Genomic DNA, 72,089 nt, shown 5'->3' with positions numbered 1-72,089 from the left:
ATTGGCCAGGAGGCAAAGGGGTCCAATGAGATTTTAGTTTAATTATTTAATTACCTAAAGATCTCACAAAAGGGGAAAGGGGGACACATGTCAGAAGGCTATCACTTATGTTGCTTAATTGTAATTGGCTTGACTTGGGGAGGGCCAATGAGGCTTCAACAAGAGCAATTAGCAAGAGGGCTAGCCCAAGAGAGAGAGGGGGCTCATTTTTCCAAGGCATTATCACACACACACAAACTCACACAAGCTCATGTGTGAAGAAAGAGAAGACTATCTCTTCCCAAGATTTAATGGAGAACTCATCACCTACTCCAAGCTTGTGAGATAGAAGCCTACATCAACACTCTCTTGGCATGTGGATGCAAATCCAACCAAGATCCAAGCTTCAATGCATGCTCATCTGCTCTACCAAGCTAATTACTAAGCTAAGCTATGCTACATATGAGTGATTATGTGAGGAGATGTACATCTTTCTCGTAAGATACTCCTTCTTCCTCTCAATCTACTCTCATACCCTGCTAGCTCTCACCATCTTCGAAGGTGTGTGAGGTCTTGGGTCTGAGAACGGGGATAATTCAAGTTGTGTTTGTTAAGTGTTTTGCTTAGTGTATGAAGTTTCCATCTTCATTGCACTAGCTAGTCTTGAAAGAACACAAAGAATTGTATTGTACAATGTCTCTCTTGATGGGAGAAACCATAATACAAAGCCTTTTGGAGGGGGGACCGGCTCCATGAAAATCCGATCCTCAACTGTTGTCAATAGCTTAATTTCTCTCTCTTTTGAAAGTATTGTCGATGCTATCTAACTAGGTGTTATGCTTTTTGTTGCTCTCTCCACCCAAGCACTCTTGTAATTCTCATTAGGAATCTATTCTAATGAAATGCCCACTATGTTCATGCTAATTTCTGCTACACATAAGTTATTAGGCCATTAAATGTTACATTGTAGCTCAAGACTTTTTGGGCATGCCTGCTGGAACTATGAAAGGCAATATAAACCTAGGACGTGCGTGGATGATAGCCACTAAATGCACTATTAATTGGGGGACTAAGAGTGTTACAACACAGAAACCAACTCTTAGCCTTGCCACTCAAGCGATAGTCCCTAAGATATCACCTACCGAGTCAATAAAACCCAAAATAGTGCATGTCCAAGAGGTTGAACCATTTGTAACTATAGCCCAACCCTCTAGAGCTTCAACTTTTGACAGTGCGTGTCCAAGAGGTTGAACCATCTATAATTATAGCCCAACCCTCTAGAGCTTCAACTTTTGTAGCTGAAACAAAGCTTGAGACACACAAAACTCATCATAATATAACAGAGATAACATACAAATGGGTCCCTAAAGCTTTTTTAGCAACCATTTCAAATGAAAAAAAACAGGAGCCTTGTAAGAGATGCCCTACTCGCTCCAAGAGGACTATTTGAAACCCAAGGCTACTTTGAAGGGAATGATCAAATCTGGGTACCTAAACGTAGATTGTGTTCTTACCTGTCACCTATTGTCCATGTGAGTCAAATCCTATAAATGATAAAGCCGATTCAAGATCGTGATTCAAGATCGTGGGATGGGAAAGATCACAAAACACTATACACCTGACCCGGAGCTAGTTTGGGTACCCAAGTGAGACACTTTGCTTCAAGTCTTGACACTTTGTAAAAGAGATAGATCCATAGTTTATTAATCCTACAACTCTAGGGGGGTGCAAATAATTAGGTTAGTATTCCTTATGTTGTTTGACTGTGTTCAATAAAGGCTCGTGGCTCTTCTCACTGATGTGCCTTCTAGAGGTCTTCCTTGTTTTTTCTAGTGTGTATAGGAATGCATTGCAGAATTGCGATTTTGACCTCCATGGAATCTTTGTCTTGTTCACTCTTCGAATCGAGCATGATCATCAACACAAACATGTGTTTCTTGTCCATTAGCATTGCCTTTTGTCTTTTTTTTAGAATCCATGTTTGTTTGCTTTAAATGTGACTAGTAGCACAATGTTCAACACATTTGCTTAGATTAAACATTAGATTCAATATAATTTTTTAATCATAGTCCCTTGTCTAGGTTTATGAATCAATCTATCTGACTAAGCTAGTTTGACCAAGATAGGCGTTAGAGATGTTCTCTTAATACCATGGGAAATTTCTTCCTAATTATCAATGGTTACTTTAGGTTCTTAATTCGATCTAGGAAGCATTGTGTGCAATGTACTAGTGCTTTCTAGTGGGCTTAATCCCTCTTGACCTTTAGCTTAACTATTATAAAGGGAGTTTACTATTGTGATGAGCCTGGGGAGGGTAACAGTGTGAATATGACCCCCCAAAGTTACAAAATTGAAAGTCAATGAAAAACAAACAAACAAAAGTGCCAAGAATGTAAAATCTTAATTTGGTATTTCACTCACATGTATTACCTATGGTACTAGAGCCCTAGAGATTCCCAGCGTGGGCGCTTTTCCTTGAAAAGCAAAAAGCCCAAGGCATACAAAATAAGCGTACACATCAAAAATTGAATTAATATAAAAAAACTCTGGGGGGGCCATAGGAAAGGGAATAATCCAGGCAATGATTTCATGAGCAATTCCTTTTACTGTAGCTTAACTACAAGGTCTTATAGGTATAGCCACTAGTCAGCCCTCGAACATGAAACACTTTGCTCTCGCGATTAAACAACTTAATTGATCAGAGAGAATCCACAAGCTTGTTCATGGTATTAATAGTTGACCTCTAGTGCCTCTCGATCGTTAAATTAACGACCCCATACTTGTTTATTTTTTGACCTTTACAAGTGCTTATGCATTTGATTATATTATAGTTTAATGTCTATTGCTAAAAATTGTTTAGTATTTGTGGGTCTATTCATTGCATATGCTTTTTAATAATAAATGAGAATGTAATACTGTGGAATTTTTGGTTGATTTCATAGTGTTTGAAGAAAGCTCAAGACTACAAACTTAGATGCTCTTCCACCTCGACGAACGAGCTTCATCTCAATAGCTTCCGAGGATGGAATCTACATCAGGACGGGGGGCATGTTAACCCTTATGGACACCCTATCACCTTCGACGAATGCCTTATCATTATTTGATTGAGTCATAGACCGGGCTTGTCGGTCCAATAGATGTGTGGGTGATAGTCGATGAGAAGCGCACCACTTATTCCATTTTTACATGATTTTTACTATGATCGGCCACTTTGGGCGCCCTTGTGTGAATGTGCCAGACTCTTATAAAAGGTTTTTTTGACCTAAAATCCATATCCTTTGATGTGTAAGCTAAGAGTGCTCTTGCTCTACCTCTGTCTCCTCCTCCTTCGTGTGCTCACGTGTGTATGTGTGTGTGTGTATGCTTGAGAGAGAGAGAGAGAGAGAGAGAGAGAGAGAGAGAGAGAGAGAGAGAGAGAAAGGTCCATTTGACCTAAAATATTCATTCTTTGAGGTGCAAGCTAAGAAGTACCCTTGCTCTACCTTTGCCTTCTCCTCCTTCGTGTGCTCACGTGTGTATGTGTGTGTGTGTGTGTGTGCTTGAGAGAGAGAGAGAGAGAGAGAGAGAGAGAGAGAGAGAGAGAGAGAGAGAGAGAGAGAGAGAGCATTGCGGTAGCATCACTGGCAGTGAGGCGGTTGAGCATGGCAATGGTGGTGGCTCCTTCTTCTTTGCGGCATAGGATCCTTCACAACAATGGAAGCATTGAGCGGTGGGTGACACACCATTGCCCCTTTGAGTTTGCTAGGACTGTCTACTTGTGTGCTTGCAGCCATTCGTGGCTTGAATACGATGTTTTGGCAAGTTCCCAGCCTTTGACACATATGGCAAAGTGCACAATAGCCAAGGTGTGTGAATATAAATTCCCTAGGAATCCTCTTTCTTTGCCAAATAAAATTATGAATTTTTTTGGCATATTGTCAGATACATCTATCAACTAAGACTTTCCCAAATTAAAATCTAAACCAGCTGCAAGTGAGTACAGATTTAAATATGACATGCATTTACCAATGTTGACATTATCCACATGCAAAAAAGTAATAGTGTCATCTACAAACTCCAATGCAAGTACATGTTCAGTGCATATTTGCTGCAAACCTTTGAAATCACCATTAGCGACTTGTACATGCAGAAAAGCAGAATAGAGGATGAGTAGCCACAACAAACAACAATGGGCTTAGGGGACATACCTACAGGATTGACCTTCCCACATTAATAACTGGAGATAATCTACCATTGACTAGCAACCAAACCCAATAATTGAATGCAGTTGAAAATTCTCTATCCAAACCCTAATTTATACATCACTTTCACCACAAAATCCCATATAGCTGAGTCAAATGTTTTGGCAAAATCTAGTTGCACCAAGATAATTTTCTAGTTACACTTTTGAGTTGCCTCCATCCCAAGCATAACAAATAATATATTGCCCAGAATATAGCTTCCCCAATGAACCCTGATTATGAATAATGTATGTGTTTTCTATGGAAGGAGGATATTCTAATTGCTATTGCTATTGCTTTTTCTAGCAATTTATACAGTATGCCAATCATGTTGATGGGTCTCCATTCAAAAAGGGAGGTGGCAAGAGTCTTCCATATATATGTTGAGTTAGCAAGATCTTATCCATAGCTAAAGTAATTAATGTTTTTTGTGTATCACAAAATTCCACGAAGAACTCCTTGGTTAATCCACAAACACCAAGAGTCTTATCATTTGCCAATTTTTTAAGAGCCCATTGTAGCTTTGCTTGATCAAATTGTTGCTCAAGTCTTCTGGCATTGCTCTCCTCAACACATGGACTAACTACAGAAAGGGAGAGATCTAAAACTTGTTGTCGTTCAGGAGACCTATCCACCTCCCTGCTCAAAATACCCTCAAAGTGCCCTTTACATTCTTCCATAAGTAGCTTTGATTGTGTCACCATTGTACCATCCTCTTTCACAATTTAGGATATACATTCTCTCATGTGCTTTTCCCTAAGCCCGTTGAATTTTTTTTTGAATGAACATTGTACATTTGAGTTCTAACTGGTTACAAAAGAACCTAGCCCTATTCAACATGTCTGAATCAAAGCTCTCGTTTGAGAGGATTATAATACAAGTCCTTTTGGAGTGGGGATTGGCTCCAAGAAAATACATTCCTCATTGAGTTGTCAATCTTAACTGTGTATTCTCTTGGAATTATGTGCAATCGATTATATTGTTTTTTTGTGTAACTATTTAGATAAATCAACTCGGCACATCATATAATCTCCTTGCTATCTTTCTCTTAAGAAAAACTCTCTCCTTTCATAGTCAGCTTCGATTGAATCTAAAAGTAAGATTTAGATTCAAAGACATCGAAGGTCACCCTGCCCAATGATTACTAAGCAAAGCTGACAGTGCTCTCAACATCCAAATGCCTCTCAAAAACAGGCTAGAATATATTGAACACCATGGATTACTTTCCCACTCTGCTAAAGGGTGGAATGCTCTGTGTCTAGGGTGTTGGTGCCACCCACAAGGAAGTTGGGTCCAGGAAGAGCTCTCCTTTTTGCATCGGCCTTAGTTCCAGTGTAGTCCCACTCGCAAATTTTGAGATTTACCTCTAAAATTTCTCGTCCAGTGTAAGTTAACTAAGTTTTTCAAAAAGAGATTCTCTCAAGCCACACCCACACGTCAGCTATATCTATGGGCTTTGTGAGCCGGAAATCCCGAACAAGGCCTTAGTCCCACCGGAAAATTTTGAGATGTACCTCTAAAACTTTTTGCAAGAAAAACTTCAAATGCTCTAAAATTATAACGTTATATATTTTTGGGCGACTCATTATGTTTGCACCACAATAGAAAATAGGAAACTCGACTAGTCGTGCTTCGTGGGCCTTGCTATATGACATCTATAGAATACAATATGATATATGAAAATTGACATTTAACATCGTGCACTGAAGGAAACAGTAGCATAACTATTTTGGCAACGACGGCACTGTGTGAAAAGCATATATACATTTGAGAAATGCTATCTTTTTTTTGTCAAGAGACAAAATTTAAATCAATAGTGATTTTAGGGATGATGGTAAAACTTGTACTTTTATTATTATTATGAGAGGATACAAAGTTGTTTTAAAAATGAAATAACGGATATTGATATAAGTATTTTAATAATGAAAAAACCAATGTACTTGATGTGAATTTTGCAAATGTGTTATGGGAACAATAATTGAGGAAAGAGAGAAAAATTGGTATTATGTTTATTTTTTAATAATAGAGAGGATACAAACTTGTTTTAAATGTGAAATAATAGAGATTGATATGAGTATTTTAATAATGAATGAGCCACTCTACTTGATAGGAATTTTGCAAATGGTTTTTCTACACAATAATTGAGGAAAAAGAGAGAAACAGGTTGTTGTGTTAGCAGAGAGAACACTAGATTTCAATGAGACCTGTACGACGGTGGCGAGGAGAACTTAGATCTTTCTTTTTTGTTTCAAGGACATGTATTTCTTGCAATGAGGGGGATGAGCTCGCAGAACATTATTTGCAATGGAGCTTGTACTACTATGTCTATTGATGAATGTTTTTTCTAGTATATGTGCTACATGTAAATTCTTAAGTATGTCAAAAGTAAAGTTTTCATCAAATGGCTGGTACCGAAGAACGTCGGATTGCATTTTTGAAGGTGGTTGTCGAGTGTGCTCTGCCTTTTGTCTTTTGAAATTTTTTGTGACACCTATGTACTTTCGTTCGTTTTGGCGGCATGTGATGGAGTAGAGGGGGTATTCAATATCCATTGTTTTTTGCTCGGTTGATTGTCATGCTCGAGCAACAGAACTTGAGTCTTGTTGTCCTGTTCTCCACAACAAAAGTAGGAAAAAAGGAAACAAGATTAGTGCAAGATTGCATGCTAGAACTTGAGAATATTAGACTATATATTTGAGTGAGATATTTGTTGAATTTATTTCAAGGTGGTGTGACCTATGGGTGGGTTGTCGATGTTGATGAAAGTGTAGGAATCAGAACTTCCACATCGTGATTTTTAAACATCCTTGTTGTGTTGCCCTGTCAACTTTTGCTCTGTAATTGATGGTGGCTCTTCATTGCACTATCTCTTGAAGCTTGCCAAGATCTTGCTTGCGTCATTGTTCATTGTATCTAACAGGTCCTCGAGTGCAACATCTCAAGAATGTAGGGCTTTATTGGTGTCTTCAATTGAAGCAAAAAATTACCATCCTCAACTGTCATGAGATCCTTGGGCACGTCAATTTCTATAGCTAGTTTGTAAATGATCTCTTTCATTAGACCTAGAAAGAAAGAGTATTAGAAAGGATAAACAAATGTTTTTTTCTTTTAAAAAAAGCATGTTTACTGTTTATTGTAGATAGCAAAGCAACGACAAGAAGAAAAAAAGATAAAATTACACTCATGTTGATGTGTGTATAGAACTAACCTGTTGCTCTTTTGATACCCATGCTCTTGTTTCGCTTGAGCTGTTTCAAGGATTTGTCTATTAACAATCGCAACTTTGCATAGTTTGCAAAACCCTTGATGTAAGCGTCCGGGCGGCAACCTGCTAGGTTAAGCACGCACATTTTCTTCTCTGTCGGATACTGACGTGGTTCGATTTGGGGGTTTTTCTTCAAGGCAATGTTTTGCTTGAAAAGGGTAACAAGTCTTTGCAAGGTTATACAAATGTGATTAGTATGTGCATTTGTATGCATTGAAGAAACATAATGTGATATGTCTTATAGAGCAGTAATGGTGACATGATTAGAGTTCATACTAAAAAAACCAATAGTAGAATTGTGCAGAACCACTGAGAAAGTGGTCATAAGAATTGAGACAAAATTAGAGCGCAAGACAATGTTATAAAGAGTGGCGTGTAAGTTAACGACAATTTCAAAAGATCAACATAGAGAAAGAACTCTTGAGACATTAGTTATATATTTATAGAGTATTTGTTGCACAGGTGCTACAAAACAAAACAAAGTCATACAAAAATTTTGTGAACTATTGGAATACATGATCAACTAGCTACCAGAACTTTCCTAATGACTTCCGTGTATAATATGAAGTGGAACAAGTCAAAATATATCAGGAGTTGGTAGATTGAGAATTTCGAGATTTCCACGATCTGTGATTTGCGATAACATGAGATATGCAAGCCCCATCGGAAATGCATCTTTGAAGATAAGAAGAACTTTGGTAGAAATTGTTGCACCATGTGCCTTGTGTCCAGTCATGGCGTATGCAAGTGTCAAGGGAATGTGGATTTGTGAAACCATGTGCCATTGACTGAAGTTCGTTTATGCTTTGCTCGACGAAGTGCCATCTTTTTCCCGGTGCATTGAATGAGAACAACGATACATATAAGTTGACCTTCGGTGTTATGTGTTATGGAGTCAATTGTGCATGTTTCACAGTTTGCTGTTAAGTCGATGTTTTCAGTATTCATGCAACGAGCCCCAATTGCGATCGAATTGAGCTTGTTGAACTTAGGGTCTAGGAGCCATTGCTGAAGTACATTTATGTTCCCCACATTCGTCTTCGTGTCTACTTTTGTAATGTCAGTTTGATTGTACAACTTATTCAAGGCAAGGTTGTTGTAGTGTTGGACGTCTGATTTTTGAGTGCAAATTATTGTAGTGGAGTTGTTGATGTAGTCATGCACATGTGTTTCATCTATAATGCATGCACCCAAGGTACAGTTAATCTCATCTATGGTTGATCTTCTTTCACGAATAATGGTCAAGAATTGAAGAAGTTCAGGGTCCGTTGCATGTCGTATGGATCATGACATCTTGTAGAAAGTTGCATGCAGCCAGTGCACTGAGCTTGTGATATGGCATGCGTCACAAAGCTCCCGTGCGTGATTACAAACTGGGGGCAATTGTGCAAGGTCACCAAGCAAGAGAAAACATTTGTTGTTGAAGGGATCTGTCAATGTGCTGCTTGTTACGTTGACAATTTGTCTTACGATAAGGTCAAAAGTTGTTCGTGTTAGAGAGCTCATCTATGATTATAACATCTACCTCTTTTATGTCCAAATATCACTCATCGGTCTCCTGCATAGAGAGAGGATACTATTGATTCCTTGTTGGTATCTTGAACTGATAATGGACTATAGATTCAATGTTGCTAAGTCTTGTTGCTACAGCTCCCATTGATGCAGTAAGTATGACACTCATGTTTTGTCTGACGTACTCATACGTCAAATATCTGATAAGATGTGTTTTCCCACCCCCCGGTGTGCCCGTGAAAACATGCAAGCCATTCTTGGCATTCAACAATTTATTGTCTATATTCAAATGTTCCGTTGTGAGTTCTGAGTCATTGACAACAGTGAACTCCTTTAATATGGCCATTGAATTTACTTGATGATGGTCCATGTTTGGGTCATTATCTGTTGAAGATGTCATTGTTTCATTTCCTCTTCGCAATGCAGTTTTTTGAAGTATCATATGATCAAGCTGATCGATTTGTTCATTGACTAGCATGTTTCTTTGTCTGTACTCTATAATTTATATCTCCAAGTCGTCGTTGCTTTGGATCAAATCCCTTGCCTGAAACTCTACGAAGTAAGAGCCCTTTGTATTATCAGGATATAGAAGCTCTGTCTCTCTTTGGAAGCATACATGACGTATCAAGATGCTATAGAAGAAGGCCTCTGTGTGGTGTCCTGGATGGTATTTGATGAACCTGACCAATCTTTTATGATGTTTGATGGCATTGCTATAGTTGTCTACCAAAGGTGTAGATTGTGTACTTTGCCGACGTTTTTTGACAATGTGGTTTTTGTGGTACTCAAAGAATGTCAAGTTTTCAAGGGTGGTTGGTCTATCACAATATAAAGCGATAGGGTGCATCACAACACTGTGTGATTTGGACATGATATGTTGTCTGAGTTCTGAAGGAGATGAATCTATGTAGAACATAGCGTTGCTTTTTGTGATGATTGGAATCTGTAAGTAGTTTAACGCAGCTTCTATGGTAGAAATTGGCTTAGTTAAAAGAGCAGTAGCTATCAGTTGTAGTTTGATCTTGTTGAGTCCTTCCAAACCCAATTTTGTGGCTTCTTCTGTAGATATGTTCAATAGTCCAATATCTTCAGTCTTCATTGTGTACTTGAGCAGATAATACGATAAAGATGAATTTGTGACACGTTGGATATTCATATGAGCACCCCAAAGTAGAAGAATGGTTGCATGGTAATGAACCACATTTCAATCGTCGTGAGTTGGTCGATAGGGATATGAGCAGAAATCTCTGATGTTGTTTTCTCGATGTCGTTCTCATCCACCCATAGGATGACATGGCCATGAAGAGATCCTCTGTTTTGAATCTCATACCGTACAAGGTGGTGATGAGATTGGCCTAGGATCTGGCTTCCTTGCAAGATATAGCGATTTATGAACTATTTAGTCGATTGTGAAAGAGCAATGTGCATTCAACTGGGCAATCTTTCCAAGAGAACTCTGTGTTGAACGTTTGAGCTATCCTCTTGATTGTACGGATCTCATTCCATTTTGTGACAGTCACTTCATCAGATGTGAATGTTATGAATATGTTTGGCAAACCCCATGCACAACCATGGTGATCAAGTCCTTTAATGAACATCTATGCCATGATGGACTCCCAGCAATTGTCGGTGGGAGGTTGAAGCGAAATACGTTCCTTATGGCTTCCTCGTCATTTTTTAATTCTTGTGTGCTCTTTTGTACTTGTCGATATCTCTCTGCAGAACGTTAGTTGTTGTAATGTTCATGATCAAAATTTCCTACTTCAGCTGGTACATTAGTAGAAGATATGGCTTGCACAATGTATACAAAGAGAATAGGGTGTGGATTTTCATTCGAATGTAGTCACTGAATTGAATCTCATTGTATTGGCCATGTCCATAAGGAAAAAAGAACGGAAAAAGAGTTGACTCTATTGTGATGTCTTTGAAATCTGATATCCGGCTTGGCAAGCCATTGTATATGAAGGAAGCAACATGACTGATGAGCATATCTCCGTTGAGGAGCTGTATGGAACCAAACTCATGCATGTCGTATGTGGTATATGTGTGTCGTCTTGATGGCTCAGCCAATGTTTCCAAAATCGAGAAGCTCTTTTCATTCTGGGCTTGCTCCATCAAGTTAAGGGGTTGTACCTCTGAATGATGATGGATCATTTTGCCTAGACCCTCTTCGGACAATATGCACAATCCTATTCTTTTGTGTGGTCGTTCGGCCATGCACTTATATCTCTGCAATATGGGATTTTTCTTGTTAATGAAATCTAGGACATTTGAAATGGTTGAGGTGGATAGTTCATGACTTGTAGAGTGTAGACTAGCAGCACTTGACCAAGATATTAGTGGATTATCTAGCAATGACCTCCGCTCTAGTGATCCTCGTGCTATTGCATGTGTAGTTTTGTCACATTGATTGATACATCTATAATGCTAAGCATCGGTGTGTGTATTTTTCGAGCAGAGAGAATACGCTCTATGTAGTCAGGTGCATGGATGGCAATATATCTTTGATGGGAATTAGTTGCTTTACAAGAAGTACAAGTCGTCCATGAGTATTTGACTTTTGCATGTTCCAAAGCGCTCAACAATAATACTGAAGTGAGTGCAGTAGGACTGTCTGTTTCATTTGTCTCACGGCCTCGTTTGTCGTTGTACGTGAGATTTGCCACCGTGCAAGAGGGACACGGTTCTATATTGTGAGCAAGGATGTCACATTGCATGATCCAATCTTTATATAATGGAATAATTTCAAACCATGACCTAGCATATGGATAGTGAGTTGCTTTCAACTTGGTTGCAGTTTGCTTTTTGGCTTCTTGACGCTTGGACTGTAACCTTGTAGGCCTTGAGAACTTCATATTGACACCTACTATGGGAGAAACGAGGATAAATATAGTATGGTATCAACTGTTTAGGTCTAAATTAAAGATGCGCAAAGTGCATTTATGAGTGCAATATACTACATGTGTTTACTACTCAAAGAGTTGTATGTATAATTAACATATATAGATGTTGGTAGACATCAATTGTATAGTTCTGAAAGCATCGCAAGTAAAGCAAACTGAAGGAAGCAAGGTACAATATTCTAAAACAAGCAAATTGATAAAGCATCAATTAATTGCAATTTGAAATGAAGTGCTTTACTGACCTGAGGTGTTGTATAGATGTTTTCGGATTGTCCATGCTACATGTCGATCTTTGACTCAAGCTATAGAAAAGGAATGTGAATAGTTAAACATTTCATCCTGCAATGAAGCGCCATAAATTGAAGATGCTAAGTATACAGTGCACGGCATGGAGAAGTGTTATGCAAAAGTATGGTGGAGAGTTGGCATTGTGGTCTCTCCAAAAATTCTAAGAAACGGAAGCCGTGCCTTGTCTCGTAGCATTTATATGTTGCGCCAAGCAAACGTATAGTCATGGGGAGTTGGATGGAGATAGCAAACCTTGCAGTGTAGTCCAACTGGAGTTACGCATGTGCAATCGAAATGCTCAGTGTTGTGAGTATATGTTCTCTCTGCGAGACACAAAATATGCATTAGGATAAATACATGGCATGTAGCATATTGATTAATCTTATTGTATTTGACTGACAAGAAATGGTTCCATCTTTCACAAGCCATAGATAACCCAAAACCCCTGAAAATCACTCACAAGGAAAAACAAGACAGTGTCATTGTTTGCCCCATCGGCATATTGGAATCGGCTTCTTTTGCACGGGCCAGATTCTTCTACGTCTACTTCAAATTTTGAAACTGCACGTGCTGCTAGAGATGTTCTCACTTCACTCTCCGCCCCTTTGTCTAACCCCCCCCCATGATGGAGAGTTTCTTTTTCTTTTTGGTTTTCTCCTTGGCTCCATATAACTATCCATCTACTTGCGTTGTTTGCTTCTCGGCTTGTAGGAGTTGAAGAAGTACATTCTTCCCTTTACTTCTTTTTCCCCCTTTGCACATTTCTTGTCCTTGTCTGGTATCTTTGAATCCTCTTGTAGAGGTGAGTGCAGTATGATATGAGTATGACAAGGAAGTAGGCCTTTCAAGATTTGAAACACAATATGTGAAGTATGTGAAAGTTGTAAACATTACAAGAGCCATTGATAATGAAGTACTCGATAAGCATTTCCTCACACAACTCTGGATCCCGCTTTTCAATGTTGCTATAAATGATTTTCAAAACGCTTTTTATCGAGTCAACAAACCTGTTGCTTTTGGGAACCTACAAACTGGCCTAGTGCCCACATTATTCTGGTCCAGCAAGTGTACAACAACCTTATCCATGAGTGCCCACATTATTTTGGCCCAGCAAGTATCAGATTCGAGCATGTGTTTCAACAAGGTGGCCCTCCTAGACAGCATGTGCAGTTTCAAATTTAAGATACCTAGTCCTCCCAAGTGAATACGCATTGCCAAATGATCCCAGGCTAGCCAAGAAACATTAGAGAAACCCCAAAAAATATTAACAATTTAGAATTGAGTCTCACCAAGCTATGGTCAAACCACTCATGCAAAGGCAGAAACTATAGTTGATAGGAAATTAGGATAGCCTCGACAACATTCCTCAGCCTACAAGGAGCCAGTTTTTCTTCAAATTTTTTTCCCACCCAGTCAATTAACTGTTTTGTTGGGACATCTCCTAGTGGATAGCCAAGGTGTCTGAATATAAATTCCCTAGGAACCCTCTTTCAGATACATCTATCAACTAAGACTTCCCAAATTAAAATCTAAACCAGTTGCAAGTGAGTATAGATTTAAACATGTCATCTACAAACCCATTGCAAGTACATGTTCAGTGCATATTTGTTGCAAATGCATGCAGAAAAGCAGAAGAGCGGATGAGTAATCACATCAAACAACAATGGGCTGAGGGGGCATCTGTGCCTAATTGAATTTCCCGAATTAATAGCTGGAGATAATCTGCTATTGACTAGCACCCAAACCCAATAACTGAACGCCGTTGGAAATTCTCTATCCAAACCCTAATTTATGCATCACTTTCACCACAAAATCCCATGTAGCTGAGTCAAATGCTTTGGCAAAATCTAGTTGCACCAATATAATTTTCTAGTTACACTTCTGAGTTGCCTCCATCCCAAGCATAACAATTAAATTATTGCCCAGAATATAACTTCCCCAATGAACTATGATTGTGAATCATGTATGTGTTTTCTATGAAAGGGGGATGTTCTAATTGCTATTGCTAGCAATTTATACAGTATGTCGATCATGGTGATGGGTCTCCATTTAAAAAGGGAGGTGGAAAAAGTCTTCCATATATATGTTGAGTTATTGAGATCTTATCTATAACTAAAGTAATTAATGATTTTAGCTTATCCCAAAATTCCTTGGTTAATCCAAAAACACCAAGAGTCTAATCATTTGCCAATTTTTAAAGAGCCCATTGCATCTTTGCTTGATCAAATTGTTGCTCAAGTCTTCTGGCATTGCTCTCCTCGACACATGGACTAGAAAGGGAGAGATATAAAACTTGCTGTCTTTCAGGAGACCTATCCACCTTCCTGTTCAAAATACCCTCAAAGTACCCTTTAAATTCTTCCATAAGTAGCCCTGATTGTGTCACCATTGTACCATCCTCTTTCACAATTCTAGATATACATTCTCTTGTGTGATTTTCCCTAAGCCCGTTGAAATGTTTTTTGAATGAACACTGTACATATTTGAGTTCTAACTGCTTACACAAGAACCTAGCCCTATTGGCCATGTCTGAATCAAAGCTCTCGTTTGAGAGGATTATAATACAAGTCCTTTTAGATTGGGGACCGGCTCCAAGAAAATCCGGTCCTCATTGAGTTGTCAATATTAACTGTGTATTCTCTTTGAATTGTGTGCATGATAATACTGTTTTTTTGTGTAACTGTGTAAATAAATCAACCCGGCACATCATATAATCTCCTTGCTATCTTTCTCTTAAGGAAAACTCCCTCCTTTCATAGTCAGCTTCAGTTGAATCTAAAAGTAAGAATTAGATTCAAAGACATTGAAGGTCACCCCGTGCAATGCTTCCTAAGCAAAGCTAACAGTGCTCTCAGCATCGAAATGCCTCTCAACAGCAGGCTAGAATATATCGAACACCACGGATAAATTTCCCACTCTGCTAAAGGGTGGAATGCTCTGTGTATAGGGGGTTGGTGCCACCCAGAAGAAAGTTGGGTCCGGGAAGAGCTCTCCTTTTTGCATCGGCCTTAGTTTCAATGTAGTCCCACTTGCAAATTTTGAGATTTACCTCTAAATTTTAAATTTGAAGGCGAGAAAACCTTCAAATTTAGTGGACTTACCTCTAAAATTTCTCGTCCAGTGCAAGCTAGCTAAGTTTTTCGAAAAGAGATTCTCTCGAGCCACACACACACACACACGTTAGCTATATCTATGGGCTTTGTGAGCCGGAAATCCTGAAGAGACCTGAGGTTTACTGAGATTCATTGTACCTTGGGTGCATGTATTACAGATGCCTGAGGCCTGAGGCCCGAGGTTTACTGAGATTAATTGTACCTTGGGTGCATGTACTATAGATGAAGCACATGTACATGACTACATATATAACAACTCTACTATGATAATTTATACTCACAGATCAGACGCCCAACAATATAATAACCTTGCCGTGAATAAGTTGTACAATCAAACTGACATTACAAAAGTTGAAATGAAGGCAAATTTGGGTAACATAAATTTACACCACTACATGTGGAATAATTCCACTCTTCTCTCATTTACTCATACTCTAGTGACTCTAGGACACAGCTCATACCTTACAAGATTCCCTTCAGGCCAGGGAAAATAAAAAGAGAACAAGTGAAATTGACTAAGTGTTGATGAACCAAATTATCAAGCTTGGGACCACATGGAGAAAGTACATAAAAGAGCAAGGATAATTGCAAACTAGTTATCTCAATCATAGGTACATGTCAAGGAAAGGTAAATGTATCCTAGGCAGCCTTGATCAAAGGTATAGGACAAAGGAGAAGCCTAAGAGTAATTATAGGAGTCTAAACTTTATGAAAAGTGATTGTGATAAGCTCAACTCATTCAAATAACTCTTTAAACTCCAAATAAGATGTCTAGGAAGCATTAGGAGTAAATTCTAACTTGCTACAAATTATCGAAATTTAACAGATCTAAACTTAGTAGATTCTAGGAGCAACTTAGCGACACCTCCAAAGCACTCTGCTAAGGTTTCTCATAGGAGAAGAAAGTTTCTAAGCCCAAAGGGTGAGTTTTATTTTTACCAAAAATTTATCCAGGCCTTGGATTTACCGTAGGTAGTCCCACCTACACTGAAATTTTAATGCTTAATGTTTCCATTGATTTCTAAATGTCGCACGCTGAAGGGTGAAAAGCACCCGAGTCCCGACGCATGGGCTATTTGCTTATTACAAAACAAACTACGCAGCTGATCGGATCCTAGAGCAGCAGCTTCTGCGGATTCTTGACCTTGGGATACGTCTTCGTCGACAGCTTATAAGCAGCAGGTGACCCGCCTACCTTCAGAATATTTCTTTTAGGGTATTACGAGATCATCGAATGAACAGCAGCATCAACGACTTCACCATCTTGCGGCAGGTTGGAGAGGGCGGCTTCGGCAAGGTTTACCAGGTGCAGCACAAGCTCACCCATCGCATTTTCGCCCTCAAGAGCGTCAACATTGCAAAGTTCCGCTCCATCAGGGATGAGCGCCATATCCTGTCTCGCTTGCAATTGGACCCCCATCCTCACATCCTTCGTCTCTGGGATTCTTTCCTCTCCAGCAAACAGGCCCACCTCCTCCTCGACTTCCTGGATGGTGGAGACCTCCTCTCCCAACTTGAGGAAGATGGCCCCTTTGTGGAAGCCCATGCTCGCAGTTGCTTGGCGGAGATCGTGTCCGCCGTCGCTCACCTGCACTCGCACGGCATCCTCCATCGCGACATCAAGCCGGAGAACATCCTCCTCGACTATGACGGCCATGTCAAGCTCACTGACTTCGGCTTAGCTGTGGACATAATTGGTTGCCAGTCTTTAGAAGAATCTGGAAAGATGCGCTCGTCTCCTTGTGGAACATACTTTTTCATGGCGCCCGAGATGTTGCAAGGCAAGGAGTATGGCTTTGCTTTGGATTGGTGGAGTGTTGGGGTGCTCTTCTTTGAGATGGTGGCTGGTTGCCTGCCCTTTGGCAAGCGTGGTTGCGATATTGATGAGGACAAAGTATGCCAAGAGGTGCTGACGCGACGACCGAGGTTGCCCACATACTTGTCCAGGGATGCCCATTCTCTGCTTAAAGGCTTGCTGCACAAGGACCCCAACAAGCGCCTCAGGACAGCCCATGACATCAAGGAACATCCATGGTTCAAGAACATTGACTGGACAAAGTTGGAGTATGTCAACAGAAAATGTGACAGAATCTGTGTGGATAAGCAGGGGGAATATTTGCATCGCATGAATCATCGAATAACTAGTGCAGAGAAAGATATAGTTCATGGGCAGCCACCATCACCGTCTTCAACTGCTACTGGCAGACAAGGATTCATGTATAAGTGTGGAGATGCCAGGGCAAGCCGTCATGCAGTCCATCTTCATAAGTTGACGCCACCGCCAGGTTTCGGAGCCATCCCAAAATACGGCCTCAATAATATTGGCAGCAAACTTATGACTGGATATGTCAACATGCAGAATGTTAATCTGGAGTGCAGAGTACCTAGTTGTACTGATCAGCAACCCACGCTTCATAATTCAGCCATATTACTTCCACATGCTCTGAATTATATTATAGCTCCACCGCCAGGTTTTGCACCGAGAAACTACTTATGTGATCAATATTTAGTTACTGCTGCCGGCCCAGCTCCGGCTCAGCATGCATTTGTGCATGATCAGGCCCTGATTCGACGGCCACCACCACCGGGTCTGGGACCATATGTTATTCCAACAGAATATGCTGCTAGACAAGCTGTACACATGAACACGGCCAATATTGCCGTCCAAGTTGGAGTATTCCCACAATAGTCGACCTCCTGCAGCTAATTCTTTATGGTAAGGTGAGGTGCCTACTCCCGAGTCCCCTATATTATATTTTGGAGATGCCAGGACACTATATATGTCAGGGTTCCCCAAAAACCCTCACATTTGCATGAAGTGGGGGTTAACTAATTAGGGATAATATAATCGACACGAATGCCATGGCGGCGCTGTAGCTGCTAATCATAATGTTTGCCTACCAGCCAGCCTGCAGAAGCGTTATATATTATTGAGACATGCTGCTCTTTATTTAGCCCACTACTGGCATGATCTACAGCACCAGCTGCCGTTCATGAATGTAAATTGATAACTGTTCAAGCTGTAATTTGAAACAAATTCGACAATATTAAAGCAGCCTGTATTGGTTTTAACTCTAATTAATGCAAGAGCTACTCTCTCTCTCTCTCTCTCTCTCTCTCTCTCTCTCTCTCTCTCGTGTGTCTGTGTGTGCACGTGTGTGTGTCTGTGTAGGAGAACAGGTCTTGAGAATCACTAGCATGCTTTGCTAATTTAACTATTGCACTTGCAAGCCCGTGCAGGCACCCATCATGCCTTGCTTGCTTGCACTTGAACCTGGGAATATCCTTCCAAAGATGATCTAATTGCACTTACGGGTTTGCATCATGTGTAGATCTAAGTTTTCACATTGCGGTTGATACATCAATTTATGAGGATAGAGAGCAACGTAAGCTGGTGATGAGCTCTAGATTGCACTTTGTAGTTATGCTTATTTGGTGAATATAAAATGGAAAGCAGCCAATTCTGAAAGTGTTTTTTCTCATGCCGATAGATCTTAAAGGACATAGAAAGCAAGAGAGAAAAAAAGCGGTTCATTTATGAAGAATGGAGGCATCGCGATCGTGAGCTACAAGTAGAGCCAAGATTCATCTAAGAAAAATGGAGGGATTGTAGGCTACTAACAGAGGCATTAAAGCTTCATTATAACAGCTCAAACCCCAGATTATAAAATCTCACATTCACTTGCTATGGGATCAGGATGCCGTGCTCTTGGGCAGCAGCTGGTGAGGACTTTATAAAGGAACCATGGCAAAGTCTGTTGTTTCTCTGATCAAGACAGCAAGTTACAGAGAAGCATGATTAGCCATTGGGTGAGCACTGGCCAATGTATATGTTTGCTTGAAGTGAAGGTAGTGAATTAAGATTCATGGGGTGCTAGTTTCCTTAATCTCTGCATCTCCTTAATTAGGGCATATGATGTATTCCTGTTGGAGGACATTACTACTTCTGAAGAACTATTGATCTTGCAATTATCAAGATAACAGTGAACCATTCTGGAGGTTTGATTGACCTGAGATCGTTGAGATCATCATCATCCCATAACGATGTTTCAAGCCTTGGACATCGTTATGTTGATATAATGGTCATGTATGCCTCTGTAGGAAGCCTTTGAAAGGCAAGAGGCTGTAACTTTTTTGTTCAATCTCTTCACGGTTTTGCAGCATTTGTCGGCAACACTCCCTCATGGCACTAAGCTATGCCACGAGAGAGAGAGAGAGAGAGAGAGAGAGAGAGAGAGAGAGAGATGAGGCTCAAGTGGTGCAGGTGCTATCCATCAATTTCCACGTAGCTTGTAATTTAAAAGTAAAATAAGTAGTGGTAATATTATACTTTTGCAAGAGAGTGAATTAGAGAACATGACACCCTTGTACCTCTGGAAGATGGCAACCACCTAGTAGAAGTATGCACGATTCTATAATATGCATTTTCTTCTTCCATTGATTTCTTTGGTTTACGTGAGGCCAACGGCTTGAAATGGCCTAATGGGAAATGGTGCAAGTCAAGTGCCCCATTATTTATATGGCTAGGTGACGTAGATACAAGCTCAAGCCAAGGCTCAGGAACGACAAGAACATATTAGGCACCAAGGAGAGGTCAAACTTGGAGTGACACATGAATTTCAACTTGAATCGGAGGACGATTTGGTAGATTCTGACCCACCTCTATGATAGCCCATCGAGTTAAATACAACGTATGGGAAAGTGCTATATAACGCTTTATTGGACACATGAGCTAAACATAATTAGTTATTCTATAGAGTGTGGTGTCAGTTAGGAAAGTCGTCTTTATCCGAGAGTACCAACCAAGTAAAGGCTATTAACAAGAAGAAAACTACTATTTTTGGAATCTTGCACACTTATGTCAGTTATGAAAACGGGGTCGTGGCTCAAGGCTTTTCGGTCATGCCTGCAGGTGCCATGGAGGGCAACGTAAACCTAGAACGTAAGTAGATGTTTGCAACCAAGTGTACTATCGATTGGAAACTTGGAGTATCACAACACAGAAACCAACTCTCAGCCTTGCCACTCAAACGACACTCCTTGAGTTATGGCCTCTTGAGGGAACACAGAACAAAACATTTCATATCCAAGAGGTTGAAACATATGTACCTATAGAGCAACCCTCTAAAGCTTCAACTTTCGTGGCTGAAACAAAGAATGAGGCAGCCAAGACTTAGGATGAGTTTTCAAGGGAAACAGTCAAATTGGTTCCTAAAGCTTTGTTAACAACCACTTTCGATGCTCAATTTGGTTCAAAACAGAAACCTCGTAAGAGATGTCCCACTCGCCCCAAGAAATGTAAGAAAACGTTACATTGGATTCTTACACGACTATTAGAAGCCCAAGGCAACTACGACGGGAATAAATTTGGGTGCCTAAATGTAAATATATTCTTCCTTGTCACCTATAGAACCATGTGAGTCGAATCTTGTAACTATGAAGCCAATTGAAGATCGCGGGAAGGGAAAGATCACAGAATACTACATACCTATTCTAAACTCTTGTTTGGGTACCAAAGCGAGAACAATTTGCAGGAATAGGGCAGTCAAATGAAGCTTCATGTAGTTCATCTAAAGAAATACAAGCTTCTACACAATCTCCACCTGCCACTGTAAATATCAAGACATAAATAGCACTATCCATTGTAAGTTCACCACCTAAACCAATGTTTCAAGTAAGATCAAGCTGTTATGTAAGGTGACGAGGAGAAGGCGGAGGGGCAGGCTAACGAAAAGTCTCGTAAAGGTAAGAAATCCATGGAACGGTCGATTCGCGGGTGTCAAATTGTGGACAGAGAATGGTACACAGGAGAAGGCGAGACTGCAAGGGTGGTGATTCCAATTACTTAAAGAGACGTACATACCCGCTAAAAGAGTCTCTTAAGGTTTTCAATGCAAGGGTCAGCCTTGAGTACTTGGGACAGAGTTACGACACTTAAGGGATATTAAAGTTGAGATAAAATCAAGACCAAGCACACGGAAGGTAATATCTAAGCTAACCGGGAAGTTGTAGAGAGGGAGTACAAAAGGAAGCTAACTACTAGGATTATCAGAGCGAAAGTTTTTCAAGGGTGAAGGGCAAGGGTAATCAATTAAAAGGCCGCACAAAAGGAAGCTAACTACTAGGATTATCAGAGCAAAAGTTTCTCAAGGGTGAAGGGCAAGGGTAATCCATTAAAAGACTAAGAGGAAAAAATGGGAACGGTTTCGAGAAGAGGCATAAGTGCGAAGCGCTTTTATTTTATTTTAAAAAAAAACTTAATTCATAACGATATTTAAGCGTGCGAAGCACTATGTTCTTGAGCAAAAAGGAGGGGAGGTGCGGCATTAGGGGAATTTTGAGGTCACTTTTGTGCCCTGTAAGAATATGTAGAGAGAGAATATATACTTTATTTAAAAAATAGTGAAATGTTTGTAATAAGGTGAGTTTGCGTCCTTTTTACCTCCGCGGAAACATGTCATTGTCAAATCTTTCTAGGATCTTTAGTATTCTAAAAAATACTCCCTCCAAAACTAACGAAAACGTCAGTTCTGGCCCAAAATTCAAAATTTCACTTGCTGAAACAAACCTTTTCTGTGTCGTCTTCTTCCTCGTATCTGCAGAGCTTTTCTCTATAGTACTATCTCTAACAAATACTGTTAATAGACTTCCATGGAGAAGAGAAGCTTATACCATCTACACATTGAGCTAAATGAAGAATATTGTCCAGTGCGCAAGAGAAACAAATGTGCAGAGGTGTCCTCGTCCATATTTGAAGCAATGCGACAAGATTAAAAAAAACACATTGACTGATGGAAGATTGTATCCAGTGGACCCAATGACAAAGAGCACTCCCCCATTATCAAATTGTTCATCTTTGATAAAATTTGTGGGTGATGGTCAAAGAGGGTTGCTGGGTTATACACAGAGTCTTGCGGTAGAGAGAGATATTCTTAAGCTAGAAGATCATTTGGCCAAACAAATGATAAATACTCTTAAACAACAGCTTGAGGAATGTAAAGAGAGCAACGAAAAGCTACAAACTCAGCTCAAACAAGCTAGAAGAAAGAATACAATGTTAGGAAACAGACAAAGAGAAAAGAAGTCAAAGAACATTGAAGCCTTGAGACGTGGTGGAGGAGGTTGCAGCAGGAGAATCAGAGCAGCAAGGTATATATGCTTATTTTATATTGTTAAGTTGCTACTATTCTTTGTTAATATGCTTAGGTTACTTTTCTTTGTTAATATGCGTAGGTTACTTTTCTTTGTTAGGTTGTTAATCTTTTTGTTAGGTTGTTATTAAGACCCTATTGCAGCTGTTCTTTATTAAATGATTTAATTTAGTTGATCATTGTTTGTTTATTTTGTTGGTGTCATTTGGACAAGATCAATAATCAGTTAATTTTGTACCTTTTGATTTAGGACTTTGCTACAACGAAACTCTGCATCAAACATGGAAATGGCAGCTAAACATTATTGTGATGTTTTACCTCCCAAGGTTGCCAAAAAGATTTTCAGAGAGAAGAAGTTTAACAAGGCAAAGGAGTAGTGCATTGAGGGATTTTTGTAGAGCTCTTGCTTGGACAAGGAGGATGTGCAATATACTATGGATAAGGTAGGCATTAGCAGAGATGGTTATAGCAAGCTGTTTAGAAATGTGAACTCAATAAGGTTAAGATTGAAACAGACTTGAAGAGATCTTCAAATGGAAACAATGTGCCTAGAAAGGTCTTTGTTGGTGGTGTGAAGGCCAGAGCTTTCCTAGGGTTTCATGGCAAACTAGGAAAGGTAAATGCCAAGAAGGGTTCATCCAATGTGAAGTATAACCAGTGGAAAGCTCTCCACAATGCCATCAAAGATCATGGTCTTGAAGGTACATCAAGAAATGAGGTCCCATAGGATGTGGGCAAGCACATAGGATGCCATTGTGGCAAAATAACCAGCTCTAGAACCAATAAGTCCAGGGAAGAATCCAAAAATTCTGATGGCTTCCTCCTTTTCCACCAATATTAACTTCTCTAACCCTGGAGGAAGCTGATATGAACCAACAACCTTTGCAAGTGCTTTAATTGCAAGCATTGGCAGCAATGGTTCTCTTGTAAACTTATTATGGAATATAATGACAGTCTCTTTGTTGAGCTTCCCAATAAAGTGTCCCAAGCTCTGGTTCCTTCCTAGATTTAATGGTCTGGAACCCTTCCCCCTGCCAAGGAATTTGTCTGTGTCCAGTATTTCAATCTGCAAAAATATGTCTTGGTTAATTGTTTGGCACATTAATTAGACAAAGCAAAATGGTCATAAACATACCTTAGGAGACTCATCCTCCTCAAAAAAGGCAGGTTCCCATATATCAATGGATCTAGTTGCCCTTACTTCATAATCTCTGGTCTTTTCCTCTCCCATATGCTCTATTTTAAGCCTTTTTTGGATCTCATTGAACTCCTCTTCAAAACGTACACCCTGTTGCTCATATCTCAGAACAATGTCCTGCACAAGCTTTCCAACACTTGAGCTGTCAATAAAATTTTCTGCCTCTGTGTCCAAGACTGCTAAGGGGCAAGAAGAGTAATCAATGAATCCTATGTCATTACATCCCCACTCAGCCAAAACTTCCCTTAGATCAAAAAGATGCTGAATGTCATTCAGTAAAACATATTCCTTTTTGTTAACTTTGTATGTGGAAAATGTTGTTGTGCAATGCAAAGGATCAACATCTTCATCCTCAATGTCAACATTCTCCACTTTAGTGATGTTTTCTGCTTTAAATTTTGCAATGTCCAACATCTCAATGCTTTGTAGTTTCTCTTCCTCTTCATGGAACTCCATCTCCCTCTCCTCTTCCTCCTCTTCCTCCTGGTCCTCCTCAGCCTGAGAAATCTGCTTTGGAATCTGTTTGCCCTCTAGTGTTGGGAGTACACTGAAGAAAATGATAAGTCCAAGGTCATACTCTACCAACTGGCAATGCAAATCATGAAATTTGCAAGGCTTTATGATCTTTTTCCAGTCTGGATGAAGGCTTGAACACTTCTTTGCAATACCTGTCCTTGCCAAGCTACCTGCTTTGCATATATCAAGAAAATGAACAAGATTATCAAGCTTGTGATCTTTGGTCAATGCTGTATATATCTCTATCAATTCACTAATTTGTGTGGAGAAGCCATCCACAAGTAGTTGAAGCTCAAAGGCATCATTAAAAATCTCTTTGACACTTTGAAATCTTGCAAGTTCATTAACTTTGTAAAGAAAAGACATCAGCCTCTCATCAGCGGTCTCTTGCATATCCTCTGTATCCATTAGGACAATCCACAAATGTCTGAGAAAGAGAAAAGAGAAGTCCATCAAGACATTAAGAAGTAGACATGACATTAAGAAATATATTTCTTCTATGACTAAAATATATCAATAAACTACCCTTCCTTAATAATGCAAAAAACTAATAATGGTTTACAAACAAGTATGCAAGTTGTAAATCTAAGCAAGCAAGAAATAATTACAACAAATTGTGTCACTTGCTATGCGAGCTGTGAGGGTGAGGAGAGAGTTGGCACTCAATAAATTCGCTTACGGCGTGTCACTAGGTAAGCGGTCGACACCTTCAAAATTCGCGCACGGGGTGTCGCAGGGTGTCGCTTGGAGGCTTTATTTCTAGCCTTGTGAAGGACAATGAGCGGAAAAGTGGGTTGGGTAGGTTGTTTATATGGCCAAAAATGCCGCCTCGGGGGGTGTGCCAAGCGGTTTCCGCCTCTAAGTTTGTGCCCAACGGCTAGTATGCGCCTAGGGAGTTGTGCACCTAGGGAGTTGCGCATAGCGCCCTATACAAGCCCGAGAAGCACTCAAATCGAGCACATTCTTGCCCAATTTTTCCCGATTCTTGCTGCGCTATTATCCGATTCTTGCGGCGCTTTCACAACCCAATTTTACCCGCACTTGGAACAATTGTCACCCCGTCACCCCGTGCGCGATCTTTGTATGTGTGAACTTTTTCCTCGCTTTGCTATTTCGCCTACGGGGTGTCACTCGGTCGCGAGCCGCTTGGAAGGTGAAAACTTCCAATGCTATGGTTATCCCGCACGGGGTGTCATAATAGGAAAAAAATGTTTGTTGTTTGTTACTAATGTTTGTTGTTTGTTGTGCAGCAATCATTCCTATTCCTTTTGAAGATGGCAAGGACCAAGAAGAACAATCGTCACCCCGTCACCCCGTGCGCGATCTTTGTATGTGTGAACTTTTTCCTCGCTTTGCTATTTCGCCTACGGGGTGTCACTCGGTCGCGAGCCGCTTGGAAGGTGGAAACTTCCAATGCTATGGTTATCCCGCACGGGGTGTAATAATAGGAAAAAAATGTTTGTTGTTTGTTACTAATGTTTGTTGTTTGTTGTGCAACAATCATTCCTATCCCTTTTGAAGATGGCAAGGACCAAGAAGACTGCAAGGAAAGTTGATGAGCCTCTATCCAAATGAAGAAGAGATTCCTAAGCCTAGCAAAGCTTCAGCTAGTACTTAACCAACCAACCATCCACTTCTAAAGATCCTGGCAAACCAACCTCTGCTGGCACAAAGAAGACCAAATCTCAGAGGAAGGATTCTTCTCTACCCGACCCTAAAACAAGCAAAAGGAAAGATACACATCAGAGGAAAGCTTCCAAGCCTGTGCAACTTAAGCCTCTCCTTACAAAGAGAAAGTTCAAGCAGGGGGTCAAATGTCTAAGAGAGATAAGGAAGGCCATAAAGGCCATCAATCTTGCAATTCCCAAACTTCCCTTCCAGAGACTGTGCAGACAAGTTGTAGAGGAGTATAAGATTTCCATGAGGTGGACTAGTACTGCATTGGCATGTATCCAGGAGGCTTCTGAGGACTTTATGATTGAGATTTTCCAAGATGCCTATATTTGTGCAGCTCATGCCCATAGGGTTACTTTGATGGACAAAGACATGATCACTCTTAGGAGGCTGACATACAGGTTTTCAAAAATTTTGGAGCCTGTCCCTATGCATGATATAAAGACATTCAATATTCTCAACATTCCTCCATGGAGGAAGCCCAAGGAGCCTGAAGTAGGAGTTTTTGATATTACTGAAGAAGAGGAAAAGGAAAGGAAAAAGAGAGCCAAGTAAGACAAGGAAATTGCAGAGAGAAAGGAGCTTGACCTATTGGAACCTCAGCCAGTGCCCCTCTTGAGGAGTGTCAATCCTACTGGTTTTGTTGTCACTCTATTCAGTGGGGAGGATCCTAGGGAGGATTACAATTCACTTGACTCTGAGACCTTGGAAATTCTCAAGGACTGGACCAAGGAGATGAATTCTCCACTCCTTATCACATGCCTTAGGTTGTTTTTGTTTTCCTCTGTATTTTTGTTTATAGCAAGAACTCTTTATATATTAAGAACTCTTTACCAGGTTAATGATGCATTCATATGAGCCAGACCTTCAACAAAAGGTGGAGGTTTTAGACCCTGCTATCTCCCAATTTCTCAGGACAGAGACAAACATTAGAGAGCTCACAAAGTGGTTGACTCATGTGGACTTGGAAATCTGTGAATTTTTCTTGATTCCTTATCATGAGAGGTAAGTTTTCTACCTACACCTTGTGAAGAGAATTTGCTAATTCACGTTAGAAGGCTAACTGAGGCTTGTTTTTATAGCTCACATTGGAGTTTAATTGCAATTGATATTGTGAAAAGAAAATGCTACTTTGTCAATTCTCTTGCTGGAGTACATGGTCAAGCAAAATTGTAAGTATAGCAGCAGACACATTTTGTAAACCATAAGCACATACTTTTAGTAAAGCAGAACCTCATTTATAAAGAATTTTGGATAGTGCTACTATAAGATTTATAGATGCTGAATGACATCCATTTTGTAGTGGTGAAGGTTGGAATTCTTTATGCTTTGTTCACTTCAATGGATTATCCTCAAAGATTTTTTCCCAAAAATACATGTAATGAATTGCAGGTTCCAATCCAGCCTGAAAGCCATTCATGTGGATGGAGGGTATTGACAAATGCCAAGCTCCTCTTGGACTTCATATACTGCAATGACAATCAGGATATAGAAGTATAGCATATTTCATATTTGCCAGCTGTATTTTTTCTCATTTTATTGTTCGTAAAACTTGCTTTCTATTGCCTTGTATAGATCAACAAGAGTGCTATGGTTGACAAGAGCAAGGATTATCAAGTATATGATTGAAGCAAATGGAGAACTGCAAGAGGTATTTGAAGATGATGATGTTGAAGAGAAGGGGAAAGCAAAGCTGGAAGATGAAGAAGAGAGTGGTGAGCAGGAAAAGGCAAGTGAAGAGATGGATGATAAGAGAAAGAGGAAGCAGCCTTCAAGACCTCCAGTCAAGCCCACTTCAAAAAGAAAATCTCCCAGGACAAAAGAGCCCACTTCAAAAAGAAAATCTCCCAGGACAAAAGAGCCCACTTCAAAAAGAAAATCTCCTGCAAAAGCACCAACCCCATTAAGGAAGTCCCCTAGGGACAGGAAAACTCCTGCCAAAAAACTATTCTAGCTTATTGTAGCCCACTTGTATCAAGCTTCTCAGTTCTCTATTGTATCCAATTGTCTATTCTATAGCCCACTTGTAACCAATTGGCCCTTGTATGGACCCTTGTATTTGAAATTGAATACCAAATATTTGAAATTGAATACTTGTTTTAAGACTCTGTTACAAAATCAAATCATTGGATGTTTGAAAAAGTTGCATTTCAATAACAAAATAAAGATCCTTTTAAATCATGTGATACAAAATAAGATCCTTGTAGGTCATGTGATACAAAATAAGATCCTCGCAGGGCATGTGTTACAAAATTGCCTTGAAGGATGTTTAAGGCACCAAATGTACAATGCCATCCAAGATGTCCTTGCACTGTAGCCTGTTTTCATTCCTTTTTGATACCTACAAAAACAGTCAAAGTTAAATAAAGAACCAATAAGAGAACAAGAGACTTTTAGGCATAATAGTTACCTTTCTACCATTTACTTGAAAGCAGAATGTTGTGGGCAGTTCAATTTCATCATTTTGCAGGTCCAATCTCAATTGTTGTAAGCTACACATGCCTCTTATCTTTACAATTGACAGATGCTCATTGTTTACCCATATATCAATGTCTTCTATTGGGCAGTCAATGAAGTCCTCCATGTCTTGATCAAGTGGAGTTAGCTGACCACCAACATAGTGCCATCTTCAGTAATAAAATGACATAATGAAGTTTTGTGTCCCTATCATGTATTTGCAAGCAATTGAGCCAGCTTGCACATAACAAGTGATTCCATTCACTGTTTTGGTGTTCCAACCCTCATCCACAAATTCAAGTACATTTGCTGAGTCTAAAGTCTTCACTGAAAACATTGTTCTAGATTTTCTGAGTCTAAAGTCTATAGAAACTACAATGGGCATGAATATAGAAATTCTACTTTGTCCATTTTGATCAGTCGTGTTGTAAGTGATAAGGGCTTCAATGGAAGTTCTTGGTCGTTTTGATCGTGATGAAGATTCCATGGTGAAAAAAGAAATGAGCAGAGAAGTCTAGTCTGAGTTCAAGAGAAGAATAAGCAGAATGTGCAAAAAACGGTTCAAAACTGGAAAAGATCATGAGATATAATCCAAACGTTGTTTTATGATGGCAACGTGCAAAATGAAAACAATATAATATGAGAAGTACTTTTGCACTTTTACTTGTTTACATTGCTATTTACCAGCTCAAAGTTGCGGTAAAGATAGACTATTTGCTTTTTTGTGAGTTTTCAAAAATAGAGGTTCCGTAACGGAAGCTCTTCAACCATTGGTTGAGACCACTCTCTCTCTACACGCTAAAAGGCACAAAAATGACCTCAAAATTCCCCTAATGTGCGGATGAGCTATGGGGAGGTGGGGGTGGGCTATGGGGTACCAAGCGCGTTTCGCTCCTTTGAGGAGCTCATCAGTGGTAGTAGTAGGGAGGATTATGAATAGGAAAAAGGGGAAGAGGATGCTCTTTACCTTGATTATCTAATATCGGTTTTTACAATCCTGCAAGGAGAACTAGGCCACTTGGCAACACCTCATTGGAGGAGATGACGTTGGTGAAGATGACGCTGGTCGTAAAACAAGGTAAAAATGGTGGTAAAAAAGGGCATGCTAAAAAAATATGTAGTAAAGCACGCGCAACCACCACCTTAGAAAAGCAGCCACCACCTTATATAGCAGCATCGTTCTTACCGTGCAGGAAAGTAAGCAGCGCACGCACACATAGAAAAAGAGAGAGAGAGAGAGAGAGAGAGAGAGAGAGAGAGAGCAATTGACGACGCAGAGCAGAAGACAGGTACTCACGCATAGCAGAAGACAACAGAAGACAGGCACTTGTTTTTTTTCTCCATGCTACTGCCGGGGGGAGAGAGAGAGACTGCTCCATGGGCTGCGATTCCTCAGCCAAGCGAGGCGGAGATGCGCTTTAGACGCATCAGCTAAAAGTATGTAACCTCTATTTGATTTATCTTCGAATTCTTACCACAGGAGATGGCCTCTTTTACCTTTTCCAGAAGGTCTTCTGCCTGTTGAGGCTGCCCCTTTGAGGGCTTCTTTCCTTATAGCATGGAGAGAGAGAGAGAGAGAGAGAGAGAGAGAGAGAGAGAGAGAGAGAGAGAGAGGTATCCTGGGGTGCCTCTCATCATCGTCACCACATGTGTTTCACTCTTATTTATAAGCCTAGACAGACCAAAATCTGCTACCTTTGCTTCGAAACTTTCGTCGAGAAGGATATTCTGCGGCTTGATGTCTAAATGGATGACCTTCTCTCTGCTTTCATGGTGCAAATACGCTAAACCCTGGGGAATGCCCAAGGCTATCTTGCACCTTACATCCCAAGTTAATTTTGACCTTCTCTGAGCATCAGCAAATAACCATTGGTCAAGTGATCCATTCTCCATGTAGTCATAAACTAGTAATCGATGCTCTTTCCGTGCGCAAAATCCACGCAACCGAAGAAGATCGTTGTGAGAAATTCCCCCCATGATGGCTACCTCAGCTTTGAATTCCTTATTTCCCTGGATGAGGCTTTCAAGCTTTTTCACAGCCACTTTGGTGCCATCAAGAAGCTGCCCAAGATACACTGCCCCAAAGCCTCCCTTGCCTAACTGCTTCTCAAAACCATTGGTCATCTGATGTAGATCCTTGTAGGCGAATCTGGTGGGAAGCCCTTCAATAGCATCAAGCAAACCCTCATCCTCCTCTCCCAAGAGCTTTCTATACCAGCAATACAAAATCAGGAGCAAAAAGATAACCAAAAGAAATACCGCTGGGACAATACTTGCCACAAGAATGGTTGATTTGGATGACTTCCCTTCACCCTGGGGTAGTACATTCACCTTGATATATGTAAAATAAGCGCTTTGGTCGAGAGAACCACAAAGACTCCGAGCTTCATCCACATGATGACACACATTCACATCTTTGTGCCAAAATGCAACCAGGCAAGAACAATTCTGCGCACATGTTTGCACCCATGCTTCCTCAGTGGAGATGTTTAAGGGAGGTCTGTAGTTGTTGGCCACATAGTCTACTCCCTTCGGTTGTAGCATGCTTTGTTCTATTAGAGCCAAAGCATTGCAACCGAGCTCACTTCCAGGGCTACACCCAAACGAGATATCAGATGTGTTCGAGGGAAGAAACAGTGAGCTATTTGTAGGGCATGCGCATTGCGAACCTGCAGTGCAAACCCCATAAGGCCCGCAATAGTTTGGGAGTAGGTATGAGGCTGATTGGAAGATGTTTAGTTGAATGGACCACACAGATCCTAATGAGTAAACCCGCAGATTTCCGTCATGTCGCAGGCGTAAGAAGGTCGAATTACTAAGCAAGACACTCTCACTAGTTCCATATTGCTTGAAAGGAAGGAGTCCAGATGATGTCTGAGCAGAGCAATATGAGTCATTATCAGTAATTGGAGACCCTGGAAAATTGGTGGTCAATGTAAGTGCACCTTCAGGGCTCATAAATGCAGCAAGTAGGCTCGGCTCACGCTTGACAGAGAGAGAGCCGTTGAATCCATAATAGCTCCATATCCAGTAGGGTTTAGGATTCTGACGGCCGGTGTAAAGAGCAAGACCACTTGGCTCCATCACAAGTGTGTAGGCACCAGGAGAGGGGTCAGTTGGGGAGCTCCAACTAGCACAAGAAACTTTTAACACATTCCCACTTCAAATCCGCATAAGGGATCTTACATTCCCGTGTTTTTTCCCACCCTAGTGTAAAATTCCCTACAGTGGATTTTTAAGGGAATTAAAAATTCCCTCGTGGGAAGTTTAATTTTCCTTGAGGGATAATGCTTTTCCATGTAGGATAAAAATTTAAGGTGGGAAAAGTAAAGGGAATGTCAAATTCCCTCCTGAGACATTTAATTCCCCTCTAGGGATAATGTTTTCCCATGTGGGATTAAGTTTTGAGGTGGGAAAAGTAAAGGAAGTAACTTTCCCTGATCCTCAAAAGAGGAATAAATAGTGAAAAAGCTCTTCAAACGTTTTTCCCATAGTCATCAAACAATGAAAACAAATATATTCATAATTAGAAAAAATTCCCAATCTTATAACCCAATCCTTCTCACCAAGGTGCTTCATAATTACAATCTAAGACGAGATAAAAAGTTGCCTTCATGACAACATATTATGAGTAGAAATCAAAAGTTGCCTCATGTATTAACATATTATGATTTGCTCACATTTCGAGCACACTTTGCTAGGATATCATGAAACGAGAGTTTCTACATAACAATAGTATTGATTGCAAACTAAATGTGTGATACACATTTTGGTTCATGTTCAAGGTGAGGTTAAAGAAGACAAGTTTTGAATCCTACCAAAAAAACTCATCAAGAATATTTTCTTCTTCACCTTTCCTAGAAATTGAAATAATTATCCCTACATTCAAAATGTCTCAAAAAGTCTACCGCAAGAGTCTTTGCATTCATCACCTTCAAATTGACAAGTTGAATTCTCATTTTGCCTACTTAAGAACAAGCATTCTCTATACAAGAAGGTTAAAGCTCAAATTATGTAATGTCCTGTATAAAAATTTTCATCCTAAATGGGTTCTGTACCAAAAAAATCATCCTAAATGGATTTTCCCACTATCCCCAAAATTGGTATAATCGAATGTAGACAACTCAAATTAACATTTTTATTATATAGGCTTCCCGTGCATACACGGATGCACGAGTGCATTTCTTGCTTACTACAAACATCAAAAAATGCATGTTGACGTGGAACTCTCTCTACGAGCAAAGCAATAGAATTGAACTATCAAGACAAAACCATTTTGGCTGATGAGTATGAATAAAATCTCACCCATAATTAAGCATACAACGAAACAATCTAGTCACAAAGAAACCACTTGAAATTAGAGAGCGTCCTCTAATCTTGAAACGAAAGCCTAACACCTATCTCTTAGATGAAGTCTTGAAGACCACCATGGAAATAACATTACATGGAAATAACATTACTGTTTAGATTAAATTAAAACATTGCCAAAAGCAAATAGCATGAGCTCCCCTTGAACCTCAATTTGACAAAAGCCCAATCCTGTCTTACATATACATCAAACAAATTGCCAATGAAAAAACAGTCTTTTGAGTCTCCAAAGACAAAAAACCCCAGCATAGTTCAGGTTTATAATGGCATTTATAATCTTCACGAGATAAATGCCTCTCCAATTTGACTGACTCTAGATATGTCGTATGGAAATCATAACTTTTATCAGAACACTTGCATTAGAAAGTCTATAAAAGAGCCTGCAAACCAAGAGCTGAAAAGTCACAAGTTAACTTCATATTTGAGTTCACATGCGTAAGTACATCAATAAAAACCAAAGCCATTATTATGCATGTGTAAATTCCTCAAGTGAAAATGAATCATATACCTCCTCTGACCACATGCAAACCCTTGGAACTAACTATCACGTTTGCTAATTAGGTTAGTTCGCATTAATTGGTATCCCTGTAAAAACAAAGAAATTTCTTTTTAGTAACTCGGAACAATCATGCCAATGTACAAGCAGCACTCAACAATCTGCCAATGCACTAACCACAAAACATGCAATGGCTTCGACACACAAGGTATGTTCCTATCAAATCACTATATACTAATGAGACACTTAACTTCAGTTTCAGGTAAAGTATCCCCCAAATACCCATATGTAAAAGTGAACAAGGGGATACAAACTCAATTCAGTAATCAATATGCTTACAAAACATACCTACACACAAGCAGTAGTTGATATGAGATGGGTAAGATGAGGGGAAAATTGGGGCGGAACGGGAGCCAAGTTGACCTACAAAAAAAATTCTTCAAGTTACAAATCCACCTGCACCAAATCAAGAATTAGATGAAAACAAAATGTGTGAGGATTCTACATGCTAGTGGAACATCATGTGATTGCAAGTAGCTTTGATGATAAAAATTGTGTATGGTTGTAAGTAGTGGTTCACCTTGCTGGCCAACATCATGGACGACATGGCGAGTGTAGAAAACAACACCTAGGGCATAACACAACAAAGTGGCCTACCATTTTTGTAGCCTTCTTTAAAGACACTGTTGATAATGAAAGAATGGTACGTCTGATGACATTAGTTGCTTCCTATCGATGTCAAGCACTTTCACTACTGCTGGAGGCATCATAAATCTTTCATTTTCATGTGCATTGTATACTAATGCATGCCTGCTGCAAGGGCGGCATGCTTTTGTAGAGAAGTGCAGGTGAGAAAAGGGCATGCATACATGCACAAGAAGCTAGGTTGAGCATCATTATTCTCGATGACTGCTTCTTACTTTGAGGAGAGCGCTCTCTCTCTCTCTCTCTCTCTCTCTCTCTCTCTCTCTCTCTCTCTCTCTCTCTCTCTCTCTCCCCAAACCTGTCGCATGGTAAGAGTAGACGTGGGTGAACTGAGCAGGAAGCGGGCTGAGGAGTACATGCACGCCAAGGGCCTGCGCCTGTTGCTGTCGATGTTTTTGATCTACCTGCACCATTCGTCTCTGCCTGCTCGCGCTTCCCTTGCCAAAAGACCTAAGAGGGTATTCATTTGCCGGGAAGTTAGAAACGAGTCTTGAACTCAGCACACGCTTCCCCTATAAACAAGTGATGCAATCACGAGCCTTGACCTTTTTTTTTTCTTTTGCTAGACTCACAATTGTGAGTGGATAGTATTAAGAACATCAGAAATAATACAACAGAAAAGCCCTAGCTCCGTGAGTCGGGAGCAGGGGAACCCTAGCTCCGTTAAGCTCGACCTCTCGCTAGTCCTGGCTCTTGTACACCGAGGCGGATCCTCATAGGCAAAGGGTCTAGGAGCCGACGGGTTTCGCTTGCAGAGAGGCGATCATGCTGTAGATCGTCTGTCTTCCTGGCTATGGGAAGCCCGGCTGCCTGTGCCGCCAGTCCGGTCCAAGGGCTTCAGCGAAGACGTTCTTTTTGGACAGGTTCTTATGGTGGGTACCCTGCTCTAGATCGGAGCGAATCCTCCAGTTGTCGCTACTCCTAGTTGGATCTTGTGGATGTTCGTGGCCCGTGTGGTCTCTGCAACGGGTCTGTTTCGATATTCTGCTAAGGGTTCTACTGTCCGTATTGATGATGAGCTCGTGTGGACGGGGGTGTTTCTGTTCGGGCTTGATGCTGCTTTGTCGGGTCATTGGTCTCACCTGTGGCATGGGTGGATTTAATGGTGGCTTCCTGAGAGGGCTTGGCCTTGGTCGTCGACACTCCACTCTCGGTAGGTGATTTAGCTAATGTAAATATGCTCTATTTGGGTTTATTGGGGCATGTGGTTTGCTTGTGGCAAGGGCTCTCCACATGGTGGCAACCCAGTATCTCCATGTGGTTGGTTTATGTATGCGGGTTATGGGCTTCCTTGTAAAAAGCCCCACTGTCTGAACTGTTGTCGAAGTTATGTTAGGTATCCATGGCTATGTCTAAGCATGGATCTTTATGTAATTCTTTTTGCTATTATGCTCTAATATATCACTCACAATTGTGAGTTTTGCCAACAACAAAAAAAAAAAGAACATCAGAAATATACACCAATCTCGAGCTCAGACCGAGCCTTGAGGGTCAAAGGATTACAAGTTCTTTGCTTGACAGAGAAACCACAACTACTCCTAGGCTTTACTTATTACTTTTAACATGATGCATGCATTGTTTTAATAATATCATCGAAACTCAACTCAGACATGCTTTACAACGCCCAAGAGGGCAACGATGGGTTGAAAGAGAAGGGTGACGATGGGTCGAAAGCTTTAGAGTACTTGTCCCTTGTTTTAAAATTCTACACAAAGTTCGAAGCCAACATCGGTTGTTCTGACAAAGTTTTAGCAGATTTCATCATCAACCTCGCCCAGCAGGAAACATTCACCAAGTAAAGAGCATGGTGCTAAGCTTCTTGGCTACTAAGTCAAAATTTTACTCATCAACATTCATGTTGTTCTTCCCTCTAAAAACAAGATTGCAGATAAGGAGAAACACATTTTTCTTTAAGAAATCTCGACGCTCAAACAAAGGACCTCCAATAGAAGAGAACGCATATGGGAAAGAAGAATTCAAAGGATATGGCCATTTACCTTTGGCTTAGTTGCCTCCATGGGATTCTTGTCAAAGGTGGCAACGAAAGATGAAATGAAGACAAGAACTCGCTCATAATCTAATGGACGCCTCGACTTCGATCTAGAACGTGTGCAATGCCAAGCACACGAACAAGGCACACCTATGGAGAAGAGATATCACTAATGATGATGATGATGATATCATCAAAGAACACTCCAATAAAGGTTCGGTGAGGCCTGAATATCTTCTCCATCGAGCGGTTGAATGTGGCCGATGCATTGGTTAAGCCAAAAGGCATGAAAATGTATTCGTAAATACCAAACATAGTGCCAAAAACGGTATTTACAATGTCTTGATCAACTATCCTTATTTGATGATAGCCACTTTTTAGGTCAATCCTACTGAATTAGGTGGACCCTTGTAGCTTATCAAATAGGTCTTCTACCCGTGGAACGGGAAAACTATTTTTTATAGTGATCCTATTTAGTGCTCTATAGTCGACACACATACGATATGTGCCGTCTTTCTTTTGCACTAGTAGCACAGGAGAACAAAATGGAGATGAGCTAGGCCTAACCATGCCCTTCTCAACTAACTCATGCACTTGCCGCATAATCTCCTCTTGTTGAGCTTGAGAAACTATATAACGAGGTTTGTTAGGCGGTGAACTTCCTAGAAGAAGTTCAATTGTATGGTCATCATTACCTCGTTTAGGAGGTAGCTCACAAGGGATGTCGTCAATAAAGACATCCTGAAACCCCTTGAGTAAATTGGATAACTCTAATTCCTTTCGATTGTGTGTATTTTCTTTAGGAGGTAGCTCACAAGGGATGTCGTCAATAAAGACATCCAAGGGATGTCGTCAATAAAGACATCCTGAAACCCCTTGAGTAAATTGGATAACTCTAATTGCTTTTGATTGTGTATATTTTCTTTTGCTAAAACATTAGGTTCATTTTGAGAATCTTTAACAAAAATCATGTACACGAAAATAGAGCTCTTTATTGACTTGTTGAAAGCTTGTGTATGTACAATGGGTATAGTGTTACCCATTTCCTTAGCATCTATATACATATCTTTTTCCCTAAACTTAAAGGAGATTCTCCTTTCAGGGAATTTAACATTGGCAGCCATGCGATCAAACCACGGTGCCCCTAGGATTACATCCTCGTGCTTGAGAGGAGAGATAAAGAAGTTCTCTTTGTCCACATAGCTTTGGACATGGAGCCTCAATTTTCCGATTAAGGGAGTGACTGAAGCTTCTTGCCCCTTGAAAGCACCGTCTGCGGGTAGGACATCTCCCATCTTGTAGGCTTGTATGCCTAGCCTAGTGGCCAACTCTATAGATATAAAATTGTGAGTAGAACCAGGGTCAAAGAGAATAAAAGCATCATGTTCTCTTACCTTTCCCCAAGCATGGCATAGAGGAGATCCTTTGTGGTGAATTTCCTCCTCTTGGATTTCGACCAAGGTAGCTCTAGGAGGTTCATGGCGGGTGTTCTTTTGGGGACAAGCGCGGTACGCATGCCCTTGCTCGCCGCACTTGAAACAACAGTTATCCTTGCGATAACGCTCAAGCTCTTCAGGAGAGAGTTTATTTTTGCCTTTATAAACTCCCTTCTCTTTAGCTTTATTGGGGTTGCCCTTATGAGACTTTTGGACATTGTCCTTCCCCTTAGGCTCATTGGAACCCTTGTTTTCCGTGGGCTTAGGATTTCTTTTAGTCCCCCATTTGTAAATTGATTTGAGAGGCCACCATAGTATGGTGTATAAGCGTCGATATGGTGTGTGGCCTTTAGTGGACATACTCCGCCATTTCTTCAGTTAACCCCACACAAAATTGTTGCTTTTTCTCTCCAAAATCCAACTTTTTGAAGACGGTGGCTTTGATTTGTGAGTTCCATGTTCGTGGAGCTGCACCGTTGGCCTGTAGGCTAGACCACCATTGTGTATAGACTCAAAATAGCATATATACTCCCACTATTGTAAATTGCTTCCTTAAAATCTTCACCGAAACTGTTCTTTGTCCTTGTGCTGAAGAGAATATACCCATAAAAGGTTGTATACTTGTCCCATAACTGGTGCTGACAAGCTTTAGATCTAGCCAGGAGGAGATGCACCAGATATTCGCTCTTTACAACCCATGAGATAGATGTATATCCATATAGTTGGGTCGAATCACAAACCCATCCCTCGTGAGTTGGAGAAGGTGCCCATTATAGAAAGCCATCTTTGTATCCAACTCCTGTGTCGGTTCTCTCTATGTCCTGCCGATGTCCAACTAGGTGAGGTCCTGGCAAATGAGTCTAGTAATCTTCACCCGTGTCAGAGATAGTGAGGGTGCATAAAGGGAGTACTGGCATGGAAGGGAGGTAGGCTGTCCATGCTCAAGCCATGTATCTAGAACCACGATGACATCTATGCATACCAGCATGATGTGCCCCCTATAAAGATAATTGTTTGGAGGTACATCGTAACCTTTGTTTTACCAAGGTTTATAGACAATCCACTATCCTCTGCAAAGATATGTAATGCATCCGAATGTTCTTGCATACCCTCTGATGAGTCAGATATCAACACAATATCTTCAACACATAGCAACAATGGAATCCATGTCCCTGTCAGTTGGGCACCTCTGTAACTCTTTATGTCAATATAATCAAAAAGCTCATCTACATACATACCAAATAGAGTAGGGGACAATGGACAATCTTGTTTCACTCCAATGGTGGAGTGTACTAAATGACCCACAATGCTCATAGTAAACTTTTACTAAAAACTTGGAAAACCTACAAACGAAAACTTTATCAGCTAAGTTGGCCGTTTTTTTTTACAGTGAATTTCTCTAAGCTGGACCCGTTTAGGGTTTAATCCGCCTATGGAAAGCGAAGGTTGGCGAGGAGTAACGAGGTCGTTGCAGCAGGTGGGTATGATCACCTCCCCCTGCGTGCAGAGAGAGAGAGAGAGAGAGAGAGAGAGAGAGAGAGAGAGAGAGAGAGAGAGAGAGAGAGAGAGAGAGAGAGAGAGTCCGCCCCCCCGGCACGTCTTTCTTCCCGAAGGTGCATTTCTCATGCGGCTGGTCGTTATCGTCGTGCCATAGCAGGGTTTCCTCTCTTGCGCCCCCCCCCCCCCCCCCCCCCCCCCCCCCCCCCTTTCCCCTTTCCTTTCTTGGTTTGCGTTTGTTTCTGCGTCAAACCTTCTATGGCTTTCTGTTGCAGAGATTAAAAAGAACACCAAGAAAGGTGCCATGCCAGGAGAATAATGGCAAGGCGGAGGGTAAGAGCGTAGACTTGATGGAGTTTATATATAGACGAAAATTTCAAAGGAAAGGGCTGCTTGCTTTCTCTGATGATTTCATCATGCAGGTTTGCTGAGCTTTCTAGAACAATTATGCAGATGTGGCGTATGCTCCACTATGGACCTGGACCATCTCAAGACCGCTTTCAACAAGTTCAAGATTGGAGGACCTTTCTTCTTGGGCTCGACTAAGTGTGGCCTTTCTTCTTCGGCTTGACTAAGTGTGTCTCGGCTAAATGCTTCCTCAAACTGCGTAGCATGCGATCGGGAGGATTTTATACAAGGCCTGAGAACATACTTTGGAAGTGTTTGATTGATGCTCGTTGAAAGGCAGATAAAAGAAGAGAATAAAGTCTGTGGTGTCTCTAAGCGTTTACTTAGTATGTAAGCTGTTGGAAAATGTTGTCTGACATTAACAATTAAATTTTGCAGCTTATATGCAAAACATTCTGGTGCTTTTTTTGAAGCACAGAGGAGAGAGAGAGAGAGAGAGAGAGAGAGAGAGAGAGAGAGAGAGAGAGAGAGAGAGAGAGAGAGAGAGAGAGAGAGAGAGAGAGAGAGAGAGAGAGAGAGAGAGAGAGAGAGAGTTGCCTTGTCCACTCTGCGTCACTCTAATTTGCACTTATACATCCAATTGGATTGGAGCATAGACTTCACATGTGAGGATGCTGCTTATCTAACAGTTTTTCAATGTACAGCAGGTGTTGGGTTTGTGTGTTGACTATTACTTTGTTTGTGTGTTGCATGGTTCTCGGTTTATTGCATGGTTCTCAGTTTATGTGTTGACTCTTTGTTCTAGCTGTTGAGAAGGCAAATCAAAAGTAAAGGGGTATCTAGCACTACCTGAGTTTGCCCCTATCAAATGTAATTGGGTGTTTTTGTAGGTGCAGGCGCCCTTGCTCGACGGGCCCAAGCAGCATGATAGGTTTTGTATAGTGGTGAAGCCTTGATGATTTGTATCAACATCGGGGCGAGGTCAGTTTATTGTCATTAAGGGTCTTTGAAAGTACATCCCTTGTGTGTGGATTATCGCTCAGCCTCAAATGGAAAATTCTACTAGTTTTTTAATCTAGATGTTTGGACTAATGAAGGGTTGTCTATTATCATCTATGTTACAAAAAATGTTATGTTGTACTTTCAAGCATGTAGTGTGCTAATGATCTTATGTGATTCCTTGTGATATGTGCAAATGATTTTAGATGAGATGTTGCCTTGCTTAGGTAGTAGAAAAACAACAATGACAATGTAGATGAGGATGTAGGGAAGGAGGTTTTAAGGCTTAAGACAATTTTGTGTTGCTTCTCGTTCGATGAGGATTGTAGTGTGTATGTAATGGCTAAAGCTATTTCAAGCTACTTACGCAGATGTTTTGTATGACTCTAGACAAAAGTCTACAACTTCTGTTGAACAACCATGCGCGAGAGAGAAGAGAGAGAGAACTCCATATCTCCAAACCCCAAAGTGTCTCTATAGTATCTCTATATATAGCACCCTGGTCCCCTCTATATAAACGCATCTCGTGTGATCAAGAGACACACTTTGGGGTTTGGAGATATGGAGTTCTCTCTCTCTTCTCTCTCGTGCATGGTTGTTCAACATGGTATCAGAGCCCCTCGTAGCTTTATGTGCGCTCTTGCTACAACCGTGGAAGATATACAACTCATCTTATTGGCGGAAGGCTTCAGAGTTTTTGTTCGTAGCTTTTGCGTAGCTTTTCATATATGGCAAATTCCTACGCTATGGAAAAGATAACAGGTTTTGTTGCGTGTCGTGCGATTCTGTGGGGACTACAGTACCTTCATATCATGGATAAGGTTGCCAGCTCCATTCACAGCTATGGCAAGCCAGCGTACTATCACTAAAAGAGCAAGGCTTGATTTATTCAAAAAGCACAAGAATCGGGTCAGGTTTCATGACGCTGCTGAGGTTTCATGGAGAAAGCAAAAGAGAGGTATATGGCTCGGTATTAAAGGATGGCGTTTGAAGACAGAAGTGATATCAGCCTAATGACGGAGGTAAAATTGGCCCCCTTGAACAAGAGTTGCATGCCTTGCACCAGTTGTTGAACCATGCTTCGAATCGACGAGTCCATAAGGGTGTCAAGCTTGCGTGGCGCCTTGTGACGGCTACGACAGCCCCCACCGGGCACTTTGTCTTTCATAATTTAGAATGCTATTTTAATTCTCGTGGTGTTTTTTGTACTGTGGACCCAGCTTTGGTACTGTCAACCAGCTTTGCTGATGACGTTAATTGACGGGGTGCAATCAGATTGAAGTCGACAAACAAGGTGGGGGAGATATCAGGTTTGCTGAGCCTTGCTTCAAATCGGCCACTCCATAAGGGTATCAAGATCGCGTGGTGCCTTGCGACCGCTATGACAAATTTGCCTTGCCTTGTTTCTCTCTCAGAACTACAATGCGCTTGGGAGGTAGATCCCTAGCGTTGATGAATCATGGGACAATTTCAAATCAATTTCTTTAGAAATCTCACCATCCAAGCTTCCTTGGCTCTTGGAGTTTCCAGCTAGACCCACTCAACATGGATCAGAGGCAGGTTCCAATTGGCTTTACTGAAGAAGACCTTAACCGTGAATTTCTTCTTGGACCTCGAATGACTCGGATGCATCATCAAATTTAGCAAAGAAGCAGGTCAAGATCTGTCAACATGGATCAGAGGCAGGTTCCAGTTGGCTTTACTGAAGAAGACCTTAACCGTGAATTTCTTCTTGGACCTCGAATGACTTGGATGCATCATCAGATTTAGCAAAGAAGCAGGTCGAGATCTGTAAGATCTTGAGATCAAGATTCTACAAAATCTATTTGATTGCACTCTCACCATCGCTTGACCAGTGATATTGCATCTAGAATATGGTCGCAACCCCCAACCGGATTCATGTGAAGGAGTAGTGAATATATAGATATTATGATTGACAACAAATCGGACAGGCAGAAGGTGATAAATTCCAAAGATGTACAAATGGGATTCTCAAAGATATACAATTTTGAACTATGAGGAGGCCTCTAAGCGAGATAAGGATCCGTGTATACTCTTGATGTTGGAGATGGTACCCAACACTGGTTTTGGCTGTACTCTTGATGTGGAAGGTCATATCTAGATATACTCTTGATATCGGAGGTGATACCTGACCATGGTTTACTCTTGATGTTGGAGGTTTACATGGTGTTCAATCTGACTATACATGACGAAGTTAAAGGTACATCTCTCGGAGGTTTACTATTATCGTATCTTATTTCTATTTGTTGGTGTTGGGACATTTTTGTCTGGACTAAAAGGATTTCTTCTTGTTTCGTCAAAGCCGTGTGTTATGGCTAACATGAAGTCTTTCGACATGGCAAGATAACTTATGTTATGGCTACATTGAAGTTTTGTCGTCTCGTAAAAGATTGATGCTGATGGATCGGCATAGCTGAAAATCTATTGTCTCGTTTGGCAACTGAACATCTATCGTTTCGCCTGGCTATTGAAACTCTATCTTCTCGTCAGCCATTGGAAATATATCGTCTCGCCATCCATTGAAAATATATCGTCTCGTCAGCCTTATCGTCTCATCAACCTTATGTTATGGTATACATTTTCTCTGCTTGCAAGCGTACAAATAATCTAAGGGGCCCCATTGTGTTTTTATATGCCGGCTTTGTATATATGTGTGCACTTGTGATTACATTGATATTATGTTTGTTTCTATGTCGTTTGCATATGTGATTGCATCGTAGTTATGTTTGTTTCTCTGTCGTCTCTAGAATGGCCTCGCGAACCGTCTCTAGGACAATGTGCTGTGGTTATTTCTAACCTTTACGTCTCGATATGTTTCTTGAGTTGATATTGTTTACAAGATGAAAGTCACATCAAGGAGTGTGTATAGAGGCTCAAAGATATTCAAGCTGCACAAAGATATTGAAGGTTTTTCAAAGATATTGAAGAATTTGCATCAATCCAACTATATATAGGGTTATTAAAGACCTTTGAAAGGGCACATTTGTAAAACAGGAGTGATGTAGCTCCTTTGAACATTGTAAATGTATATTTAAATTATTTTAATATAACGGTGGGTATACATAGAGCTGTGGATTTTTCCCTTGAGCTCCCAAGGGTTTTTTCATCCACAGTTAGGGACCTTCATTTGAGTGGGGGTGTTGAGCTCTATATAGTATCTCTATATATAGCACCCTGGTCCCCTCTATATAAACGCATCTCGTGTGATCAAGAGACACACTTTGGGGTTTGGAGATATGGAGTTCTCTCTCTCTTCTCTCTCGCGCATGGTTGTTCAACTAGATGTTTGAACCTTAAATCCCTCTTGATTATAAGAATGTACTCTACATACGTGTTTTCTGTTTTTGATCCTAGTCCTATAGCTATGTCCATTAAGTCTATTTGAACAATGTCTATTTTTTACGGGTTGTCCACTCCAATTTTGTGTAACTTGAAATAATGTTGATGGGTGGATCAATAATTTAATACTTATGATGTTTAAGGAAGTATGGTTGTGCTTGATGATCTTGATTGCCACGCAGTTACTTTCATTTAAGGTTGATAATTGTACTTGTTTGATAGAAATTATCGTGGTTGAAAAGAGAAGAGGCTTCAACTTGGAGTGTTACTGTATATCAAGTAATGCTCGTAAATTGGTTAGGAGTTTAGAGCTTGCTATACAGTAACACAATATTTGTTGTTGATTGTCTTAAGTCTTCAATAAATGGGGTGTAGCTTTGAGTTTATTCTATTTTTGGAGATCTATTTCATGGTTACTCATGTGATATTTTTTTCTACTAATGTATTGAATTTATTATGATCTCTTTTTGAAAGAGGCAAGGTAGTGGTCAATGAGGCATATTTATGTGTTACTTTTTGGTATGATTGCTTTTGGCATGGTCACCAGAGGGATATGGTAGGCTTGGTTCTAATACACAAGATGCTCCGTAACTACGCTGATCTTTTTGGCATAGTTGCGAAGTGCTCATGCTCATATGAATGTGGCTCTCCCACAAGTGGACATGGGCCTAGAGTGGACCCCAGCCCTGCCAGTGCAACACTCACCTTTGCATTGTGATGATGCAAAGTTCTGAGATGATTGATAACTATGCTCGCGAGACCATGATTTGAGTTGCAAAATTCTCATAGCAGTCTTGAAAAAGTGGTAGGCTCTCTTTCACAAGTGAGCATTCTTTCACACGAGGACTAATTTCCAAAACAAATTAAGTGTGTAATATTCTTATGAGAGTATTTAAAAGTTGTCATTTATTTCATAACATATATTTATAGACATTCCCACAAGCTAACCTTTTGTTCCTTGGCAACAATGCTAGTTTTTTGGCATAGTCGCAAATTAGCTTGCCAAGAAGCCATTGATGCTCCCATGAATGTGGATCTCCCATAGGTGGACATAGGCGTAGAGTGGACTCCAGCCTTGCCTTTGCAACACTCACTTTCTGATTGTGACGTTGCAGAGTTATGAGATTATTGGTAACTATGCATGTGTGACAATCCTCTAAGTTGCAAAATTTTGACGGGTCGTGAAAAAGCGGCAGGTTCTCTTTCACTTGATATGAATCACATGACTATTTTTTGTAATAAATTAATTGTGAAATTATTATTGAGAGAATATTTAAAAGTTAAATGTTTTTTTAATTTCACAACTTACATATATAGATATTCCCACAAGTTAACTTTTTTTTCCCACCTTTTGAATGTGGGAATGTGGAAGTCCCGTATGAGGGAATGCTATTTCTTCACTTTCCCATGTGAGAAATTTATCCCTTTTGGGAAAAATACTAATTTTTCACTTTCCCATGTGTGAAAACTTTATCCCTTGTGGAAAAAATACTGATTTTTGATCTCGCGCAAAAGGGAAAATATTCCCAGGAGGGTTTTATATTCCCACCTCAACTTTGCAGTTTGCCTACCTTTCCCTTAATTTTTCACAGTTCGTTTGTGGGAAATATAGTGGGAAAACCACCATTTTTCCCTAGAGGGAAATGTTCAAAAGTTTCTTGTGTAGTGAGGTTTTGTCCTGGAAGTAGGAATTGAGTGCTGGTGAGCGTGTCTGTAGGGTAATCTGCACTTTGCCATATGACATACCCGCTGGAACTGCGCAGAACCAAGCTTACTGCGTTTTCCAGGACCTCCATTGTGGTGACTCCTTTGTTAGCAGTGTTAGATGACCAGATGGGTATGTTAGGGTCATCCCCAAGAAGCACAAGATTTCCATCAGCAAGGAGCTGGAGCGAAATGGAGCTTGCAGTGACCGGATGAAGGTGATTGGCAGTCCAAACAATGGCACCTCCATAGATGACTGAGCCTGAATAAATGTAGATGGAGAGTGTGAAGGACAGATCAAGTATAGATCGTGTGGCAGCCGATGTTGGAGAGGAGAGGAGGCATAGATGTGTGGAGACATCTGCAGAAGTGGCTCGCCCCAAGATGAGGAATGCGAGGGAGTCGGGATATCGCTCGAGAGGCCATGGCACTGCATACTCTTGTGTGAGGTTGGATTGCGTGAGAGTGTAGTAGATGTTGAGGTGCATCTTAAACTGTACGTAAGATGCTAGTATAGACACCAAAAATAATGAAGGTAAAAAAGTTTACAATGATATTGTTAGTCTAGGGCTTAGAGAGAGAGAGAGAGAGAGAGAGAGAGAGAGAGAGAGAGAGAGAGAGAGAGAGAGAGAGAGAGAGAGAGAGAGAGAGAGAGAGAGAGAGAGAGAGAGAGAGAGAGAGAGAGAGAGAAGCACCTACGCGTGCGTCTGAGAGAGCAGTAAGTTCAGTGATCATACTGCACAATGTGATGATAAAACAAAAGATGCATCGTCTTCTCGGTCATTGAGACAGGCCAAAAAACACAAAACCCTAACCGATGCAACCAAGGTGAAGGTTAGTGGATCTGTTTCACCTTTAGAGGCATTGCAAACTTCATCCATCAAACCACTTGATTTTGGATTGTGCGCCCCTTCTGACAGCATCATGACCAAGGCAATAAAGTTTGTCCCTGATTCGAAGAGAGTTTACAGCCGACGAAGCAGGAAACAAGGTGAGGTGGAGCCATTGCTCATCAATGCAGAGGTGAATGACAACATGGATATTGCATGTCATAAGGTTGTATCATGTTATTGCGAATTCTATCCTTTGATTGGAAATTTGTCGATGTGCTAGATGTTGAGTAGAGAACACAATCTTTACCTTGATTATCTAAGAGCGATTTTGGAAACCCTGAAAGGAGAGGCAGTCCAGCTCGTTGGTTTTCATTGGACAGAGAAGTTGAAAAACGATGGTGCAGAAATAATAAGATTAAAAAAAAGTTCCGAAAGGCAGCAACAGCAGAGGGAGAAGAGAGGATTGCACGAGCATGGCCAAAAAGCTCCAGGCTTGCAGGATACAAAGAATAGGAGTAGGGTAGGGCCACAAAGCTCTACACTGTTTTTAGCAGAGGGAGAGGAGAGGATTGCACGAGCATGGCCAAAAATCTCCAGGCCTGCGGGATACACACAATAGGATGCAAAGCCAGGGCCTCTCTCTGATGCAATCACATATGGGTGCAGCTTCAAGGCGGCTTTACGCTACACTATTTTTAGCGGATGCAAAGTGAGGGTCTCTATCCAGATGGAATCACCTACGTGTGCATCTTGAAGGCATGTGGCTCTATGCATGATGCTGATATGAGCTTAAAAAACCAATGTCGTCCTTGGCAATCCCTTGGTCGATATGTATGCCAAATGTGGTGCACTTCAGATAGCACAAAAGTGTTTGAGGAGTTTCTTGTCCGGATGTTGTCTCTTGGAGTGCATTGATTGCGGGACACGCAACAAGAGCAGGGCCAAAAATCTACAAGGTTAGTGTGCGGGATGTCATCTTGTGGAACGCACTGATCGTAGGATATGCCCAGACAAGGCTAGGAAGCTGTGGACTGTTTTCAGCTGGTGCGTAGCAAGGGCCTATCTCCAGACGTAGTCACCTACGTGTGCATCTTAAAGGCATGCACATTATGGCTCTACGCAAGATGCTGATATAGTCACACAAAAGAAGCTCCAGGCTTGTGGGATACGCACAATAGGAGCACGGCAGGGCCAGAAAGCTCTACACTATTTTTAGCGAACAGATGCAAAGCCAGGGCCTCTCTCCTGCAGCTCCTGATGCAATCACATACGGGTGCAGCTTGGAGGCATGTGGCTTTACGCTACAGTGTTTTTAGCGGATGCAAAGTGAGGGTCTCTATCTAGATGGAATCACCTATGCGTGCATCTTGAAGGCATGTGGCTCTATGCATGATGCTGATATGAGCTTAAAAATTCAATGTCGTACTTGGCAATCCCTTGGTCGATATGTATGTCAAATTTGGTGCACTTCAGAGAGCACAAAAGTGCTTGAGGAGTTTCTTGTCCAGATATCGTCTCTTGGAGTGCATTGATTGCAGGTTACACAAGAGGAACATGGCCAAAAATCTACAAGGTTAGTGTGCGGGATGTCATCTTGTGGAATGTACTGATCGCGGAGGATATGACCAGACAAGCTAGGAAGCTGTGGGCTGTTTTCAGCTGGTGCGTAGCAAGGGCCTATCTAGAGACGCAATCACCTATGCGTACATCTTAAAGGCATGCACATTGTGGCTCTACACAAGATGCTGATATAGAGACAAAAAAAAAGCTCCAGGCTTGCGGGATACACACAATAGGAGCAGGGCAGGGCCAGAAAGCTCTACACTGTTTTTAGCGAACAGATGCAAAGCCAGGGTCTCTCTCCTGCAGCTCCTGATGCATGGAGGCATGTGGCTTTACGCTACACTGTTTTTAGCGGATGCAAAGTGAGGGTCTCTATCCAGATGGAATCACCTACGCGTGCATATTGAAGGCATGTGGCTCTATGCATGATGATGATATGAGCTTAAAAATTCAATTCCGTGCTTGGCAATCCCTTGGTCGATATGTATGTCAAATGTGGTGCACTTCAGAGAGCACAAAAGTGCTTGAGGAGTTTCTCGTCTAGATGTCGTCTCTTGGAGTGCATTGATTGTGGGATACGCAACAGGAGCAGGGCCAACATTCTACAAGGTTAGTGTGCGGGATGCCATCTTGTGGAACGCACTGATTGCTGATATGCCCAGATAAGGCTAGGAAGTTGTGGGCTGTTTTCAACTGGTGCGTAGCAAGGGCCTATCTCCAGACGCATCAGCTACGCGTGCATCTTAAACGCATGCACATTGTGGCTCTACGCAAGATGCTGATATAGTCACACAAAAAAAGCTCCAGGCTTGTGGGATACGCACAATAGGAGCAGGGCAAGGCCAGAAAGCTCTATACTATTTTTAGCGAACAGATGCAAGGCCAGGGCCTCTCTCCAACAGCTCCTGATGCAATCACATACGGGTGCAGCTTGGAGGCATGTGGCTCTACTCTAGACTGTTTTTAGCGGATGCAAAGTGAGGGTCTCTATCCAAATTGAATCACCTATGCATGCATCTTGAAGGCATGTGGTTCTATGCATGATGCTGATATGAGCTTAAAAATTCAATGTCGTGCTCGGCAATCCCTTGGTCAATATGTATGCCAAATGTGGTGCACTTCAGAGAGCACAAAAGTGCTTGAGGAGTTTCTTGTATGGATGTCGTCTCTTGGAGTGCATTGATTGCAGGTTACGCAAGAGGAGCAGGGCCGAAAATCTACAAGGTTAGTGTGTGGAATTTTATCTTGTGGAACGCACTGATCGTAGGATATGCCCAGACAAGGCTAGGAAGCTGTGGGCTGTTTTCAGCTAGTGCGTAGCAAGGGCCTATCTCCAGACACAATCACCTATGCGTGCATCTTAAAGGCATGCACATTGTGGCTCTACGCAAGATGCTGATATAGACACAAAACTTCACGATGATACTCTTAGTCTAAGGCTACTGGAAAAGGATGTTGTGCCAATCTATTTTCAGCAGAGGGCCTCTCTCCAGATGCAATCACCTATGTATGAACGACGCAAGATGCTGATGCGAAGCGAGGGCCTCTGTCCATATGCAATCACGTACGCATGCATCTTGAAGGATTGGGACTCTATGCAAGATGTTGATATGGGCTTAAAAATTTACTCTGATATTATTAGTGAGGGGCTGTTGGAAAAGATTGTTGTGCTTGGCAATGCCTTGGTCGATATGTATGCCAGATGTGGTGCTCTTTGTAAAGCACAAAAAGTTCTTGAGGACCTTCTATCCAGAATTTTGCCTCTTGGAGTGCATTGATTACGGGATATGCACAACAAACGTAGGGCCAGAGAGCTCCAGGCTGATTTCAGGGGTGGATGCAAAGAGAGGACTCCTCTCCAGGTGCAATCATATACTCGTGCATCTCAAAGGCATGTGGCTGTATGCAAGATACTGATATGGGCATAAAAATTCTTGCTGATATTGTTACTCAGGGGCTGTTGAAAAAGGGTATCGTGCTTGACAATGCCTTGGTTGACATTTTTGCTAAATGTGGTGCCCTTAAGGGATACACACAACAAGAGCAGGGCTAGAAATCTCTAGGCTGATGCAAAGTGAGGGCCTTTGTCCATATGAAATCACCTATGCATGCATCTTGAAGGCATGTGGCTCTATGTAGGATGCCGATATGGGCTTCAAAATTCACTCTATATCGTTAGTCTCGGGTTGTTGCAAAAACATGTCATGCTTCACAATGACTTGGTCGATATGTACGCCAAATCTGGTGTACTTTAGGGAGCACACAAAGTGCTCGAGGACATTCCTGTCTGGAATGTCGTCTCATGGAATGCAATGATTACGGGATATGCGCAACGAAAGCATGTGGCTCTGCGCAAGATGATGAAATGTGCATAAAAATTCACATTGATATTGTTAGTTACGGAATGTTGAAAAAAATATCGTTCTTGGCATTGCCTTGGTTGATATGTATGCCAAATTTGGTGCACTTCAAATAGCACAGAAAGTGCTTGAGGAGCTCTCTGTTTGGAACATCCTCTCTTGGACTGTATGGATTATGGGATATGCACAATAGGACAAGGTCAAAAATCTTTACGCTGTTTTCAACCGATGCAAAATCGAGGGCCTCTCTCCTGATGCAATCACGCAGGTGTGCATCTTGAAAGCATGTGCTCTATGCAATGTTGGTATGGGCATAAAAATTTACGTCGATATTGTTAGTCCGGAGTCGTTGAAAAAGGTGTCGTGCCTGGCAATGCCTTGATTGACATGTTTGCTAGACGTGGTGCAGTTTAGAGAGCACCAGAACTTCTCGAAAAGCTTCCCGTCCAGAGCTAGAATGCACCGATCGCAAGATTTGTCCCACAGGGACAATTTCTGGCTGATACGAAACGATGGCCTCTCTCTTGATTGCAGGATTTGTTCCACAAGGGCGACGCCAGAAACCTCTAGGCTGTTTTCAGCAGACGTGAATTGAGGGCTCTTGGAGAAAGATATCGTGCTTGGTGCTCTTGGAGAAAGATGTCGTGCTTGGCCGTGTTTTGGTCGATATGTATGCCAGACGGGGTGCCTTAAAGACTGTGACTTTGTGTATGTGTATGTGTATGTGTATGTGTATGTGAGATTATGGACGGACAATCTGGCATATTCAACCTACCCTAAGACCATGGACATAAAAAGTAATGCAGGTAATGGTAGGTATGATAGAAAAATTGAATGTGACAGTCAACAATTGGCATAAGTTGCAGAAGGGATGGCGATGACACAAACACATATTGGTGGGAAGGTGATGCAACAATGCAAGGGAAGTCTAGCAATCGATCCACACAACATTGTGCTTCAATGCAGACAACCAATAACAAAGGTATACTTATATTTCGTGTTTTGATTTCCTCTATGTGATCTCGAAAGTTCTTAGATTACATCCTGTATACAATAAAGCAATGAATTTATATCATTTTTATTGAAAAGATTTCAGATGAAGGTGGCAAAGACTTGTTATGTCCAACAAAGGGACATACGGACAATACACCAACACATGGCAACGTGGAATGACACGTCTTTATAGAACATCGGTAATGAGTTATTCCTTGTATAATTATAATATTTTTACAATAAAAAGTCTCTCCAACATCGGAGGAGAAGCATAAGTCCCCCTTCAACACTTGAGGGGATAAAAGTGGCTGGGGAATGGCACTTTCCTTACGGTATCTTTATGAATGTGGAGAACGGTGCCTACTCCACACCATACGTACGTATGGTTTTTTCTTCTTTTTACGGGCACAAGCATCGGAAATGCACGAAATGCATCTCGTTTCATTTTTATTATAGTATAGAAATGTTAACATCCATAATCTTTTCATGCGAAATCTCATTTGTGATGCGAGGTCATAGAGTTTTTGGCGGAAGCTTCAAGGAGAGATGCTATGGAGCCATCATTACGAGCTATGCCATGCGGTAAAATCCACACCACTATCACTTTTTTACCATATACATAGTGAAGCAATCAAGGCAAACTAGTTATATAAGAGAGAGAGGGGGGGGGGGGGGGGGGGGGAGGGAGGTGTACTTTGCAGGGGCTTTGAGTTAGCCTACCTAACTAGAGGTAGAGAGTAGTGTAGAGTCTCCCAAGGATAAGTAGTAAGGGATTGAATTTTACTGGGGGGAATTTTCTTGGGGGGGAATTTTTATAGACTGTTGACCGAGGGGTGGTTTAAGTGAGAAAGAGTATCTTTTTTTTTTTAATAAACATGGGTCATAAAGAAAGGGGGGGCGTAAAATAGGTTGGGGCCTAATAATATTGGTAAAGCGGGGGGAAAAAAGGGGGGGGGAGGCATCGAGTCCAAAATAAGGGGGTTGTATCTCTCAAAAGTGTATCAGTGGAGTGATATTGAGGGTTGTATGGTTAGCAAAAAGTGTATTGGAGGGGTTAAATCTTAGGGGAACTTTAAATAGCAACAAAGGAGGGGATAGAAGGTATAGAGAGTTTTAAGAATAACATGAAGAAAAGTGTTGAATTAGATTCCAAAAGAGTTTGTGATCCAGAACCTGGCGTATAGTGTACAAGACTGGGTGTAAGGTGCACATCGGGGGGGGGGGGGGGGGGGGGGGGTTATTTGAGAGTATAAAGGAGCAAGGGGAGTAGTTTGATTCACAAAATGGTGTTCCAGGAGTACAATTCAAAGGGACAAAATTTGGAGTGCAAGATCAAAAAAGGAAAGGGGTTTTTTTTGGATATGAGTCTATGTTGCCAATGAACTTTGGGCTTTGAGAATCAACTTGCAAAACAAGCAGTAAGAGTTAGGGTAGGGTATAAATAGTATCCATTTGTAAAATTAGGTTCAAATCTTGTTTCTGGGTTTAGTTAGAAGAGTGCCTAAGTTTTGGCCATTGGTCCAACATACGATGGGTTGGTCAAGATGAGCAAGGGTGGGGGAGAGGCTTCACGCCATATGGATAGGCTTACCATTTATTAGGGTAGGGTTTAGTCTACGAGTTTCTGGTGAAAAAGGGAGTTTGAGAATGTTAGGGGAGGATTTTTTGGAGATGGGATTTTGGAGAGTGGTTCGTTCCTTGTAAGTGATCGATCCAAAGACCTTAAGGAGGAAGTTTCTTGGGTAGCCTCTATGAAAGAGCCTTAGGAAGAAGAGGTCTCTCAAATGATAGAATCCATTGGGATTGCTTTCCCTGATAATATAGAAACTAAGTTCTATCTTGATAAAAGCTAATTTTTGGTGGAGAGGGTGCCAAGAGATCCAAGGTATGTATTGGTAAGAGTTGAGAGGCTTTTGGTAACAATTGGAATCCAAGATACTTGAAAGTATGTCCCTTTTGGAAGTGGACATCTAGGATGGTAGCTTCAAAAGTGGATATGATGGGTGAGATCACTATATGTTCTTGTAAAGGGAAGGCATAAGAAGCGAGAGCTTTGGTAAGTGCTTTACAAGTGCCCGTCCAGACCCCGAAGGCATCATCTATGTATCTCTTGTAATATACTAGGTTCAGGCTAGAGATAAGGAGAGAGTGGTTTTCTAGGTGGCAGAGAAAAAGGCAAGCATAAACCACTGCGAAATTGGATCCCATTGCGGTGCCTTTAATTTGCTTCCACACTTTATCTTTGAAGCAAAGATAATGGTGTGATAGAATAAGGGTGGCAAGTGAGATGATGAATTCTGTTTTTGGGGTGTGGAAGAAATTAGTAATGGTGCTTCTGAGGGCTATGAGTCCCTCAGTCATCGGGATACTGGGGTAGAGGGAGGTCACATCAAAGCTAAAAAGGATACAATGGGGGGGAAGGTCTTGGAGTGGAGATCGATGATGAGGGATAGTGAGTCTTTAAGGTGTTGTTTTTGTGAAAGGAGGACATGATAAAGTTGGAAGTGTAGCCATTTGGAAGCACTTTCAAACAAGTACCCCTGGTAAGAGCAAATAGGACGGGCTACAAGTACGGGTTTATGTAACTTAGGGAGAAAATGGATAGGATAGGGTTTGAAAGGTTTATGGAATGGCGTGAGGATAAAGGTGGCTTCATCTAGGGTGAAGAGAGTGTATTTGAGGGTGATGGAGTGGAGTAAGGAGGCGAGGTAATTATCTGGTGGTGGAGTGAGGGGTTGGTATGTGGAGAGATCATTGAGTTGTCTTAGGGCTTCTTGTTCATACCATTCCCATGATAGGATGGTAAGGCCTACATTTTTATCCGCTGGTTTAATGACTATTGTGTCGTCCGTTGAAAGGGTTTTAAGGGCACGCTTGACAAATTTGGGAAATTTTGTAGTGTGTAAGTGTATCTTTTAGATTTATGAGGTTAAGGGATGTGATCCCCTCTAGTCTAGGATCTAAACAGGGGGGGTATCCAAGAGGGGTTACGGGTTTTGTTGGACGTAGAAGATTGAAAAAACATTTTGAGTTGTAAACTCCTTGCCAAGGAGTCATGGGCTTTGATGATGAGTTCCACAGGGGGGTTTGGGGGAGGGGGGATGTATTTAAGCCATAGGTCTAAGCATTTCTTTTCATCGTTAGAGAGGGGACGGGAGGTGAGATTATGCACAAAGTTAGTACAAAGGTTATTGAGCAAGGTAGATGAAGGGAGCTTACCAAAAATTATGAGTTCGAAGGCATGGGGATTTATGAGCGGAAGCCAAATTTTAAGTCTCTTCCTTCCTCGGAAGTTTCTTGAAAGGTATGGAGGGAGCTCCGTTGAAAAAGGATAAGATAGAAGGTGGTGAGGTAGAGACTGAAGGGATAGAGTGTTGAGTGTTTATCCAAAGGTAAGGGAGGAGGGGGGGACTTGCTAAAAAGCAAGTGTAACCAAGAGGTTGGACAAAAAGGCCCTAATCCCTCCTCCCTTTTCCTTTTCCCGCATCATTGTAGGCACGCTTCGGGTTGTTGTCGTCGTCTCGATTGGTGTAACAATTAATGGCCTAAAATCTTTTGTGTAGCGGAATTTAGCATGAACATAGTGGGCATTTCATTAGAGTTGATTCCTAATGAGAATTACAAGAGTGCTTGGGTGGAGAGAGCAACAAAAAGCATAACACCTAGTTAGATAGCATCGACAATACTTTCAAAAGAGAGAGAAATTAAGCTATTGACAACAGTTGAGGACCGGATTTGCATGGAGCCGGTCCCCCCTCCAAAAGGCTTTGTATTATGGTTTCTCCCATCAAGAGAGACATTGTACAATACAATTCTTTGTGTTCCTTCAAGACTAGCTAGTGCAATGAAGATGGAAGCTTCATACACCAAGCAAAACACTTAATCAAACACAACTTGAATTATCCCCGTTCTCAGACCCAAGACCTCACACACCTTCGAAGATGGTGAGAGCTAGCAGGGTATGAGAGTAGATTGAGAGGAAAAAGAAGTATCTTACGAGAAAGAAGTACATCTCCTCACATAATCACTCATATTAGCATAGCTTAGCTTAGTAATTAGCTTGGTAGAGAAGATGAGCATGCATTGAAGCTTGGCTCTTGGTTGGATTTGCATCCACATGCCAAGAGAGTGTTGATGTAGGCTTCTATCTCACAAGCTTGGAGTAGGTGATGAGCTCTCCATTAAAGCTTGGGAGGAGATAGAGTATTTTCCCTTCACACATGGTCAAGTGTGAGAGTGTGTGTGTCAATGCCAAGCAAAAATCAGCCCCCCCCCTCTCTTGGGCGAGCCCTAGCTGCTAAATAAGTCTGGCTTTTGCCTCATTGGACCTCCCCAGGTCAAGCCAATAGGGATTAAGCAGCATAAGTGATAGCCTTCTGACATGTGTCCCCCTTTCCCCTTTTGTGAGAGCTTTAGGTAATTAAATAATTAAACTAAACTCTCATTGGACCCCTTTGCCTCCTGGCCAATAGGAATCAGGCAAGCCATGGGGCTCCTGAATGCTCATTGGACCCTTTGGGAGACTGCCCAATAGTCTTCTAGGACACTTAATTCTTATTGGTTTCTTTTATTAAATGTTTTTAAATTAATTAAACTAGATTTACTCTAGCTTAATTCTCATTGGTCCACTTCAAGGGTCTTCCAATAGGAATTGGGCACACCTTGTGGGCATCTGGCCTAGGGAGCTGACATGTGTCCCTCATTCCCTTTGTGTAAAGGGAGCCTGTGTGTGTGTGTGTGTGTGTGGCTTTCTCTCTCATCCCCTAGCTTTGGGGCTCGCCCCCTCCCATGTAGGGATGTAGAAAGACTTTTAGGGCACACACAAAGCATCCAATTTTTCCTAGGGTTGACCTTTGGACACAACCTTTGAATTTTGGAACCTTAGCATTTTGGAAGTCTTAATGGGCTGAACCTTAGGGTCTTTTTGGCCCATTGTTTCACATGGCTCTTTTGCAGATGGCCCCCCCTTTGGATCCCTATTTTCCCTCCTTTGGATCCCTACTGTGGCCGGTCTGCTAGCTTAACCAATATTCTAGCTTTTTCTCCCTTGGCACTTCCCCACATTAAATGATCAGTTTAATATGAGAAAATCATTTAGGAGAATTAGATATTGATTATTATGACATTACCTCTCTCTTGAAATCATAGTCGTCCTCGACTATGGTGTAGAGAAGATAAAGCATATGCATAAGTCCTTTTCTTAGCGGGTAGAGGATCCCTATGTTACCCTACGACATCATTCCATAATGGATGACTAGTCCATTTGGCGCTTGAGAGCCTGAGGCTGCCGCAAGCATGTCTGCACATTAGTCCTATCAGTCTTCCATAGTAGAGTGACAAGCTCTACTTGGTGTTTGGGAGACGTCGTCTCCACAAACTTGATCTAAGCATGCATACTACTTCATTTTTGTGCACAAATAAAGAAAAAGAGAGTCTTATAAGACAAAAATTTTTGTTCATTTTTAACATTTTGTACATTTGCTTACTCTTGGGAAGCATTGTAAGCATTGACAAGGTTTAGGTTATCCTTTAATTGTATGCCTTGCATCCATCTAGCATCTTCAAAAGGATAATTCTTAAACTTAATAAGATATCGTCGGATAGTCTTACCGCCTCTTAATACCTTGTCTTCATGTCGGAGAATGGACTCGGGCTGCAGCACCTCCTCGTGGTCCTCGATCTCCGGTGGGTCTTCAATAGTTGGTTCTTGAGGTGGCTCTCCTTTGTAAGGCTTTAAGAGGCTCACATGAAAAGCATTGTGTATGAGCCAATGATTGGGCAACTTAAGTTGATAGGCCATCTCATTGATTGGCCTAAGAATCTGGAAGGGACCATAGTACCTTTTTGCTGGTTTAGCATAGTACTTTTGGTGGCCCGTAGGATTCTTGCCCGTCGTGTGCCTTAATCGAGCCTTGGGAAACTTTAACAAGACCCAATCGTTTTCTTTAAAGGCTTGGGCTCTTCTGTGCTTGTCAGCAGCAGCCTTTTGCCTTTGCTGTGAGATAGAGATAGCATCCTTAATCTTTTGGAAAGATTCTTGTAGGTCTCGGCTATACTCATCTGCAGCGAAGATCTTCCCATGTACCTTAAGTAGCAAGGGACTTTTTGATCTTCCCTCAATTACCTCGAAAGGTGCTTTTCCTGTGGAAGTATGTACAGTGTTATTGTAAGCATACTCTACTAAAGGTAAGTACTTCTCCCATTGGGATCTTTGATCTACTTCCGTTACATAGGCTTTTAGTAGATCGAGAATGGTTAGGTTAGCTATTTCACTTTGGCCATCAGTTTGTGGATGATAGGCCGAAGAGAAGTTTAGCCTTGTTCCTAAATTCTCAAAGAGACCCTTCCAGAAATTACTGGTCATTCTAGGATCTCTATCCGACACTATGGACATTGGCAAGCCATGGTACTTGAAAATTTGTGAAATGAAGAGGGTTGCCATTTGATGGGCTTTGATAGTCTTTTTGACAGGTATAAAATGAGCTTGTTTACTAAACCTGTCTACTATCGTCCATATTCCCGTATTCCCATGGATAGACTTAGGCAATCCAAAGATAAAATCCATGGATATGCTTTCCCACGGTGAATTAGGGATTGGCAAGGGTTGAAGCAATCCAAGTTGCTTCCCTCTATCAAATTTTGTCTTTTGACATACCACACATTTGGAAACATACTCATGTATGTTCACTTTCATGGTAGGCCAATAGAAATATGTTTCAATTCCCTTTAGGGTAGACTGAATCCCTCTATGCCCTGCATATGGGGGAGCATGAGATTCATACATTACTTTCTCACGTAGTGAGTTAGTAACGCATAGTCTATTGCCATAGAGAAGATAACCATCTTGTAAAGTAAATGGTTCTTCTTTCTTCCCTAATGCAAGGGCTGAAATCACATCTCTATAATCGGGATCAATAGCATACTCATCTATCATTGAAGATAGATCATTGTGAGTTGCTATGGAAACCGCATTCACTCTCGGTCGTCTTGAGAGTGCATCGGCTACTTGATTATGCTTGCCAGCAATGTGAGCAATATGAAAATGAAATTGCGAAAGGAAATTTGCCCACCTCATTTGTTTGTCGAAGAGCTTGGTCTGCGTCATGAAGTACTTAAGACTTTGGTGATCCGTTCGCAGAATGAAAGGAGTCCCCAATAAATAGTGCTTCCATGAGTCTAAGGCATGTAGAACTGCAAGGAGTTCTTTTTCGTATATGCCTAGAGCTTGCTCAACAGGATCGAGCCTTCGACTCTCATAGCCTATGGCATGCCCTTCTTGGAGTAGAACAGCCCCAAGGCAATCACCACAAGCATCACATTGGACCTCAAATGGTTTTGAGAGATCCGGTAGTGTAAGCACAGGTTGAGAGATAAGCTTTTCTTTAAGCTTTTCAAAAGCATTGTTCTCCTTAGCAGACCACGTATACCTAACATTTTTCTTTGTTAGGTCATGTAATGGTCCCGCAATTTGTGAGAACTTTTCTATGAAGCGTCTATAGTATGCACACATACCTATAAAGCTTCTTAGTTCATGAAGATTCCTTGGTTTAGGCCATCCTTTTATTACCTCTAACTTGGATGGATCCATTTGGATTCCATCTTGAGAGATAATGTGACCTAAATATTGAATCTCTTGCAAGAAAAATGCACTTTTCTTTCGATTAACATAAAGTTTATTCTCTCTTAAAACTTGAAATATTACCTGGAGGTGTTGCTTGTGTTCCTCCAATGAATTAGAGTAGATGATAATATCATCAAAGAACACTCCAGTGAAGGTTCGATGAGGCCTGAACAGCTTCTCCATCAAGCGGTTAAATGTGGCTGGTGCATTAGTCAAGCCAAAAGGCATGACAATGTATTCGTAAAGACCAAATGTAGTACGAAATGCGGTCTTTACAATGTCTTGATCAACTATCCTTATTTGATGATAGCCACTTTTTAGGTCAATCCTACTGAAGTAGGTCGATCCTTGTAGCTTATCAAATAGGTCTTCTACCCGTGGAACGGGAAACCTATTCTTGATAGTGATCCTATTTAGTGCTCTATAGTCGACACACATACGATATGTGCCGTCTTTCTTTTGCACTAATAGCACAGGTGAGCAGAATGGAGATGAGCTAGGCCTAACCATGCCCTTCTCAATTAACTCATGCACTTGCCGCATAATCTCCTCTTGTTGAGCTTGAGAAACTCTATAAGGAGGTTTGTTAGGCGGTGAACTTCCTGGAAGAAGTTCAATTGCATGGTCGTCATTACCTCATTTAGGAGGTAGCTCACAAGGGATGTCGTCAATAAAGACATCTTGAAACCCCTTGAGAAAATTGGATAACTCTAATTCCTTTTGGTTGCTTTTATTTTCTTTTGCTAAAGCATTAGGTTCATTTTGAGAATCTTTAACAAAAATCATGTACACGGAAATAGAGCTCTTTATTGACTTGTTGAAAGCTGGTGTATGTACAATGGGGATGGTGTTACCCATCTCCCTAGCATCTATATACATGTCCTTTTCCCTGAACTTAAAGGAGATTCTCCTTTCAGGAAATTTAACATGGGCAGCCAGGAGGTCAAACCATGGTGCCCCTAGGATTACATCCTCATGCTTGAGAGGAGAGATAAAGAAGTCCTCTTTGTCCACATAGCCTTGGACATGAAGCCTCAATTTCCCGATTAAGGGAGTGACTGAAGCTTCTTGCCCCTTGAAGGCACTGTCTGCGGGTAGGATATCTCCCATCTCGTAGGATTGTATGCCTAGCTTGGTGGCTAACTCCATAGATATAAAATTGTGAGTAGAACCAGGGTCAAAGAGAATAAAAGCATCATGTTCTCTTACCTTTCCCCAAGCATGGCATAGAGGAGATCCTTTGTGGTGAGTTTGGTGAATCTCCTCCTCTTGGATTTCAACCAAAGAAGCTCTAGGAGGATCTTGGCGGTTGTTCTTTTGGGGACAAGCGCGGTACGCATGCCCTTGTTCGCCGCACTTGAAACACCGGTTATCTTTACGATAACGCTCAAGCTCTTCAGGAGAGAGTTTATTCTTTCCTTTGTAAACTCCCTTCTCTTTAGCTTTGTTGGAATTGCCCTTAGGAGACTTTTGGACATTGTCCTTCCCCTTAGGCTCATTGGAACCCTTTTTTTCCGGGGGCTTATTATTTCTTTTACCCCCCGTTTGGAAATTGATTCGCGAGGCCACCATAGTATGGTGTATTACCGCCGATATGGTACGTGGCCTTTGGGAGTTGACATACTCCGCCATTTCTTCGGTTAAGCCCGCACAAAATTGTTGCTTTTGCTCTCCAAAATCCAACTTTTTGAAGACAGTGGCTTTGAGTTGTAGGTCCCAAAACTTGTCTACATATTTGTGGATGGATTCATTGGGAGAGAGCTTTAAGCTTCGCCATTCGGTGAGTACTTTGTCTTTGGCATCGGTGGCCAAAAACTGCTTCATAATGGAAGCTCTTAAAGCCTTCCATGTTCGTGGAGCTTCACCGTTGGCTCGTAGGCTAGACCACCATTGTCTGGCGGACTTTTGAAAGTGCATAGCTACATGGCGTAGCTTAGAGGACTCCGTGAAGCCCTCATCTCCAAACGCCGCATCGAATTGCTGGATAAAGGCCAAAACTTTGTCCCTCTTTGAATTTCTTCAGCTTGGACGACCTCTTCCATGCGGCATAGGATTTCCTATGGCCTCTTCTTTTTGATGGTTCAAAAGTTTAAGTCTCTTCCTTCCTCGGAAGTTTCTTGAAAGGTATGGAGGGAGCTCCGTTGAAAAAGGATAAGATAGAAGGTGGTGAGGTAGAGACTGAAGGGATAGAGTGTTGAGTGTTTATCCAAAGGTAAGGGAGGAGGGGGGGACTTGCTAAAAAGCAAGTGTAACCAAGAGGTTGGACAAAAAGGCCCTAATCCCTCCTCCCTTTTCCTTTTCCCGCATCATTGTAGGCACGCTTCGGGTTGTTGTCGTCGTCTCGATTGGTGTAACATTTAATGGCCTAAAATCTTTTGTGTAGCGGAATTTAGCATGAACATAGTGGGCATTTCATTAGAGTTGATTCCTAATGAGAATTACAAGAGTGCTTGGGTGGAGAGAGCAACAAAAAGCATAACACCTAGTTAGATAGCATCGACAATACTTTCAAAAGAGAGAGCAATTAAGCTATTGACAACAGTTGAGGACCGGATTTGCATGGAGCCGGTCCCCCCTCCAAAAGGCTTTGTATTATGGTTTCTCCCATCAAGAGAGACATTGTACAATACAATTCTTTGTGTTCCTTCAAGACTAGCTAGTGCAATGAAGATGGAAGCTTCATACACCAAGCAAAACACTTAATCAAACACAACTTGAATTATCCCCGTTCTCAGACCCAAGACCTCACACACCTTCGAAGATGGTGAGAGCTAGCAGGGTATGAGAGTAGATTGAGAGGAAAAAGAAGTATCTTACGAGAAAGAAGTACATCTCCTCACATAATCACTCATATTAGCATAGCTTAGCTTAGTAATTAGCTTGGTAGAGAAGATGAGCATGCATTGAAGCTTGGCTCTTGGTTGGATTTGCATCCACATGCCAAGAGAGTGTTGATGTAGGCTTCTATCTCACAAGCTTGGAGTAGGTGATGAGCTCTCCATTAAAGCTTGGGAGGAGATAGAGTATTTTCCCTTCACACATGGTCAAGTGTGAGAGTGTGTGTGTCAATGCCAAGCAAAAATCAGCCCCCCCCCTCTCTTGGGCGAGCCCTAGCTGCTAAATAAGTCTGGCTTTTGCCTCATTGGACCTCCCCAGGTCAAGCCAATAGGGATTAAGCAGCATAAGTGATAGCCTTCTGACATGTGTCCCCCTTTCCCCTTTTGTGAGAGCTTTAGGTAATTAAATAATTAAACTAAACTCTCATTGGACCCCTTTGCCTCCTGGCCAATAGGAATCAGGCAAGCCATGGGGCTCCTGAATGCTCATTGGACCCTTTGGGAGACTGCCCAATAGTCTTCTAGGACACTTAATTCTTATTGGTTTCTTTTATTAAATGTTTTTAAATTAATTAAACTAGATTTACTCTAGCTTAATTCTCATTGGTCCACTTCAAGGGTCTTCCAATAGGAATTGGGCACACCTTGTGGGCATCTGGCCTAGGGAGCTGACATGTGTCCCTCATTCCCTTTGTGTAAAGGGAGCCTGTGTGTGTGTGTGTGTGTGTGGCTTTCTCTCTCATCCCCTAGCTTTGGGGCTCGCCCCCTCCCATGTAGGGATGTAGAAAGACTTTTAGGGCACACACAAAGCATCCAATTTTTCCTAGGGTTGACCTTTGGACACAACCTTTGAATTTTGGAACCTTAGCATTTTGGAAGTCTTAATGGGCTGAACCTTAGGGTCTTTTTGGCCCATTGTTTCACATGGCTCTTTTGCAGATGGCCCCCCCTTTGGATCCCTATTTTCCCTCCTTTGGATCCCTACTGTGGCCGGTCTGCTAGCTTAACCAATATTCTAGCTTTTTCTCCCTTGGCACTTCCCCACATTAAATGATCAGTTTAATATGAGAAAATCATTTAGGAGAATTAGATATTGATTATTATGACATTACCTCTCTCTTGAAATCATAGTCGTCCTCGACTATGGTGTAGAGAAGATAAAGCATATGCATAAGTCCTTTTCTTAGCGGGTAGAGGATCCCTATGTTACCCTACGACATCATTCCATAATGGATGACTAGTCCATTTGGCGCTTGAGAGCCTGAGGCTGCCGCAAGCATGTCTGCACATTAGTCCTATCAGTCTTCCATAGTAGAGTGACAAGCTCTACTTGGTGTTTGGGAGACGTCGTCTCCACAAACTTGATCTAAGCATGCATACTACTTCATTTTTGTGCACAAATAAAGAAAAAGAGAGTCTTATAAGACAAAAATTTTTGTTCATTTTTAACATTTTGTACATTTGCTTACTCTTGGGAAGCATTGTAAGCATTGACAAGGTTTAGGTTATCCTTTAATTGTATGCCTTGCATCCATCTAGCATCTTCAAAAGGATAATTCTTAAACTTAATAAGATATCGTCGGATAGTCTTACCGCCTCTTAATACCTTGTCTTCATGTCGGAGAATGGACTCGGGCTGCAGCACCTCCTCGTGGTCCTCGATCTCCGGTGGGTCTTCAATAGTTGGTTCTTGAGGTGGCTCTCCTTTGTAAGGCTTTAAGAGGCTCACATGAAAAGCATTGTGTATGAGCCAATGATTGGGCAACTTAAGTTGATAGGCCATCTCATTGATTGGCCTAAGAATCTGGAAGGGACCATAGTACCTTTTTGCTGGTTTAGCATAGTACTTTTGGTGGCCCGTAGGATTCTTGCCCGTCGTGTGCCTTAATCGAGCCTTGGGAAACTTTAACAAGACCCAATCGTTTTCTTTAAAGGCTTGGGCTCTTCTGTGCTTGTCAGCAGCAGCCTTTTGCCTTTGCTGTGAGATAGAGATAGCATCCTTAATCTTTTGGAAAGATTCTTGTAGGTCTCGGCTATACTCATCTGCAGCGAAGATCTTCCCATGTACCTTAAGTAGCAAGGGACTTTTTGATCTTCCCTCAATTACCTCGAAAGGTGCTTTTCCTGTGGAAGTATGTACAGTGTTATTGTAAGCATACTCTACTAAAGGTAAGTACTTCTCCCATTGGGATCTTTGATCTACTTCCGTTACATAGGCTTTTAGTAGATCGAGAATGGTTAGGTTAGCTATTTCACTTTGGCCATCAGTTTGTGGATGATAGGCCGAAGAGAAGTTTAGCCTTGTTCCTAAATTCTCAAAGAGACCCTTCCAGAAATTACTGGTCATTCTAGGATCTCTATCCGACACTATGGACATTGGCAAGCCATGGTACTTGAAAATTTGTGAAATGAAGAGGGTTGCCATTTGATGGGCTTTGATAGTCTTTTTGACAGGTATAAAATGAGCTTGTTTACTAAACCTGTCTACTATCGTCCATATTCCCGTATTCCCATGGATAGACTTAGGCAATCCAAAGATAAAATCCATGGATATGCTTTCCCACGGTGAATTAGGGATTGGCAAGGGTTGAAGCAATCCAAGTTGCTTCCCTCTATCAAATTTTGTCTTTTGACATACCACACATTTGGAAACATACTCATGTATGTTCACTTTCATGGTAGGCCAATAGAAATATGTTTCAATTCCCTTTAGGGTAGACTGAATCCCTCTATGCCCTGCATATGGGGGAGCATGAGATTCATACATTACTTTCTCACGTAGTGAGTTAGTAACGCATAGTCTATTGCCATAGAGAAGATAACCATCTTGTAAAGTAAATGGTTCTTCTTTCTTCCCTAATGCAAGGGCTGAAATCACATCTCTATAATCGGGATCAATAGCATACTCATCTATCATTGAAGATAGATCATTGTGAGTTGCTATGGAAACCGCATTCACTCTCGGTCGTCTTGAGAGTGCATCGGCTACTTGATTATGCTTGCCAGCAATGTGAGCAATATGAAAATGAAATTGCGAAAGGAAATTTGCCCACCTCATTTGTTTGTCAAAGAGCTTGGTCTGCGTCATGAAGTACTTAAGACTTTGGTGATCCGTTCGCAGAATGAAAGGAGTCCCCAATAAATAGTGCTTCCATGAGTCTAAGGCATGTAGAACTGCAAGGAGTTCTTTTTCGTATATGCCTAGAGCTTGCTCAACAGGATCGAGCCTTCGACTCTCATAGCCTATGGCATGCCCTTCTTGGAGTAGAACAGCCCCAAGGCAATCACCACAAGCATCACATTGGACCTCAAATGGTTTTGAGAGATCCGGTAGTGTAAGCACAGGTTGAGAGATAAGCTTTTCTTTAAGCTTTTCAAAAGCATTGTTCTCCTTAGCAGACCACGTATACCTAACATTTTTCTTTGTTAGGTCATGTAATGGTCCCGCAATTTGTGAGAACTTTTCTATGAAGCGTCTATAGTATGCACACATACCTATAAAGCTTCTTAGTTCATGAAGATTCCTTGGTTTAGGCCATCCTTTTATTACCTCTAACTTGGATGGATCCATTTGGATTCCATCTTGAGAGATAATGTGACCTAAATATTGAATCTCTTGCAAGAAAAATGCACTTTTCTTTCGATTAACATAAAGTTTATTCTCTCTTAAAACTTGAAATATTACCTGGAGGTGTTGCTTGTGTTCCTCCAATGAATTAGAGTAGATGATAATATCATCAAAGAACACTCCAGTGAAGGTTCGATGAGGCCTGAACAGCTTCTCCATCAAGCGGTTAAATGTGGCTGGTGCATTAGTCAAGCCAAAAGGCATGACAATGTATTCGTAAAGACCAAATGTAGTACGAAATGCGGTCTTTACAATGTCTTGATCAACTATCCTTATTTGATGATAGCCACTTTTTAGGTCAATCCTACTGAAGTAGGTCGATCCTTGTAGCTTATCAAATAGGTCTTCTACCCGTGGAACGGGAAACCTATTCTTGATAGTGATCCTATTTAGTGCTCTATAGTCGACACACATACGATATGTGCCGTCTTTCTTTTGCACTAATAGCACAGGTGAGCAGAATGGAGATGAGCTAGGCCTAACCATGCCCTTCTCAATTAACTCATGCACTTGCCGCATAATCTCCTCTTGTTGAGCTTGAGAAACTCTATAAGGAGGTTTGTTAGGCGGTGAACTTCCTGGAAGAAGTTCAATTGCATGGTCGTCATTACCTCGTTTAGGAGGTAGCTCACAAGGGATGTCGTCAATAAAGACATCTTGAAACCCCTTGAGAAAATTGGATAACTCTAATTCCTTTTGGTTGCTTTTATTTTCTTTTGCTAAAGCATTAGGTTCATTTTGAGAATCTTTAACAAAAATCATGTACACGGAAATAGAGCTCTTTATTGACTTGTTGAAAGCTGGTGTATGTACAATGGGGATGGTGTTACCCATCTCCCTAGCATCTATATACATGTCCTTTTCCCTGAACTTAAAGGAGATTCTCCTTTCAGGAAATTTAACATGGGCAGCCAGGAGGTCAAACCATGGTGCCCCTAGGATTACATCCTCATGCTTGAGAGGAGAGATAAAGAAGTCCTCTTTGTCCACATAGCCTTGGACATGAAGCCTCAATTTCCCGATTAAGGGAGTGACTGAAGCTTCTTGCCCCTTGAAGGCACTGTCTGCGGGTAGGATATCTCCCATCTCGTAGGATTGTATGCCTAGCTTGGTGGCTAACTTCATAGATATAAAATTGTGAGTAGAACCAGGGTCAAAGAGAATAAAAGCATCATGTTCTCTTACCTTTCCCCAAGCATGGCATAGAGGAGATCCTTTGTGGTGAGTTTGGTGAATCTCCTCCTCTTGGATTTCAACCAAAGAAGCTCTAGGAGGATCTTGGCGGTTGTTCTTTTGGGGACAAGCGCGGTACGCATGCCCTTGTTCGCCGCACTTGAAACACCGGTTATCTTTACGATAACGCTCAAGCTCTTCAGGAGAGAGTTTATTCTTTCCTTTGTAAACTCCCTTCTCTTTAGCTTTGTTGGAATTGCCCTTAGGAGACTTTTGGACATTGTCCTTCCCCTTAGGCTCATTGGAACCCTTTTTTTCCGGGGGCTTATTATTTCTTTTACCCCCCGTTTGGAAATTGATTCGCGAGGCCACCATAGTATGGTGTATTACCGCCGATATGGTACGTGGCCTTTGGGAGTTGACATACTCCGCCATTTCTTCGGTTAAGCCCGCACAAAATTGTTGCTTTTGCTCTCCAAAATCCAACTTTTTGAAGACAGTGGCTTTGAGTTGTAGGTCCCAAAACTTGTCTACATATTTGTGGATGGATTCATTGGGAGAGAGCTTTAAGCTTCGCCATTCGGTGAGTACTTTGTCTTTGGCATCGGTGGCCAAAAACTGCTTCATAATGGAAGCTCTTAAAGCCTTCCATGTTCGTGGAGCTTCACCGTTGGCTCGTAGGCTAGACCACCATTGTCTGGCGGACTTTTGAAAGTGCATAGCTACATGGCGTAGCTTAGAGGACTCCGTGAAGCCATCATCTCCAAACGCCGCATCGAATTGCTGGATAAAGGCCAAAACTTTGTCCCTCTTTGAATTTCTTCAGCTTGGACGACCTCTTCCATGCGGCATAGGATTTCCTATGGCCTCTTCTTTTTGATGGTTCAAAAGTTTAAGTCTCTTCCTTCCTCGGAAGTTTCTTGAAAGGTATGGAGGGAGCTCCGTTGAAAAAGGATAAGATAGAAGGTGGTGAGGTAGAGACTGAAGGGATAGAGTGTTGAGTGTTTATCCAAAGGTAAGGGAGGAGGGGGGGACTTGCTAAAAAGCAAGTGTAACCAAGAGGTTGGACAAAAAGGCCCTAATCCCTCCTCCCTTTTCCTTTTCCCGCATCATTGTAGGCACGCTTCGGGTTGTTGTCGTCGTCTCGATTGGTGTAACATTTAATGGCCTAAAATCTTTTGTGTAGCGGAATTTAGCATGAACATAGTGGGCATTTCATTAGAGTTGATTCCTAATGAGAATTACAAGAGTGCTTGGGTGGAGAGAGCAACAAAAAGCATAACACCTAGTTAGATAGCATCGACAATACTTTCAAAAGAGAGAGCAATTAAGCTATTGACAACAGTTGAGGACCGGATTTGCATGGAGCCGGTCCCCCCTCCAAAAGGCTTTGTATTATGGTTTCTCCCATCAAGAGAGACATTGTACAATACAATTCTTTGTGTTCCTTCAAGACTAGCTAGTGCAATGAAGATGGAAGCTTCATACACCAAGCAAAACACTTAATCAAACACAACTTGAATTATCCCCGTTCTCAGACCCAAGACCTCACACACCTTCGAAGATGGTGAGAGCTAGCAGGGTATGAGAGTAGATTGAGAGGAAAAAGAAGTATCTTACGAGAAAGAAGTACATCTCCTCACATAATCACTCATATTAGCATAGCTTAGCTTAGTAATTAGCTTGGTAGAGAAGATGAGCATGCATTGAAGCTTGGCTCTTGGTTGGATTTGCATCCACATGCCAAGAGAGTGTTGATGTAGGCTTCTATCTCACAAGCTTGGAGTAGGTGATGAGCTCTCCATTAAAGCTTGGGAGGAGATAGAGTATTTTCCCTTCACACATGGTCAAGTGTGAGAGTGTGTGTGTCAATGCCAAGCAAAAATCAGCCCCCCCCCTCTCTTGGGCGAGCCCTAGCTGCTAAATAAGTCTGGCTTTTGCCTCATTGGACCTCCCCAGGTCAAGCCAATAGGGATTAAGCAGCATAAGTGATAGCCTTCTGACATGTGTCCCCCTTTCCCCTTTTGTGAGAGCTTTAGGTAATTAAATAATTAAACTAAACTCTCATTGGACCCCTTTGCCTCCTGGCCAATAGGAATCAGGCAAGCCATGGGGCTCCTGAATGCTCATTGGACCCTTTGGGAGACTGCCCAATAGTCTTCTAGGACACTTAATTCTTATTGGTTTCTTTTATTAAATGTTTTTAAATTAATTAAACTAGATTTACTCTAGCTTAATTCTCATTGGTCCACTTCAAGGGTCTTCCAATAGGAATTGGGCACACCTTGTGGGCATCTGGCCTAGGGAGCTGACATGTGTCCCTCATTCCCTTTGTGTAAAGGGAGCCTGTGTGTGTGTGTGTGTGTGGCTTTCTCTCTCATCCCCTAGCTTTGGGGCTCGCCCCCTCCCATGTAGGGATGTAGAAAGACTTTTAGGGCACACACAAAGCATCCAATTTTTCCTAGGGTTGACCTTTGGACACAACCTTTGAATTTTGGAACCTTAGCATTTTGGAAGTCTTAATGGGCTGAACCTTAGGGTCTTTTTGGCCCATTGTTTCACATGGCTCTTTTGCAGATGGCCCCCCCTTTGGATCCCTATTTTCCCTCCTTTGGATCCCTACTGTGGCCGGTCTGCTAGCTTAACCAATATTCTAGCTTTTTCTCCCTTGGCACTTCCCCACATTAAATGATCAGTTTAATATGAGAAAATCATTTAGGAGAATTAGATATTGATTATTATGACATTACCTCTCTCTTGAAATCATAGTCGTCCTCGACTATGGTGTAGAGAAGATAAAGCATATGCATAAGTCCTTTTCTTAGCGGGTAGAGGATCCCTATGTTACCCTACGACATCATTCCATAATGGATGACTAGTCCATTTGGCGCTTGAGAGCCTGAGGCTGCCGCAAGCATGTCTGCACATTAGTCCTATCAGTCTTCCATAGTAGAGTGACAAGCTCTACTTGGTGTTTGGGAGACGTCGTCTCCACAAACTTGATCTAAGCATGCATACTACTTCATTTTTGTGCACAAATAAAGAAAAAGAGAGTCTTATAAGACAAAAATTTTTGTTCATTTTTAACATTTTGTACATTTGCTTACTCTTGGGAAGCATTGTAAGCATTGACAAGGTTTAGGTTATCCTTTAATTGTATGCCTTGCATCCATCTAGCATCTTCAAAAGGATAATTCTTAAACTTAATAAGATATCGTCGGATAGTCTTACCGCCTCTTAATACCTTGTCTTCATGTCGGAGAATGGACTCGGGCTGCAGCACCTCCTCGTGGTCCTCGATCTCCGGTGGGTCTTCAATAGTTGGTTCTTGAGGTGGCTCTCCTTTGTAAGGCTTTAAGAGGCTCACATGAAAAGCATTGTGTATGAGCCAATGATTGGGCAACTTAAGTTGATAGGCCATCTCATTGATTGGCCTAAGAATCTGGAAGGGACCATAGTACCTTTTTGCTGGTTTAGCATAGTACTTTTGGTGGCCCGTAGGATTCTTGCCCGTCGTGTGCCTTAATCGAGCCTTGGGAAACTTTAACAAGACCCAATCGTTTTCTTTAAAGGCTTGGGCTCTTCTGTGCTTGTCAGCAGCAGCCTTTTGCCTTTGCTGTGAGATAGAGATAGCATCCTTAATCTTTTGGAAAGATTCTTGTAGGTCTCGGCTATACTCATCTGCAGCGAAGATCTTCCCATGTACCTTAAGTAGCAAGGGACTTTTTGATCTTCCCTCAATTACCTCGAAAGGTGCTTTTCCTGTGGAAGTATGTACAGTGTTATTGTAAGCATACTCTACTAAAGGTAAGTACTTCTCCCATTGGGATCTTTGATCTACTTCCGTTACATAGGCTTTTAGTAGATCGAGAATGGTTAGGTTAGCTATTTCACTTTGGCCATCAGTTTGTGGATGATAGGCCGAAGAGAAGTTTAGCCTTGTTCCTAAATTCTCAAAGAGACCCTTCCAGAAATTACTGGTCATTCTAGGATCTCTATCCGACACTATGGACATTGGCAAGCCATGGTACTTGAAAATTTGTGAAATGAAGAGGGTTGCCATTTGATGGGCTTTGATAGTCTTTTTGACAGGTATAAAATGAGCTTGTTTACTAAACCTGTCTACTATCGTCCATATTCCCGTATTCCCATGGATAGACTTAGGCAATCCAAAGATAAAATCCATGGATATGCTCTCCCACGGTGAATTAGGGATTGGCAAGGGTTGAAGCAATCCAAGTTGCTTCCCTCTATCAAATTTTGTCTTTTGACATACCACACATTTGGAAACATACTCATGTATGTTCACTTTCATGGTAGGCCAATAGAAATATGTTTCAATTCCCTTTAGGGTAGACTGAATCCCTCTATGCCCTGCATATGGGGGAGCATGAGATTCATACATTACTTTCTCACGTAGTGAGTTAGTAACGCATAGTCTATTGCCATAGAGAAGATAACCATCTTGTAAAGTAAATGGTTCTTCTTTCTTCCCTAATGCAAGGGCTGAAATCACATCTCTATAATCGGGATCAATAGCATACTCATCTATCATTGAAGATAGATCATTGTGAGTTGCTATGGAAACCGCATTCACTCTCGGTCGTCTTGAGAGTGCATCGGCTACTTGATTATGCTTGCCAGCAATGTGAGCAATATGAAAATGAAATTGCGAAAGGAAATTTGCCCACCTCATTTGTTTGTCGAAGAGCTTGGTCTGCGTCATGAAGTACTTAAGACTTTGGTGATCCGTTCGCAGAATGAAAGGAGTCCCCAATAAATAGTGCTTCCATGAGTCTAAGGCATGTAGAACTGCAAGGAGTTCTTTTTCGTATATGCCTAGAGCTTGCTCAACAGGATCGAGCCTTCGACTCTCATAGCCTATGGCATGCCCTTCTTGGAGTAGAACAGCCCCAAGGCAATCACCACAAGCATCACATTGGACCTCAAATGGTTTTGAGAGATCCGGTAGTGTAAGCACAGGTTGAGAGATAAGCTTTTCTTTAAGCTTTTCAAAAGCATTGTTCTCCTTAGCAGACCACGTATACCTAACATTTTTCTTTGTTAGGTCATGTAATGGTCCCGCAATTTGTGAGAACTTTTCTATGAAGCGTCTATAGTATGCACACATACCTATAAAGCTTCTTAGTTCATGAAGATTCCTTGGTTTAGGCCATCCTTTTATTACCTCTAACTTGGATGGATCCATTTGGATTCCATCTTGAGAGATAATGTGACCTAAATATTGAATCTCTTGCAAGAAAAATGCACTTTTCTTTCGATTAACATAAAGTTTATTCTCTCTTAAAACTTGAAATATTACCTGGAGGTGTTGCTTGTGTTCCTCCAATGAATTAGAGTAGATGATAATATCATCAAAGAACACTCCAGTGAAGGTTCGATGAGGCCTGAACAGCTTCTCCATCAAGCGGTTAAATGTGGCTGGTGCATTAGTCAAGCCAAAAGGCATGACAATGTATTCGTAAAGACCAAATGTAGTACGAAATGCGGTCTTTACAATGTCTTGATCAACTATCCTTATTTGATGATAGCCACTTTTTAGGTCAATCCTACTGAAGTAGGTCGATCCTTGTAGCTTATCAAATAGGTCTTCTACCCGTGGAACGGGAAACCTATTCTTGATAGTGATCCTATTTAGTGCTCTATAGTCGACACACATACGATATGTGCCGTCTTTCTTTTGCACTAATAGCACAGGTGAGCAGAATGGAGATGAGCTAGGCCTAACCATGCCCTTCTCAATTAACTCATGCACTTGCCGCATAATCTCCTCTTGTTGAGCTTGAGAAACTCTATAAGGAGGTTTGTTAGGCGGTGAACTTCCTGGAAGAAGTTCAATTGCATGGTCGTCATTACCTCGTTTAGGAGGTAGCTCACAAGG

General features: G+C 41.5%; 2 protein-coding genes, 2 long non-coding RNA genes and 1 pseudogene across 5 annotated transcripts; 2 read left to right on the top strand and 3 right to left on the bottom strand.

Annotated features, from left to right (window-relative positions):
* The first annotated feature begins 16,329 nt into the window (after positions 1–16,329).
* Positions 16,330–18,378, top strand: LOC147423296 (serine/threonine-protein kinase AtPK1/AtPK6-like). The gene has a single exon (XM_086501712.1). The coding sequence runs from the start codon at positions 16,515–16,517 to the stop codon at positions 17,967–17,969; it is 1,455 nt and encodes a 484-aa protein (XP_086357838.1). The 5' UTR covers positions 16,330–16,514; the 3' UTR covers positions 17,970–18,378.
* A 9,584-nt stretch (positions 18,379–27,962) lies between these two features.
* LOC147423295 (uncharacterized) lies at positions 27,963–29,816 on the bottom strand. Its single transcript, XR_015186601.1, has 2 exons — positions 28,230–29,816; positions 27,963–28,160 (listed from the first exon to the last, which is right to left on the bottom strand). It is a non-coding gene; the product is annotated as an uncharacterized LOC147423295 (long non-coding RNA).
* An 11-nt stretch (positions 29,817–29,827) lies between these two features.
* LOC147423292 (G-type lectin S-receptor-like serine/threonine-protein kinase SD2-5) lies at positions 29,828–46,102 on the bottom strand (annotated as a pseudogene).
* LOC147423294 (uncharacterized) lies at positions 32,724–34,326 on the bottom strand. 2 transcript variants are annotated; one of them, XM_086501633.1, is made up of 4 exons: positions 34,144–34,326; positions 33,489–33,563; positions 33,153–33,229; positions 32,724–33,038 (listed from the first exon to the last, which is right to left on the bottom strand). In XM_086501633.1, the coding sequence occupies exons 1-3, from the start codon at positions 34,256–34,258 to the stop codon at positions 33,207–33,209; spliced, it is 213 nt and encodes a 70-aa protein (XP_086357759.1). In that variant the 5' UTR covers positions 34,259–34,326; the 3' UTR covers positions 32,724–33,038; positions 33,153–33,206. The 2 variants fall into 2 exon arrangements, with proteins under 2 accessions (XP_086357759.1, XP_086357760.1); XM_086501634.1 differs by having other exon boundaries at positions 32,724–33,024.
* Positions 38,687–39,514, top strand: LOC147423293 (uncharacterized). The gene is made up of 3 exons (XR_015186600.1): positions 38,687–38,748; positions 39,044–39,101; positions 39,191–39,514. It is a non-coding gene; the product is annotated as an uncharacterized LOC147423293 (long non-coding RNA).
* Positions 46,103–72,089: the final 25,987 nt, after the last annotated feature.

The sequence above is a fragment of the Adiantum capillus-veneris genome, chromosome 26 (genome assembly GCF_014529385.1).
Source record: "Adiantum capillus-veneris isolate H3 chromosome 26, ASM1452938v2, whole genome shotgun sequence".
Classification (NCBI taxonomy): domain Eukaryota; kingdom Viridiplantae; phylum Streptophyta; class Polypodiopsida; order Polypodiales; family Pteridaceae; genus Adiantum; species Adiantum capillus-veneris.
This window is presented reverse-complemented; position numbering and strand designations above follow the sequence as displayed.

Bases quoted from the DNA above. Each gene is read 5' to 3' on its own strand.
- LOC147423296 (XM_086501712.1), top strand. From the start codon at position 16,515: ATGAACAGCAGCATCAACGACTTCACCATCTTGCGGCAGGTTGGAGAG.
- LOC147423294 (XM_086501633.1), bottom strand. From the start codon at position 34,258: ATGGTGCAGGTAGATCAAAAACATCGACAGCAACAGGCGCAGGCCCTT. The intron at 33,564-34,143 runs GTTTGGGGAGAG...TTTTTTTTGTAG, and splicing joins CTACTCTTACCATGCGACAG to GTCAACTTGGCTCCCGTTCC. The intron at 33,230-33,488 runs GTATGTTTTGTA...TTGTTTTTACAG, and splicing joins CAACTACTGCTTGTGTGTAG to GGATACCAATTAATGCGAAC.